At 43.8% G+C, this 72,089-nt stretch overlaps 1 protein-coding gene across 1 annotated transcript; it reads left to right on the top strand.

Moving 5' to 3' along the window:
* The first annotated feature begins 31,674 nt into the window (after positions 1-31,674).
* LOC140491809 (matrix metalloproteinase-21-like) lies at positions 31,675-71,529 on the top strand. Its single transcript, XM_072590207.1, has 7 exons — positions 31,675-31,839; positions 40,237-40,912; positions 51,619-51,758; positions 55,597-55,738; positions 60,539-60,814; positions 68,347-68,519; positions 70,585-71,529. Exons 1-7 carry the CDS (start codon positions 31,681-31,683, stop codon positions 70,891-70,893), a joined length of 1,875 nt encoding a protein of 624 aa, XP_072446308.1. The 5' UTR covers positions 31,675-31,680; the 3' UTR covers positions 70,894-71,529.
* Positions 71,530-72,089: the final 560 nt, after the last annotated feature.

Genomic DNA, 72,089 nt, shown 5'->3' with positions numbered 1-72,089 from the left:
ACAGACTGATGAGTCTCACGTCTATGGTAGGGAAACTATTGGTGAAAAGTCTGAAGGAGTAAATTAATACCCACTTGGAAAGGCTTGGGTTAATTAGGGGTAGTCAGCATGGCTTTGTCAGAGAGAGGGCATACCTAAAAAATTTGTTAGAATTTTTTTGAAAATGTGATCATGTGCGTGGATGGGGTAAGTTGAGTTGATGTTGTTTAAATGGATTTTGGCGAAGCTCTTGATAAGGTCCCACATGGGAGACTGATTGAGAAAGTTAAAGCATATGGAATTGCGAGAAACCTGGCGAGATGGATCAGAAACTGACTTAGTAATAGGACACAAGGGGTAATGATAGAAGGCTGTTTGAGAACTGGAGGCTGGTGTCTGGCAAGTTGCACCACAAGGATTAGTATTGGGACCCTTATTGTTTGTTTTTTTTATATATATATAAATAACATAGGTGAAAATGTGGGGGGATTGTTAAGCAAATTTGCAGTTGACACCAAGATTGGTAGAGTAGTTAATAGCGAAGAGGATGTTTGTAGGTTACAGGGATATATCGATGGGCTGGTCAGATGGGCAAACCAGTGGTAGGTGGCATTTAACCTGATAAGTGTGAGGTGATACACTTTGAAAGAAGAAACAAGATGAGGGAGTATTTAATGAGTGGCAAGAAAGTAGGCGGCTTAAGAGAACAGAGGGATTTTAGGGTAATTATTCACAGATCTCTGAAGTCAGCAGAACAGGTGAATAGGATAGTTAAGGAGGCATGTGGGAATAGTCATGACAGACAATATAAGAGAAAGGGAGTAATGTTGGAGCTGTGCAATATACTGGGCAAATATACTGTGCAAATTGTAGATGGTACACACTGCTGCTACTGAGCATTGGTGGTACAGAAAAACAATGTTTCTGAATGTGGTGCCAATCAAGTGAGCTTCTTTGTCCTGAACGGTGTTAATGGTGTTTTGAGTGTTGTTGGAGCTACACCCATCCATGAAGGCAAGGAATATTCCATCAAAATTCCTGGCTTTGTAGATTGTGGACAGACTTTGCATCAGAAGGTGAGATACTCACTGCTGGATTCCTAGGCCTTGACCCGTTGTTATAGCCACTATATTTATATGGTTGGTCCAATTGAGTTTCCGGTCAATGATAGCCTCCAGAATGTTGATAGTGGGAGATTCAGTGATGGTAATGTCATTTAATGTCAAGAATTAATGGTTATATTCTCTCTTGGAGATGGTCATTGCCTGGCATTTGTGTGGTGTGAATATTACTTATCATCCTATGCCTGGATATTGACTAGGTCTTTCTGCATGAGCACATTGATGCTTGAGTACCTGAGGAGTCACAAATGCTGTTGAATATTGCGCATTTAGCAGTGAACACAGTTACAATCCCTCACACTACATGCTGAAAGCTGGATGATGCAATGGCTACCAGTCACAGCCTGGGTTACATGAGCATTGGTGGCTTTCTCTCAACATAATATCACAACAATAAGAACAGTGTCTACACATCAAAAATACTTAACTCGGTGTAGCGTGCTTTGGAGCATTGAGATTTTCGGAAAGGCGTGATATATTTACGTCTTTAAACTGGGTTCCCTGTTGGTACTCCGGTCAAAGAGACATATGTGAGGACATCAGTGAGTGCATTCCAATTGTAATCAATCGTTCTGGATTAGACAGGAGCGAACAAAGGAGTCCCACTTAGCCTTTTCTGATTACTACTCAGTGTGCCCTGCTGGAAAGAATAGGATTGCATTTTGCTGTGAACCATCCAACAGTCAAGCAGCCTGATGACACACAAGGTGCTAATGAAGAGTAACTACTCAGACTGGCTACGAAAGAGTGCAGTCCCATGAACTGTATGTCAGTTGAAACAAATACCATCCAGAGTGGAGGAGGAAGGCAAACTACAACATAAACACAAATGAGGCAGAAAAACTGCACGGGCCTCTTTCTCAAAAGCAATTAGTTGCAAGAATTAATTCAAAAGCTTTTCCCTCTTTATTTTTCTCTGGTAGCTCCCATTGAATATTTTGGAAAAGCATCTTTGCAGATCAGAATCATCTGGTTTGAAGTGGTATGAGGTCAAGTCAGGCTGATGAGGCTGCACTAACTCCCACTGGTTTGCAAACGAGGGGTGCTGTTGGCACAGTCCTGAATGAACTCGTTCACCCTGTGAATGTTAAACTATGTGCAACTTGTGAGATAGAGGCATCCTGCAGTAACTAATGGGCATTGCGAAAGGAACATGGACTACTTATTTACCTTTCTGAGTCTAGGGCCCGTGGACACAGCCTTAGAGAGACTGGGACCCGTGGACACAGCCTTAGAATTAGGGGAGTAAATTCAGAACAGAAATGTGGAGACAGTTCTTCAGCCAGAGAGTGGTGGACCTGTGGAATTCATTGACGCAGAGTGCAGTGGAGGCCAGGACGTTAAATGTCTTCAAGGCAGAGATTGATAAATTCTTGATGTCACAAGGAATTAAGGGCTATGGGGAGAATGCAGGTAAGTGGAGTTGAAATGCCCATCAACCATGATTGAATGGCAGAGTGGACTCAATGGGCCAAATGGCCTTACTTCCACTCCTATGTCTTATGGTCTTATGGTCTTATGCTTTGGCAACAGACTAAAATTAGAGGTGAATCATTTTCTGTGGCTTTTGGCAACACACTGCATTCATTTTCCCAGTGAACTGTTTATATAGTGCGTGTTAAAACAATTCCGTAATTATATAGGCAACACATGTGCTACTCCTGAGAAAAGTGAGTATCTTGTTTGTCAGAAAGACTGTAGATTTATATAGCACCTTTTACCTCTTCAAGATGTCCTACAGCATCGCTAATGTGTTATGCAAGTACAGCAGTAAGGTCCCACAAACACCAATGGGATACACCTCCATCCCCCATCACGAAGGCCTCAAAGCCCTCCGCTTCTTCCTTTCCCGCCGACCCACCTGACACCCTCCTTCAACTGACTGAACTGGTCCTCACTCTGAACAACTTCTCTTTCTAATCCTCCTATTTCCTCCAAACCAAAGGAGTAGCCATGGGCACCCACATGGGCCCCAGCTATGCCTGCCTCTTCGTCAGATATGTGGAACAGTCCATCTTCCGCAGCTACACTGGCGCCACTCCCCACCTTTTCCTCCGCTACATCGATGACTGTATCGGCACTACCTCGTGCTCCCACGAGGAGGTTGAACAGTTCACCCACTTTACTAACTTTCCACCCCGACCTCAAATTTACCTGGACCGTCTCAGACTCCTCCCTCCCCTTCCTAGACCTCTCCATTTCTATCTCGGGCGACCGACTCAACACGGACATTTACTATAAACCGACCGACTCCCACAGCTACCCAGATTACACCTCTTCCCACCCTGCCCCCTGTAAAAATGCCAACCCATATTCCCAATTCCTTCGACTCCGCCGCATCTGTTCCCAGGAGGACCAATTCCAATACGAAACAACCGAGATGGCCTCCTTCTTCAAAGACCGCAATTTCCCCTCAGACGTGGTTGATGATGCTCTCCACCGCATCTCCTCCACTTCCCACTCCTCGGTCCTTGAACCCCGCCCCTCCAATCGCCACCAGGACAGAACCCCACTGGTCCTCACCTACCACCCCACCAACCTCCAGATCACCGTATCATCCTTCATCATTTCCGCCACCTCCAAACAAACCCCACCACCAAGGATATATTTCCCTCCCCTCCTCTATCAGTGTTCCGGAAAGACCATTCCCTCCGCGACTCCCTTGTCAGGTCCACACCCTCCACCAACCCAACCTCCACTCCCGGCACCTTCCCCTGCAACCGCAATAAATGCAAAACTTGCGCCCACACCTCCCCCCTCACTTCCCTCCAAGGCCCCAAGGGATCCTTCCATATCCGTCACAAATTCACCTGCACCTCCACAACATCATTTACTGCATCCACTGCACCCGATGTGGCCTCCTATACACTGTGGAGACAGGCTGCATACTTGTGGAACATTTCAGAGAACACCTCTGGGACACACGCACCAACCAACCCAACCGTCCCATGGCTGAACACTTTAACTCCCCCTCCCACTCCACCAAGGACATGCAGGTCCTTGGCCTCCTCCATCACTAGACCATGGCAACATGATGCCTGGAGGAAGAGCGCCTCAGCTTCCGCCTCGGAACCCTCCAAACACAAGGGATGAATGCAGATTTCTCCAGCTTCCTCATTTCCCCTCCCCCCACCTTATCTCAGTCCCAACCCTCGGACTCAGCACCACCTTCTTGACCTGCAATCTTCTTCCCGACCTTTCCACCCCTCTCTGGCCTATCACCCTCACCTTAACCTCCTTCCACCTATCGCATTCCCAACACCCCTCCCCCAAGTCCCTCCTCCCTACCTTTTATCTTAGCCTGCTTGGCACACCTTCCTCATTCCTGAAGAAGGGCTTATGCCCAAAACGTTGGCTCTCCTGCTCCTTGGATGCTGCCTGACCTGCTGCGCTTTTCCAGCAACACATTTTCAGCTCCAATGACCACATGATTGATTTTGAGTGGCATTGGTCAAGTCATAAATGTTGACCAAGGAATCTGGAAAACCTCTACTGCTCTTCTCTGGAATAATGCCATGGGATCTTCCACAACTACACAGTGGGTGAGACAGGGATCTGGTTCAAGGATTCCCCTGAAATATAGCAATGCTATCAATATCAATGCTGTCTGTCAGCATGCTTGCCCCACTGGATTCATTTACAATCTGGATTAAGAGAAAGTGAGGATTGCAAATGCTGGAGTTCAGAGTCAAAAGTGTGGCGCTGGAAAGGCACAGCAGGTCAAGCAGCATCGAGGAGCCGGAGAGTCGGCGTTTCAAGCATAAGCTGTTCATAAGGCATTTGGGACGAGGGGCAAGGGGGTTGAGAGATAAATGGCTGGTGTTTGGGGCTGAGGGGAAGGTAGGTGAGAAGGCAATAGGTAAATGATGGTGGGGATGAAGGTGATAGGTCAGAGAGGAGGGTGGAGCAGGTCGGTGGGAAGGAAGATGGACAGGTAAGACAGTTCAAAGGGAGATACCAAGTTGGAGGCTTGGATCAGGATAAGGTGGGGGAGGGAAGATGAGGAAACTGGTGAAAGTGACATTGATTCCATACAGTTGGAGAGTCCCAAGATTAGGTATTCTTTCTCCAGGTGTCGGGTGGCTTGAATTTGGTGGAGGAGGAGGCCCAGGACTTATATGTCCTTGGCAGAGTGGGAGGAGGAGTTGAAGTGTTCAGCCACAGGGCAGAGGGGTTGATTGGTGCATGTGTCCCAGAGATGTTCTCAGAAACATACCACAAGTTGGTGTCCTGTCTCCCAAATGTAGAAGAGACCACATTGAGAGAAACGGGCACAGTAGATGAGTTGTTTGGATGCTCAGGAAAGTCTCAGGATGTTCAGGGTGGAAGGTGTTTATGAAGTTGATAAACTGTTCAACCTTCTCATGGGAGAATGAGGTGGCGTCAATACAGTCATCAGTGTAGTGGATGAAATGGTGCTGGTGTAGCTGCAAAGGATGGACTGTTCCATGTGCCTGATGAACAGGCAGGCATAGCTGAGGTCTATGTGGATGCCCATGGCTGCCCTTTGGTCTGAAGGAAGTGGGAGGATTCAAAGGAGAAGTTGATGAGGGTGAGGACTAGTTCAGCCAAATGAATGAATGTGTCAGTGCAAGGGTTCTGGTTGGATCGGTGGGAGAGGAAGAAGCGGAGGGCTTGGAGGCCTTCATCATACAATCTGATTATGTAATCAGAGTGAAACAAAGATGTTCACTGTCAATCTCCAAGAAGAAGTTCTCACTGGGAGATCCATTGGTCTTTGTGGGTGAGAACTTTTCTTATTTATGATTAATTGCAACATTCATGAGTGGGAATTGGCAAAGTGGACTCACAAAGGTGTCATCAAACTGTCCAAGGAGTTGGGAAGTCATGTTGAGGTTGTACAGGACATTGGTGAGACCTCTTCTGCAGTACCTTGTGCAGTTCTGGTCACCCAGTTATAGGAAGGATATTATCAAGATGGATAGGGTTCCTAAGTTCATAAGATATAGGAGCAAAATAAGGCCATTCAACCCATTGAGTCTGCTCTGCCTTTCGATCGTGGCTGATATGCTCCTCACCTCCATTTACCTGCCTTCTCCAATAACCCTTCAACCCATTACCAACTAAAAATCTGTCTAACTCCTCCTTAAATTTACTCTGAGCCAGCATCCACTGCACTTTGCGGTTGTAAATCCCATTGATTCACAGCCCTTTGGGAGAAGTGGTTTCTCCCCAACTCTGGTTTAAATTTGCTGCCCCTTATCCTAAGACTATGACCTCTCATCCCAGAATGCCCAACAAAGGAAGCATCTGCGCCACGTTTATTTTATCCCCGCCTTTTATCAGCTCGATACCTCAATTTGATCTCCCCTCATTCTTCTAAATTCCAGAGAGTATAGGCCTAAACTCTTCAATCTCTCTTTGTATGACAAACCCCTCACCTCTGGGATCAATCTAGTGAACCTCTTCTTTCCTCACATAAGGGTGTGGTCTCACCAATAAGTGATTTACCAGGATGTTGCCAGGTATGGAAGGATTGAGTTATAAAGAAAGGCTGGATAGGCTGGGACTTCTTTCACTGGAGTATAGGAGGTTGAAAGGCGATCTGATAGAAGTTTATAAAATAATGAGGGATATAGATAGAGTTAATGGGAGTTGTCTTTTTCTTAGGATGGCAAATTTCAAGACTAGGGGGCACATTTTTAAGGGGAGAGGAGAGAGATTTTAAAAAGTCATAACAGGCAAATTTTTCACACAGCGGGTGGTTCGCGTGTAGAGTGAACTTCCTGAGGAAGTGGTGGGCGTGGGTACAATTACGACATTTAAAAGATATTTGGATTAGTGCACGAATAGGAAAGGTTTGGATGGACAGGGGCCAGGAGTAGGCAGGTGGGACTAGTTTAGTTTGGTTTGGGATTATGTTCAGCATGGACAGGTAGAACCGAAGGGTCTGTCTCTGTGCTGTATGTCTCGATGACTCTAGGTAACCAATCACATGAAGGAATTCTCACAACCAACCAACCAGCAGATGGAAACCTTGACATCAAATCACCTTTTCAAACATTTTATTTGAAACAAATAAAGGTTGGACCAAACGTGAGCAATGATGCTAGTTTTCAGTCAGTGTGGTGTACTAAATCCGCGGATTGGCCATCCTGTCAATGCCCTAGTTACCTCAAACTGTACAGAATTTTACAGAGAGTAATTTATGGCCACAAATGGGCAGCTCCCTGGTCTAACCTCACCAGGGGAAAGGGTCAAACACAAGGCAGAAGGCAAGTAAGCTATGTTGCTTGAGTCTTGGGTGGGAGAGGGGTACTTCTCCGTTATTGACCATTGTTCCCAAACGTCTGTCTCTTACTTTTGATGATCTACAAATCATGACCCTTAACCCTCATCTCTCCAGGCCTTCCCTCCCCTCTGCAAGACTCTGAGTTACCCTTACCCTGTGTCCAGATGCAGCTTGTAATCAGAATGGTTGACAGCTCCTGCCCAAGTGAAAGCTGTAAGTCTAACCTCTTACATGGCCATGGAAGAGCAAGGGACGTAGTCCTCCCTCTCTTCACCACTGACAGTGCAGGAAACCCCATTCTTGGAAAAATCCTGTCCTCAAAGCCGAAATATCATGGAAAATGTTTTCCAGAAAATTACTATGTAAATAATTTAGTTCCCTTCAAACCTAGCAGTTAATCCGAATATTGGCACAATGAAGTTCAAGGCCTGATCTGTTGTTTTGTGAACATTTATCAGGCCGATCAAAGAAACCAAAGAACTGAGGATGCTGGTAACCCGAAACAAAATCAGAAATAGAGAGCTCAGCAGGTCTGGCAGCATCTGTGGAGTGAGGGCAGAGCTAACATTACAGGTCGAGTGACCCTCAAAATTAGGGGGAGCAGATTTAGGACCAAATTGAGAAGGAACTTCTTTACCCACAGAGGTGTGAATCTGTGGAATTCCCTGCCCAGTGAAGTAGTTGAGGCTTCCTCACTGAATGCTTTTAAAGCTAAGAAAGATACTTTTTTGAACAGTAAAGGAATTAAGGGTTATGGTAGGTGGAGTTGAGGCCATGAAAAGATCAGCAGGCTCAAAGGGACAGACTCCTGCCCTGGTTCTTGTGTTCTTCTCCAGAGTTCAGAGTTCGACTTGCCGAAGAGACTAGGACCCAAGGGCATAGCCTTGGAGTAAAGGGAAGACATTTTAACAGTGAGATAAGAAGAAACGTCTTCAGCCAGAGAGTGGTGAATCTATGGAATTCATTCCAACAGAAGGCTGTGGAGGCCAGGTCATTGAATATATTTAAGATGGAGAGAGATAGGTTCTTGATTGTCAAGGAGATCAAGGGTTACGGGTAGAAGGCAGGAGAATGGAGTTGAGAAACTTATCAGCCATGATTTTTGCTCCTATGTCTTATGGTCTTATGGACCCATAATGTTAGCCCTGCTTTCTCTCTACATATGTTACCTGAGTTGCTGAGTTTCTCCGACAATTTCTGGTTTTGATATCACTCTTATCGCCACAACGTAACCCTCCAATCAGTCTTCCAGCAGGGATGTGAGACAGGACAGAAAAGTTCTCACCACAACAATTTATTTCAATGATTGTTAGTTCATCGACGGTGGTCCTAGCGCAGCCTCTGGTACTGTAATGATTGGCAAACTGCCACTTCAGGATTTCATGAAGTTAATCAATGCTACTGTGTGCTGTTTTTGAACAGAAATATTCCAAACACTGATTGTTCAGACTGCGGACCTGTGTATTCAAATTCTTAGATGGGGCTATACCCACAACCTTCTGATGCTGGGGGTGGGGGGGCAACAGCAATGCCCTGGTGCATTCTGGGTAATCCAAGATGGAGGATGGGAAAAAATTGTGGCTGTAAGAGCTTATTCTTTTTTGAGGTATTTTCACTGCTGGAGCTGATTTCCTCGAATTCTAGGAGCAGTAATTACTTTTTATAAGCTGTTGCATCGTTTTGGGACTTCAGGGGAAAAAAATCAAAACAGCGGCACTTTAAAAAGGAGGAAGAGAGACAAAAGGCAGTGACCAGATGGGGGTGATTCAAAAAGAGAAAGAAACCTGCCTTTGCTGTCTGGTTTCAAGCATCTCCAGACATCGGAGTTCATTGTAAGAAAAATAAACATACATGGAAAATCACGGCTGACCTTGGAGAAACTTGGGAGTTCACAGCAGGGGAGCAGCTAAGTGGATTTACAAGAATGTTGCCAGGGTTGGAGGGTTTGAGCTATAGGGAGCGTCTGAATATTCTTGGGTTATTTTTGTCTGGAGCGTCAGAGGCTAAGGGATGACCTTATAGAGGTTTATAAAAAATTGAGGGACACGGTTCGGGTAAATAGGCAAAGTCTTTTCCCTGGGGTGGAGGAGTTCAAAACTAGAGGGCATAGGTTTAAGGTGAGAAGGAAAAGATTTAAAAGGGACCTGAGGGGCAACTTTTCATGCAAGGGATGGTGCATGTATTGAATGAGTTGCCAGAGGAAGTGGTGGAGCTTTTAAAAGCCATCTAGATGAATAAGAAGGGTTTAGAGGTATATGGGCCAAATGCTAGCAAATGGAACTAGATTTATTTAGGATATCTGGTCAGCATGGACAAGTCGGACCGAAGGGTCTGTTTCAGTGCTGTATATCTCTATGACTCTATGACTCTGATCTACAGCTATAACCTCAACAAGAGAGCTACTGTGTTGCAAATGCAGTGCTTAAATTTTGCCTCAGTAAGACTACCAAATCAAAGCAATAAAATGGCAGTGAATGTGATGGATCTATTTTGACTTAACAAATGCATGCAATTGGTATTGCACAGACTTGTACTGACAATCAAAGCCTCTGCAAAGTGAGTTGATTTCAATTACTGTTCTAATTGGCCCTGGGTCATCAAGGGGGGGAGCTTTCACCAGGCTATCTGCGGAGTGCCCTCTGCCAACACCCCATCCAACCCTATCCAGCTGGACAGTGCTGACAAAACATGGAAATGACACCATGCATGCCTATGATGCTATCCACTGTCGAATAGCCCTACTGACATTCCCGATACAAACTCACAAGTAAGGAATGAGCATGGAGAGGAAAAAGGAGCTAATAGGCCTCCAGTGCTCATTGGACCAGAGTGCAGCAAGTGTTGGAGATTCTGGGATTCCGGTATGGTGACTCAGTGGTTAGCACTGCTGCCTCACAGTACCAGGGACCCAGGTTTGATTCCAGCCTCGGGCAACTGTCTGTGTGGAGTTTGCGCGTTCTCCCCGTGTCATTGCTGGTTTCCTCTGGGAGTTCCAGTTTCCTCCCACAGTCCAAAGATGTGCAGGTCAAGTGGATTGGCAATACTAAATTGCCCATAGCATTCAGGGATGTGTTAGTTAGGGGTAAATGCAGAGCATAAGAGTGGGGGAATGGGTCTGGGTGGAGTACTCTTCAGAGGGTCAGGATGGACTTGTTGGGCCAATTTTAAAAACATGGGGTTAAACTTCAGATCCTCATTGACTGTGGTCTGTTCAGAACTAGTCACTTTGTGTAATGTGTCCTCATCAATCAAAATCTGACTGTTATTTCTGGACGGAGAAATTCATAGTTTGGGATTCCAGGCAGTCAGAATCTACAGTACCCTGACCTGTCTGGATACTTGTTTTGCATCCAAGCACATCATGAATGTTTACCATTCTTTATTTCCAGTTAATATTATAAATTTGATTGCTAGCAGGTTGGTAATGAACCTCAAAGGACAAATTGTGCACTCATTGAAAATTGCATGAAGGCAAATATAGTTTATTAGGTACACTTGTTCTCATATTCTCCCTCCCCATACCCCCACTTCACTAATAAGGTGCTTCAAGGGATATTCATAGACAATAGAATTTCTCTAATGTTTCATCCTGGTAGATCATTCTTCATGTGTGGACCATAATAGTAAACTGTTAGATTATCAAATGGTAGGAGTGTTGTAACAAAATGCAACTCTATCAATCATAAAAGAGTACTCCTTCACAGAGATGCTCTCACCACTGGTACTTAGTTAAAAACGTTATCAGCTCCTTTAATCATTCGTTCTTCAGAGCTTCAAGCTGTAAGGTTTTTCAGATTTCAGTGGTGAGTCAGTGTTTTTAACTTCAAGTCAGAAAGTTGGAGGCTTGAGCCCCAAACTAGGCACTTGAGCTGAAAATCTAAGCTGCCACTCCACTGAGGCAGTGCAATAGTGTGAGTTAGGTTTCATTGCACGGACTATACAGCATGAAGAAAGGTCTTTCAGCACATGCAGGTGTGCATACTCCATTTCTGTCTCTTCCAAATAGTTCCATAGAATCCCCAAAGTGCAGTTAGAGGCCATTGAGCTCATTGAGTCTGCGCCAATCCTCCAAAGGGCATCCCACTTAGCCCACCACCCATCCCTGTAATCCCACATTAACCATGGCCAATCCACCTAACCTGCACATCTTTGTAATGTGGATGGAAACACACTCAGACATAGATAAAATGTACAAACTCCACACAGACAGTCACCCAAGGCTGGAATCGAACCCAGGTCCCTGATGCTGTGAGGCAATAGTGCCTACTGGGCCACCCAAATTTTAAACCATAATGCTTTCTTCCCTTCTCCCTCATACACTTGTCTATCTTCCCCTTAAAACCATCTAGCCCATTCATGTCAACCACTCTCACTGGTACTGAGTTCCACATTCTCATCCCTTTTGAATTTCCAATTGGATTTCATGGTAACCATCTTTTATTGATAGTGTCTAGTTATGGTCTTTCCCATAACAGGAAGCACTGCATCCACATTTAATCTGTCTAAACCTACCATTATTTTGAAGATCTACATTGGCTCACCACTCAGCTTTCATTCTTCAGGAGACAATAGACCAGCCTATCAATTCTTTCCTGATAGGTGCACGCACATACTTCTGATTTCATTGAAGCAAGATAACTTATTGAGGGAAATAGGAAGACCAACAACGAGAAATGAGCTTCACTCCTGAAATGAGTCTCAGTTCTGCTAAAGTGGCACAGTTGATTTCTTTTTGCTTCTTTGCCAGGAGCTGAGGCAGACCATGGAGGAAGGGCCACAGATTCATTGTGGGTCGGTGTTGAGTCTAATCCAGCTTTCACTTTGACCACAACCCTCTTGGTTGAGGGAGAGAGCCAAGATTCAGATGCTGAATACTTCTGACCCAAGTTCAGATGGAGAAATGCCTTTACAATCCCAATCTCTTGGTTATAGTCCCTCACTGCTTCTTAAATGAGTCACATATTCTGACTGCAGCAACTCATACAACTCAATGAGTATCCTCTGTATAAAAAAATTCCGTGGTTTTTAATATGCATAAACTTGAATCCATTCCGTCATGATACAAGTTTATGTTATTTCCTAAGATCAGTTTTGTTTTCTATTCCATTACATTTCTTTAATCTTAAGGCCTCAGCAACCCACTCAATGCACCACGTTTGCCATGGCCAATCCACTTAATCTGTGACATCTTTGTAATGTGGTTGCAAATGTACACAAACATGGGGAGAATGTACTTGAGGATGAATGCCGTAGCTTAACAAACCATTTCTCATAACTCTTACTGGAAAACAGCCTCAATGCTGCATTGGTTCCTGATCCATTAGCACCCCACTTATCAAATGTTCACCCTTGTCTTGAAATTCTTTCATGCCCATCTATCTCTGTAACTTTCAATAATGCTCTCAGAGCTCCCGGTGGCTCAGTGGTTAACACTGCTGCCTCACAGCCTTGGGTGACTGTCTGTGTGGAGTTTGCACATTCTTCCCATATCTATGTGAGTTCCTTTTGGGTGCTTGGGCTTCTTCCCACAATCCAAAGACGAGCAGGTTAGGCGAATTGGCCATGCTAAATTGTCCATAGCATTCAGGGGTGTGTAGATTAGGTGAAATATAAAGTAATAGGGTAGGGGAATGGGTCTGGGTGGGATACTCTTTGGAGGGTCGGTATGGACTTGTTGGACCAATTGGCCTGTTCCACACTGTAGGAATTCTATATTACAGAACTCTGTGTTCCTTCATTTCTTGCCTCTTCTCCATCCTTCAATGGTAGCCATGCCTTCAGTTGTCACCTAGGCTCAGAGCTCTGGAAAACCATCTTTAAGTCTCACCAGCTCTTTTTTCTTCATCTGAACATTCCACAAAATCCAACTCTGACCAAGTCACAGTAAAGTGGCATGGTGGCTCAGTGGTTAGCACTGCTGCCTCACAGCACCAGGGACCCAGGTTCAATCTCAGCCTCAAGCGACTGTCTGTGTGGAGTTTGCATGTTCTCCCCATGTCTGTGTGGGTTTGCTCTGGGTGATCTGGTTTCCTGCCATAGTCCAAAGATGTGCTGGTTGGGTGGATCGGCCAAGCTAAATTTCCCAATAGTGTGCAGACTGGGTGGATTAACCATGGGAAATGAGGGATTGGGGAGTGATTATGGGTTGGATGCTCTTCAGAGGGTTGATGTGGACTCAATAGGCAGAATGGCTTGTTTCCAACTGTAAGAATTCCATTAAAATGATCCTGCTGTCAACTTATATATGTTATGTCAATGTATATCTTTTACATTACAATGAAGAGCTCTGGGCTATATTATAAAGGAGCTAAATAAAGACAATGGGCTGCAATTTGTTTTTTTATAAAAGGGATGGGGAGGTAGAATGTAATGTTGGTTCTTCAGTTTCTCCCAGTCACACTGTCTCAGTCCTTTGTGACATCCAGTCCAGCCAAAGGTGCTGTTAATTTTATTCACTGCCTTTTTACCTCGTACACTCACCCTATATTGTGGAAATAAGAGCTGTCCACAGTATTGGACTGTGAAAATATTGATTGTGACCTTTGAGGATTTGAACTCACACGAGCTAGCTATTAATTCAGCATCAAGATTAGAGTGGTGCTGGAAAAGCACAGCAGGTCAGGCAGCATCTGAGGAGCAGGAAAATCAATGTTTCAGGCAAAAGCCCTTCATCAGGAATGAGGCAGGGAGTCTCTGGGGTGGAGAGATAAATGGGAGAGGGGTGGGGCTGGGGAGAAGGTAGCTGGGAGTGCAATAGGTGGATGGAGGTGGGGATGAAGGTGATAGGTCAGAGAGGAGGGTGGAGCGGATAGGTGGGAAGGAAAATTGTCAGGAAGGACAGGTCATGAGGATGGTGCTGAGCTGGCAGATTGGAACTGAAGTAAGGTGGGGTGAGGGGAAATGAGGAAACTGGTGAAGTCCAGTTGAAAGGCTGCTCAGTTAACCAGCAGTTGAAAGGCTCCTGGTTAACTCAACAGCCTTTCAACTTCATACAGAGGAACCTCAATTATCCGAAGGACACAGACGGAGAGTATTTCATTGGGTTAATCGAATTCTGGATAATTGAATGCCAGGTAACATAATTTAGCCAAGCATTGGGACCGTTAGATCTTGCCGGATAATCTGATATTCAGGTATTCGAATGCCGGATAATCAAGATTCCTCTGTATACTGCCAACATCTCTGTGATGGCACCCTGGGATGTAGGGCTACTTAAAGGGACTGAACGTAGGTTTGCTCGCTGAGCTGGAAGGTTCATTTTCAGATGTTTCGTATCATGCCAGGTAACATCTTCAGTGAGCCTCCGAATGAAGCATTGGTGGTATAGCCCGTTTTCTATTTATATGTTTGAATTTCCTTGGGTTGGTGATGTAATTTCCTATGGTGACATTTTTTCCTATGATGATGTCATTTCCTGTTCTTTTCTCAGGGGGTGGTAAATGGGATCCAAGTCAATGTGTTTGTTGATAGAGTTCCAGTTGGAACGTCAAGCTTGTAGAAATTCTCATGCGTGTCTCTGTTTCACTTGACCTTGGATGGATGTATTGTCCCAGTCGAAGTGGTGTCCTTCCTCATCCATATGAAAGGATACTAGTGAGAGTGAGTCATGTCATTTTGTAGCTAGTTGATGTTCATGTATCCAGGTGGCTAGTCTTCTGCCTGTTTGTCCAATGTAGTGTTTGTTACAGTCCTTGCAAGGTATTTTGTAGATGACATTAGTTTTGCTTAAAAGCACCATATAAAACTGTTGACTGATGTTAACAGTACCCCACACCATTCAGATGTAAAGTGCCATGACTCTTTGTCTGACCAGACACCAATACAAAGCAGCACTGTTATTCAGGACTGACAACTCCATATCAGTGTGACCAAATATTCAGGCCACAGTTCAGAGATTGTTTAAAAAAACTTGGGAATTCCTTTCGCACAATGCAAAATAGTGTAAAATATTGATGACACGCCAAAAGTCAATTCTTCTTCCCTTTAACTGGAAGATCTATTTTTTATCAAAACTTTCCCCAATTTCTTGCCCACATATAATGTTGCCCGTAACCTCCGGCTTAAGTGGGAATTCTTTTCAAATAATTTCTGTTCTGCATCATTTCAGCTTCTTAGTGAATATCATCAGACCCTGACATCATTTTAGTACAAACACAATATAAATGCTCACTATTTTTGTAGAGGAATATCTCTTGTGGTTGATGGGATGAGCACATAGTCGAACAGATTTCTGATACAGCTCTCTCGGAGAGCTAACTCGTGGCTTCATTCATAAACCAAACCATGAGTGGGCAACTCTCATTCTGCTGTCGAGAAGCTAAGGTGAAAGCTCACAGAATAGGTCATCGGCGAGGTGGTACAAAGTTAAAGTGATGGAAGTGTTTCAGAAAGAATTAATAGGTGGCATCAAACTTGTCATTTCAAAGTGCGTTGGCTGTACAGCGACTGTATTGGCACAGTAGATAACATTCCCAGCTCTGACTCAAACCCCACTCCAGAGGCTTAAGCAAATACTATAGAATCCAACATGTCATTATTGGAAGAGCTGCATCGTCATAGAATGGGGAAAGGACCATTCAGCCCATCAAATCTGCATTGAACCTCCAAAGAGCATCCCATCCAGACTCAGCATCCCCATCCCTGCATTTAACTAGGCTAATCCATCTAACCTGCATATCCCTAGACATTATAGACAATTTAGCATGGTCAATCCACCTTAACCTGCACATCTTTGGACTGTAGGAGGGTGACCAGAGCATCTTGAGGAAATACACACAGACATGAGGTGAATGTGCAAACTCCACAGAGTCACCCAAGGGTGGAATTGTACCCCTGTCCCAGGTGCTGTGAGGTAGCAGTGCTAACTGTAGTGATTGTCATGAGGTCAGGCAGGTGGAGCTCTTAGAATGTTAATTCCCTGATTGGACCAGATTAACAGCCCCAAACAGGGAGCTCCAGCTGACAGATATAAACAGGACTGTCAGAGATTCTATTCACTCTGGGGGAGCTGGCTCTGAGGGAGCTGGACAAGTGTTAAATACCATGCATGTGTAAATAAAGGGTGACTTGGTAACAGGATACTGGCCTCAGTGGATTTATTTCACTAACCACTAAGCCACCGTGCTGCCTGGCTGTGATGTTAAGCTGGGGCTCTTACTTGAAGCTGGCTCTTGTTTTCGATGTGCTTTATGAGTGCACTGTATCAGTTCTCATTTCTCAGGCCAACCACACTGTGAGGCTGTTTTTTTCTTTATTAGGTGTGACGAAGCTGCTCCTTTAACAAGGTTATGTTGGCCTTAGTTTTTTGCAAAGAGGTCGTGAAAGACACAGACTCTGAAAAGTCTAAGTTGAAGGGTTTTAGGGCCAGTTTGATTATAGCTAACAGATGCTGCCTCAGAAAAACAGCTTTCGAGTTGAAAAGAAAACACCTATACAATGTAAGGGGAGTGGTCAGTTCTCCCAGCTCAGCTTTTCTCTGGTTTTTGGCAGTCTGGCTATTTACTGAAAGCAGTCAGGCAGCTTTGGAAGCTGATGGACCCAAAGAAGCAGGTCTAGTCTTGTCCTCTCTTTCTGACTTCTTTCCTGTAAGACCATGTATTTGATTTTACCTTTTGTGCCAAGGGGTGTTTATGGAGATTTTTGCAAGTATTTGGAACAGCATCACTTAGTTGGGATGATCTGTTGGGTTTTCGAATAGGTTACCCTATTCTGTATTCTGTTCTCTTTTGTTTGAATTTCATTCGGTAATCTTGTAAATAAATTGTTTTGTTTCAACCTAAGTGGGTTGACAAGCTGCATCACTCCTGCAACATCTATGTCAATACCACTTAAAACAACTAGAAAAGCTAGGGTCTGGGCCACTTTCTTGAAATGATTTGAAGGGGTCTGGCCTGGTCCACAACATCGGCTACCATTAATGCTCGTTTCAGGACATTAGTTTGCCCTTATTCTACAATAAGAGTCTCTCACTCTCTTCAGCAAGCTAACACGTAATTTTAAATATACGTTACTCTCTCATAAAACATCTTATTCCTGATCCATTGCATGCTTCTATCTAGTCAGTTGTTCTGAGTTCAGTTTCAATAACATTATTTGCTATATATCCAATTATACTAAATTTGTGTAGGCAAATATAAAAAGTCCTGAAGTATTAATTCAAAAGGTAAGGAGTTCTGTCAACACCTGCCTCTCAGTGAACACCAATAAGACCATTTGATTGGTTACCTATCCCAATGCTGTTAGTGGAACATTGCTTGTGCAAATTTCCACATGTAAAGTGTTCTTGTAGACATCCAGTTGATTTTAGAATACTGACCACAAAAATCATTTTTTTTCTGCCTCACATCACTAAGTTTCAACTAATTGCTGCTATTTTCTTTGTAATACAGTGTATCTTGAACAGAAGTGTGTATTGAATCAAGTAATTGAGATTAGCAATGGATATACTTGGAATCAGCAACGTAAAAACAATGACTGCAGATACTGGAAACCAGAATCTGGATTAGTGGTGCTGGAAGAGCACAGCAGTTCAGGCAGCATCCAAGGAGCTTCGAAATCGACGTTTCGGTCCTGATGAAGAGCTTTTGCCCGAAACGTCGATTTCGAAGCTCCTTGGATGCTGCCTGAACTGTTGTGCTCTTCCAGCACCACTAATCCAGATTCTTAGAATCAGGTCTCCTGGCACGATTTTTCTTGAATTAATGGGACAAGAGATGCATTTGATTTTAATACTGAGAAACAAAGATTAAGACTTGGTCTCCAGAGTTTACCACAATGAATGCGTTCCAAAACACTTCTTCATTGAAGAGATTTGGGACATTTGAAAATTGTGAAATGTGCCATGTAAACTTCTTTATTCCCTTCTCAAGAAAGGAGCACTGAGGAAGTTAGCAGATTCCTGGTTTTGAATAAACACGATGCTAGAGTGGGAGAATAAGCAATTACTCATTATTTCAATACAGTGAAAATGTGAAGGGGATGAAAATATGTAAATTAAATTCTTGGAACATTGGCAAGTTCACAGGCATAATGGTTTCTGAAGAAACAAAGGAAGAGAAAATGGAAAATAAGTTGGAGGATAGAATTGGGAGAAATTGATTAACAGATGACAAATATTTCTCAAATGCTGGAGGGATTGCATGACGGGATCTTGAGAATGAATTAACCTGCTGCATACAATTACTGTTTTTAGGAAGTTTCTCCATATTGGTCTTAAGAACCTTAAAAAGTCACATTCGGTTCAAATAGATCATCCCTAACTCATACATTGGATGAGATTTGCCCATACATAGTCCAAATCTGCTTTTTTTTTCAGCTGAGTTTGCTCTGTAACGGTCTCCTGATACTTTGACTAAGTCACAAGAGGAACAAGCTAAAAAAACAAAATGCTCCAGAGCACTCATTTTGAACATCAGAATTAATATTGCACCTTATAAACAGTAGTCATGATAAGACATTGGTGAGGCTACATCTGGAATACTGTGTTCAGTTCTAGTCTCCCTGCTATAGGAAGGATGTTGTTAAACTTGAAAGGGTGCAGAAAAGATTAACAAGAATGTTGCCGGGACTGGAGGGTTTAACCTATAGGCTGAGGCTGTTTTCTCTGGATCGTCGGAGATTGCGGGATGACCTTATGGACGGTTTCTAAAATCATAAGGGACATGGATAAGGTGAGTAGCCAAGGTCTTTTTCTCAGGGTATGGGAGTCCAAAACTAGAGGGCATAGGCTTAAGGTGAGAAGGGAAAGATTTAAAAGGGTCATAAGGGGCAATGTTTCATACAGAGGGTGGTGCATGTATGGAATGAGCTGCCAGAGGAAGTGGTGGAGGCTGGTACAATTACAACATTGAAAAGGCATCTGGATGGGTATACAAAGAGAAAGGGTTTAGAGGGATAAGGGCCAGGTACTGAAAAGTGGGACTAGGTTCGTTAAGGCTATCTGGCCATCATGCATGATTTGGACTGAAGGGTTTGTAACCGTGCTGTACTCCTCTATGACTCTAAGTGAGGATAGAGGAAGACGAATATTGACCAGCTGGTACAATACAGTGCTACAGGGTATAAATTGGCACATCTGTAGGCAACAGCCTACCAGTCAATTAAACCTTTAGCTTCTACCAGCAACGTTATGGGTCTCACTCCAGATTACCAAAACTAACTTCCAAAAGTCATTTTACCTTTCAGTATCAATCCTGTCACAGGGTTCATATATTACCTTCATATACCGTGCCTAGTACCATTACTGTTGCATGTTTGTATCACCTCAAAACAATCTTGCCACTGTCACCAATGACAGGCCTGTCTCAAGGATTCCTCCGCCGGAGTAGTTAATAACTCAGGATATGTTCTCCAGGCACAACCTACATCTGGAAGGAAAATCAGGTATTTTCCATGTTGCAAGTGATCATTTAGTGCAGCCATCATCGTACTCTGCTGAACTTCTAATGACAAGGTTAAAAGATCCTGGGCAGGAATTTAGCTCAGGCAAAGGACCCAAAGAGACAATATTGGATTGAGTATGCTGGAAATTCAGCTCCATTGCACTGAATGGAAGTCAGTGTCAAACTAGACTGGTGAGCAAGGTTAGATGTCATGGAATACAGGGAGACATAGCCATTTGGTTACAGAGTTGGCTCAAAGGTAGCAGGCAGAGGATGGTGGTGGAGGGTTGTTTTTCAGACTGGAGGCCTGTGCCCAGTGGAGTGCCCCAAGGATCGATGCTGGATCCACAACTTTTCGTCATTTATACAAATGATTTGGATGTGAGCATAAGAAGTACAAGAGGTAAGTTTGCAGAAGACACTAAAATTGGAGGTGTAGTGGACAGTAAAGAAGGTTACCTCAGATTATAATGGGATCTTGATCAGATGGGCCAATAGGCTGAGAAGTGGCAGATGGAGTTTAATTCAGATAAATGCGTGGTGCTGCATTTTGGGAAAACAAATCTTAGTAGGACTTATACACTTAATTGTAAGGTCCAAGAGAATGTTGCTAAACAAAGAGACCTTGGAGTGCAGGTTCATAGCTCCTTGAAAGTGGAATCATAGGTAGATAGGAGAGTGAAGAAGGCATTTGGTATGCTTTCCTTTATTGATCAGAGTATTGAGTATATGAGTTGGGCGGTCGTGTTGTTGCTGGACAGGACATTGGTTAGGCCACTGTTGGAATATTACATGCAATTCGGGTCTCCCTCTGATTGGAAGGATGTTGTGAAACTTGAAAATGTTCAGAAAAGACTTACAAGAATGTTGCCAGGGTTGGAGGACTTGAGCTATAGGGAGAGGTTGAATAGGCTGGGGCTGTTTTCCCTGGAGCGGCGGAGGCTAAGGGGTGACCTAATAGAGGTTTATAAAATCATGAGGTGGGGAATCCAGAACTAGAGGGCATAGGTTGAGGGTGAGAGGAGAAAGATAAAAAAGAGACCTAAGGGGCAACTTTTTCACACAGAGGGTGGTACGTGTATGGAATGAGCTGCCAGAGGAAGTGATGGATTACAACATTTAAAAGTCGTCAGGATGGGTATATGAATAGGAAGAGTTTGGAGGGATATGGGCCGAGTGCTGGCAGGTGGGACTAGATTGGGTTGGGATATCTGGTCGGCATGGACGGGTTGGACAGAAGAGTCTGTTTCCGTGCTATACATCTCTGTGATTCAATATTACCCATTCATGCCACTGCCCAAGATGAATTTCAGCTCACTAAAATTTCCACATGTGATCCTCTTTAATTTCATTACTCACTCTGGTACGTATAATCCCCAACACCTTTGGTCACCACTTGGAAGTCGTGCCTTCGGTTGATTTCGTCCCTACCTAAGTCTTGCAACTTTACTCTCCCCATATACAAACCTATCTTTTTGTGCTTTTGCTCACAGTTCCAAAGCTTTCCTACTTTGTTTCGGCCCCTTTCCATTGTATACCTCTCTGATATAGCCTGCAATATTTTTTCCATGCCAAAGCTTGCTGTGCAACTGTAAGGTTGTTGTTTCACCAGAGCACTTGCTGGAAGGTCAGTTAGAAGCATCAGAGAATGGTGCAATCCCAGCTGAGATTCCTCTCATAATTATTCCTTTGTCAAGGGAGCTAGGTTGCAACAAAACAAAAATTGGTTTAGGCCATCCCCTTATTTCTGTGAGAAACTTTGAGTGTCAGAGCTTTAAGAGCTGTGTTGTTTTAGGAGCTTAATATACTAATGAGCCAACCTCCAGGATATAAACCACATGATGAACTGTTGTGTTCAGTCAAACAAGAAGCTGTAGCTGCAAGTTGTAGCCTAGGCTATTAACTATCCCATTTGAGCTTTTCCAGTAAACAGGGTTCACACTTCTCAATTTGCACAAATGAAGATGGAGATTAATTTGGATAAATGTGAGGTATTGCATTTTGGTGAAACAAGGATAGGATTTGTACAATTAATGGTAGGGCCTAGGTAGAGTTGTAGAACAGAGAGACCTAGTGACTCACATACATAATTATTTGAAATTTGCATCATGGGTAGACAGAGTGGTTAAGAAGGTAGTTAACACGCTTGCCTTCATTGCTCAGACAATTGAGTGTCGGAGTTAGGATATTATGTTGTGCAGGACATTGGTGAGGCCTCTTCTGGAATACTCTGTGCAGTTTTGGTTGCCCTGTTACAGGAAGGATATTATTAAACTGGAGAGGGTTCAGAGGTGATTTACTAGGATGTTGCAGGAAACAGAAGGTTTGACTAATAAAAGTAGACTGGAAAGACTGGGACTTTTTTCACTGGAGTGTCGGAGGTTGAGGGATGAGCTTATTGAGGTTTATAAAATCATGAGGGGCATAGATAGTCTGAATGGCAAGTGTATTTTCCTTTGGGTGGGTGAGTTGAAAATTAGGTAGCACATTTTTAAGGTGAGGAGAGAAAGCTTTAAAAAGGATATGGGGGCAACTCTTTTACACAGCGAGTTGTTTGTCTTTGGAATGAACTGCAGAGGAAGTGGTGGATGCAGGTACAGTTACAACATTTAAAAGATATTTGGATAAGTTCATGTATAGGAAAGGGTTAGAGGGATATGAGCCAAGTGCAGGCAGGTGGGACTAGTTTAGTTTGGGTATATGGTTGGGTGTGGACTAGGTGGACTGAAGGGTCTGCTCCCATGCTCTATGACTCTATAACTGTATCACTGATACCACAAGAAAACATGACAGAACCCAATATGACATTGAAGGAACAGCTTGCCTTTCAGTCACATATTGAATGAGATAGGGGTGTCCAAAAATGCTTTAGAATCAATCTATCTTTTTGAGATAGAGTTATTGTTGTTGTTGTTGTTGTGTGGAAAATACACAGTTAATTTGTGCACAGCATGATCCCACAAACAGCAAAGAAATTATTGACTACATTAACTGTTAATTAAAAATCAGATATAGACCAAAATAACAGGAGAATTCTCTGGCTCTTCGACTGATGGTGCCCTGAGAGGGATAAGTCTTGCGAAATGTCAATGAAAACAAATCCCTTTGGTCTATAGCAGTGGAGTGTCATGGCTGTTCAACATCAAAAATAGTGCCTCTTTGATACCTTTTGTATCCTTCAGCTTAATGAGTGGTTGTGAGATTTTACTCTTCCATCACTACTTTTTAGTGAACCTTTATTGCATTACTTCAGGTGTTTCTACTATTGTCTTTTTTTTGAAAACTCTCTTGTTCCAACACATTTTACCTTTTTTTCAGGGATGTGTAGGTTAGGTGCATTAATCAGGGGTAAGTGTAGAGTAATGGGGATTGGGTTTGGGTGGGATACTCTTCAGACGGTCATTGTGGACTTGTTGGGACGAAGGTCCAGTTTCCAAACTGCAGGGATTCTAAGATATGCTGCGGGGGCAGGATTGTATTCTACATAATAACGTCCCCCCATTCCAGTCTCGGAATAATGCCCCTCCCCACCCACTGAGCGTATCCTCCCATTTCTGCCAGTCCTGAGTCTCCTCTGAGCGATATTATCCTTACGAATTGGTTTTGTGTTCTAGCCTTGAACTCTTGCATGAAATCAATAAAGATAGCTGGCAAAAATAGTACAGAACAATTTCTCGGCTCATTTATCTGGCAAACTTTAATACAATCAGTTTCATCCGCATTCAATCCCAGGTCCTGGCACTGTGCATCATATAAGGGACTCTTGTGATGCAGTAGTTGTGCCCCTACATCTGGGCTAAAAGGCCTGAGTTCATGTTCCACCTCGGCCAGAGGTGGATCTGAATAAAAATCTTGAGCATCACATCCAATGTTAAGTTCATACCCCACTGTACCATTGTAAATATTAATAGAGTGATACAGTATGAATCACAAAAATCCAGCATAAAAGCTCAGCAAGTATTAGGGAAGCTAGATGGGGAGATTATGGCCTAGTCGTATTATCACTGACCTGTTATTCCAGAGACCCTGATAATGTCTTGGTCAGGTTCAAATCCTGCCGTGATAGATGCTGGAGTTTGAATATGATAAAATTCTGCAATTAAAAGTCTTATGATTATTGTGAAGCCATTGTTGATTCTCAGGGGAAATATCCATCTGGTTCACTAATGTCTTTCAGGGAAGGAATCTGCCATCCTGATCTGGTCTGGCCTACATGTGACTCCAGGCACACAGCAATTTGGTTGACTCATAACTGTCCCCTGGGCAATTTGGAATGGGATATACTGTGAATCATTTTTGTGAACCTATCTGAAGGAAGATATATCAGCACCAGAGGCAATCCTGAAAAGGGCTGATCCTGAGTTTGGGTGGAATTTCTTATGAAGAGAGGTTAAGTAGGTTGAGCCTGTACTCATCACAGTTTTGAGGAATAAGATGTGACATTATTGAAGCGTAAGGGGGATTTGACGAGGTTTAGCAATTGTTTCTCCATGTAGGGGAATTTAGGACCAAAGGACATTATCTGAGAATAAGAGTCCCTGTTAGGACTATCAAAATCACATTGGTTGTCTTCCCTTCAAATGGTGTCTTTTCCTCTTGTGATGATACTATGGCTTTAAGAGTGTATTTTGTCCTTTTTTTAACAAAGAAAGATTGAGAGAGAAGTGTCAAGCAGTCTACTCAGAGCCAATAGAGTAAACAGTTTGTGAGGCCTTGGGTTTTTATTTAAAGTTGGAACAATAGAAGCACCCTGAATGGGTGGTGTTAAGCTCCCACAGGACCATGATAGCTAGCAGTAACAGTTGTTGCTGCTGAGCTCTTGAAGCGGGATGTGGAAGCTATTTTTCCCCTCACTGTTACAGCTAAACTCTGGGGTTTTCTTCCTGCTGCCAGAATTGCATGTCAGACAATCTATTTTACTGAATTTGCCTGTTATTATTCTGTATTATTGTATTATTCTGTTAGTTTTTCCAATAGAGTTAAGTTATTTCAATTTCTTCTTTCTTTTGTTGTATTTTAACAATTATGTATGAATAAAGTGTATATTACTTCAAGTTTAACCAATTGAATTGCTTTTGGAATGCAATTCCAAAACGTTAGGGTTTCCGTTATCTTCTTATTATATTTTGAGGGGGTTTGACCTGGTCCATAACATCCTACAACACATTCACTCCACTCCCACTACTGTGCTTTCAATATTTAAGAACAAAGAAGCAAAAAGTGTTGAAGCAAAAAGTAGTTCAGTACAATTATCAAATAAACCATGTTGGTGTTTCCAAGCAAAACAATGCAATCAATTTCTAATTAAAAACTGAAAGAACTGTGGACGCTGTAAATCAGAAACAAAAACAGAGAATGCTGGAATAGCTCAGCAAGTCTCCATGGAGGCATCTGTGGAGAGGAAATAGGGTTAACATTTCAGGTCCAGTGACCCTTCCTCAGAACCTGTTATTTTTTTGTCACTTAATTTCTAAAGATCTTCAGGCTCTTCTCCTGTATTCTTAAAATAATTCTCCACAGGAGTCTTCATGGCCTCTAACCTTTGCTGGCTATCTGGAGAATAGATAAGGGGTGTTTATACAAGGCTGTAGGGGGTGGCATGGTGGCTCAGTGGTTAGCATTGCTGCCTCACAGTGCCAGGGACCTGGGTTCAATTCCAGCCTCAGCCAACTCTCTTGCACATTTTTCCCGTGTTTGCATGGGTTTCCTCCAGTGCTCCCGTTTCCTCCCACAATCCAAACATGTGAAGGTTATGTGAATTGGCCATGCTAAATTATCCCATAGCGTTCAGGGATGTGTAGATTAGGTGCATTAGTTGGGGAAATGAAGAGTAATAGGGTAGGGGGATAGGTCTGATTGGGTTACTCTTCAGAGGGTCAGTGTGGACTTGTTGGACTTGTTGATTCCATGAAAAGCAGATGTCTAGCTAACAGGATATCTTTCATTTTGACATACAAGTATAACAATGAAAGATAATACCATTTGTCAGCTTTGGCTGGTGTTTTCTATGACAATGACATCAATCCAAATTCATGTTTTACCCGAAATTCTCTATTGGTTTCACAACGATGGAACACAATAGTTTGGGTCCGGAAAATGTTTCATGATTACCATGGTAGAAAAGGAATCGCATTTTTGCCTGTTAGAATCTTTGGTTCAATATTGTTAAACCCACAGCAATGTGGTTGACCCTTAATTACCCTCCGGATAATTAGGGATGGGGAATACTGTGAACACGTATTTCAGTGCAATTCTCTTCAGATTGAAGCCTTGTATAAATACCCCTCTCCTCCCAGGAGATCCTACCTCTGTCACCATCACAGTTCCCTCCTGATAGCCCGCAGTCTTTGTTTGGTATCCACTGCTGAGGCCACCCTTCAGTATCCAGGCTGTTGTTTTGGCCAGTTCTTAGGGTTGTCATTAAATGCTTTTTGTAATGGGACCTCCAGGTTCTTAGCTTTGCCTGTTTTCCTCACACATTTCTTCATTCAGTCCTAAACCACAGTGAGAAAATTGCCACCTTGTACGTGAGTTAGGTTTTCTGTCTTTTGATTAATGTATCACACAGAATTGTGAGCTGCCCTAATATAAAGTCTAACACAGAGGCCATCACATTCAGATTTCACTATTACGGCCAGTTTTAATATAGGAAAATGGGATATTAACATTTAAAGTAGATTGCCCTGTAACATTTTTAGTCAGGAAAAGCAATCAAGTGTGATGGGGAAAAGACAGGCAAGTGGAGTTGAGGATGATCAGATCAGCTGCGGTCTCATTTTATGGTGGAGCAGTGTCAATGGGCTGAATGGCCTACTCTGTCCCTATGTCTTGTGGTCTTATTAGCAACAGAGGTGGATCATACAGCTCTTCGAGCCTTTTAACAACAGAATTAGATCAAAACTGATCTGCACCACAAAACAATATCCCAGCTTCGCTTTATACCCATTCACTGAAGGTGTAAGAAAACAGCATTTTAAGATTCATGTTTAAATATTCTTCAGAATGATGGATACCTTACATCTGTCCTCACCAACACAGAATGGACAAGCATTGGCTGCAGAGTGCTTTAGATCACCCTGAAATCACGAAAGGCGCTATACAAATGCAAGTTCTTCCTTCCATTTCATTAGCCTTACAGGACAGCTCCATCTAGAGCCTGGTTGCATTACTGATCTTAATTGAATAACAAAGTAAATGTAAAATTGATTTCTTCATTATTTGTGCAATGTGGGACGTACATGAAAGAGGAATGGCATCAGATCCATGAAGGTAATTATGTGATATCCACCTGTGACCTAAGGATCTCTCATCATGGCTTCCCCCACTGCCCCACTTTAGAAACAGAAAGAAACTGAATACAAACTGCTAGGTGTTTATATAATCAACAAACTAAAGGGAGTTTGATTACACTCATAAATATAAAAAATATTCTTTACAAATTGATATGGTATCAAAGCATGAAGGGTGCATTCCCAATCTTTTTTCTTATTTACTATTTCATTGGGTGTGGTGTCACTAGCAAGGCTAATTATTCCCAAACTAAGTGTTGCTAGACCGTTTCAGAGGGGAGTTAAGAGTCAACCGCATAACCGTGAATCTGCAATAATGTGTTAACTGCGTTGCATTTTTGGAGATGGATCCCAGATCAGATAGGCCGTGTACCTTAGATAGTATCGCAACACGTGAAGTTCCAATTAACAAACCTGCCTCAGTGAGAGTAGCGGTAGCAGTAATAATAGCAGTAGCTTGCTCACAATTACTATATAGTTGCTCTAAGAAGTAGATAAGTACTGAACCCAGACTATGTGGAAGACTGAAATCTTAAGCAATGAAAACTGTTAATAAACTTCAAGACATCTGTCTCAAGCATAACCCAGTCTCCATAGCAGATATTAACACAGCCCATATCATACTGACATTGGTGTTTTATCCCCAAACTGCATTGTGCTAGTAGCTAGTTGGTAATATCAATGGTGAAACTTGCGAAAAATAATCCTAGAGTAACTAAAATCAGTGGATTAATCTTCACTGAGTTCAAGGTAAGGTTTATAAGGAGCAAAAGGCAGGACCAAGGTGTTGCAACCCATTCTGAAACTCAGTAACATCAATGAACAAACAGCATTCCTGAGTACTCAATTTAAAACAAAATGGGAGTATATTCAACAATTTTGCATTGAAAAGTTCAATCTCTCCAGGAGCTTAGCAGTCAGGCCAAATGCCAGACCGCCACAAGATCATAGAGTCACACAACATGGAGACAGATCCTTCGGCCAAACTTAGCCATGCCTATACTGAACTAGTCCCATTTCCTTGCATTTGACCCATATCCCTCTAAACCTCTCTTATCCATGTACCTATCCAAATGTATTTTGAATGTTGTAATTGTACTCACATCTACCACTTCCTCCAACACCTCATTCCATATATGCACCACCTTCTCTGTGGAAAAAGTTGCCCCTCGGGTCCCTTTTAAATCTTTTCCCTCTCACCTTAGATGTACGCGCTTTTGTTTTGGTCTCACCTACCCTAGGGAAAAAACACTTAGTCTATTCACTTTATCTATGCCCCTCATGATTTTATAAACCTCTATAAGGTCATCCCTCAGCTTTTGACGTTCTAGAGAAAAATGTTTCAGTCTATCCAGACTCCCCTTATAAGTCAACCTTCCAGTCTTGCTAACACCCTTGTCAAATGTTTTGGCACCCTTTCCAGTTTTATCGCATCCTTGCTATGGCAGGGATGAACCAGAATTGTGGACTCACTCCCAATGTGGCCTCACCATTGTCTTGTACAGCTGTAACATGATGTCCCAACTCCTACACTCAATATTCTGACCGATGAATCCAAGCATGCCAAATGCCTTCTTCAACCCTCTGTCTATCTGACACCACTTTCAAAGAACTATGTACCTGAACCTTTAGGTCTCTTTGTTTGACAACATTCCCCAGGGACCTATCATTAACTGTGTAATATAGTCAGTCCTCCAGTAATCTTCAGGCAAAACCATCCTCAGGCAAGATGATCCCTGGGAAAAGTGATTCTCCAACAAAGTGATCCTCAAGCAAAGTGATCCTTTGACGATATGCAGTCTGAATATCAGAAAAGAAAGTATTTTCTGTGCTGCTAAGGTCTTTTCTGTAACCATACATCTTGTGATCATCAGTTCGGCCAACCTCTTTCACGGAAAAGGCATGGGAAGCTACATTTTTTTAAACTGTTCATTCATGCTTTGACAGTATTTATTGCCCAGAGGGCAATTAAAAGTCATTCACATGTAGACTAGACAAGGTAAGGATGGCCAGTTTCATTCCCTAAAGGACATGAGTGAGCCAAATAGGATTTTCTTGACAATTAACATGTTTACCATTAGACCTTTAGTTCCAGTTTCTTATTGAATTCAAAATCCACCATCTGCCATTGCAGGATTTTAACCAGGGCCCCAGAATGTTACAGTCTATGGATTAATAGTCTAGCAATAAACCACTAGACCATCTCCGCTCTCCATGCAATACTGCTTTTTCTTTATCTCTCTCCTTTCTTAGTTCATTCTTTTCTTACTTTACTTCAGTTTTTGCACTTAGACTCATAGAGATGTACAGCATGGTAACTGACCCCAACTCGTCCATGCCGACCAGATATCCTAACCCTGATCTGGTCCCATTTGCCAGCAGGTGGCCCATATCCTTCTAAACCCTTTCTATTCATATACCCATCCAGATGCCTTTTAAATGCTGTAAATGTATTAGCCTCCATCACTTCCTCTGGCAGTTTATTCCATACACGCACCATCCTCTGTGTGTTAATTTGAGATTGAAATTCATTGCTTCCAATTCAGTTTCTTTCTTTGTCCTTCTATTTCTCAATAATATAATCTCATGGGTTACTCCATTCACTGATGTCCTTCATGTTCTGTTGTCCTCATCATTCCTGAGGTCATATTTCCAACAATTCATGGAATAAAGCAGGCTGGTCTGAAGAGAGCGGGAAAATGTCTAACTGAGCATACCATGACATGCTCTGCTCCAGCACATATCTACCTCATTCGGGATTAAATTAATTCATTTTCAAGCAATGCTTACGTTAATTCGAGCAACTTGTAACCTTGAAGCTTACTAAATCATAGCACAGAAATTTTAAAAACTCTACACCAAGACTAACTTTCCCATTCTGCATACGTTCAATCAGTCTAGGAACGACAGTGTTGAAAACAAAATGAGATTAACTGCATTGTTTGGAACTAAATAGACCTCTTTAGTTTTTAGAGACTGTCAGTGATTTAAGGTTGAGAGGAGATTGATTCTAAATAGATTGCCAACATTGATACCCAATACTGCACCAAGTCACACTCATTCATTACAATTTCTCTTTTGTTGACTCCTTAACCGTCAACTTGTTGATTCGAGCTCCTTCTCCTCACCTTCCAATCCCTTCAGATGTTCTCCTCACTAACTTTGCAACCTATGTCTTGGTCTTCAGGACATGTGTGTTTTTTTTCTCCAACCCTCACATCTCTGCTGCCCCCACCAGCTGTGGCAATAACAGCTCTGCTCAGGAACCCTCCTCACTTCATAAAGTCTTCACACTCTCCTGGTCACTTCCAAAAAGCCTCAATTTCGCTACATCACACTGGCCTTGAAACCTCCATTCAAAATCACTTGACATTTTTATTTACAGTAAGGAAACAGGCCATTCTGCCCAACTTGTCCATGCCTCCCAGTTTTCACAATTAACCTAGTCCCATTTTGCTCATGTTGGTCCATGTCCCTCTATGCCTACCCCATCCATGTACCTGTCCAAATGTTTCTTAAATGACAAATGTACTCGTTTCCACCACTACCTCTGGCAACCCGTTCCAAACACTTACCAACCTCTGTGCGAAAAAGTTGCCCGTCTGCACCATGTTGTATCTCTCCCCCTCACCTTAAACCTATGCACTCTAGTTTTAGACTCCTCTACCCTGAGGGAGAAAGTGAGGACTGCAGATGTTGGAGATCGGAGCTGAAACGGTGTTGCTGGAAAAGCGCAGCAGGTCAGGCAGCATCCTCAGAGCAGGGGAATCGACGTTTCGGGCATGAGCCCTTCTTCAGGAAGGAATCCTGAAGAAGGGCTCATGTCGAAACGTCAATTCTCCTGCTCTTTGGATGCTGCCTGACCTGCTGCGCTTTTCCAGCAACACATTTTCAGCTCCTCTACCCTGGGGACAAGTTGTTTACTATCTACTTTAGCTATGCCTCTCAACCTCTATAAGGCTATCCTTCAGTCTCCTACGCTGCAGAGAGAAAATTCCCAGCCTATCCAGCCTCTCCTTATAACTCAAACCTTCCAGTCCAGGTAACATCCTAGTAGATTTTTTCGACACTCTTTCTAGTTTAATTATATCCTTTGTATTGTAGGGTGACCAGAACTGCTCGCAGTACTCCAAATGTGGAGTACAGCAACAGGACATGTTAGCTCCTTGCCATATTCATGACAATCTTGAGTGCCCTCCTTTATCTATAAAGCACCTTTCTAAACCGCTTACCTAAAGGTTCCATACAAGCTCACATGATTGTGGCTGGCGCTGGGTATTTAATTACGCCACCTTCTGGTCCCCTGGGCAACATGTGCTTGCACATTATATCACTATGAAAATATCCAGCTGCAATTTGCTGGATTCCAACAGAAGGATTTAAACCAGCAGAGCCCTTAGCAATAAGTGTATTGTGTTTCCGTCTTTGAAGAGAGGAGTAGGAAAGGTTCAAAGGATTTTCTCTAGCGCGCGTTTTAAGTTTTAATCGTCCCTGCCTCTCGTCAGTTCAGGAGTGTGGGCGTGCTCTGACTGAATGTCATTGGCAACGAGTGAAGGAGGGAGGTGGGGAATCATTCTTAAAAAGTCAGTCTGCAGACCAGCTGCCAGACAGAGATTCTGCAGGGAGCTGTGAGCACAGGGAGTGCTGGGGCCACAAGGATGCAGCTGCCTAGCTCCCTCACACTTGGAGCCACGTTGTTTTGCCTCACCGCGCTGATGTCTGGCAGAGGGGAGCCAGTCTTCAAGAAGAGGGATCACTCCGACACACAGCTTAAGAAGAACCGAGCCCCCCGTATCCTTACCATCCGAACCGCAGAGGTAAGAGAGAGAGAAAGAAAGAGAGAGATAGAGGGAGAGAGAAGGGACCACTTTTCCCAGTCCATGGGAGGGGGGCAAGGACAAGAGTAAGCTAAGCTCAGAGCATCCTTTTTAAATCGTATCAGCTTACTTCAAGGCTGCAAGGTTCCAGTATCAGTGAAATTGGATGTATTGCCCATTTTAATTGTAGTTTTGTTGCTGACCCTTGGTTTTGACTGAGATTGAACAGTACTCATCAAGAAATGCATGTAGAATTGTGTTTTATTTAGATGCAGGACTCTGGGGATGTGAGCAACTGGGTACTGGGACTGAAGTTATACTGCGCTGAAGTTACACTGCACTTGGGGCAACAATGAGACTGCTAACTGCAACCTGCTAGTCATGGTTGGCATAGTATTTGTCCTGTAGACACTTTCTCTCTCTTTGTGGTTTACCTTTGGTCACCTGCGCTCTTTGAGTTAAATATATAGGTCGTTCTGCTATAACACGCGTTTCGTCAAAGCAAAATTCACTGTAACGTGATTGATGAATTGGGGACATTATTTCTAAAGCATGAACTACTATATCCTTTGTTGGCTGTAACACAATTACATCACCAACACTTCAAGCACTGTTTCTGCAGTGTGATTTTTCTATAACATGGAGTTTGCATAAGAACACAACCATCGCTTTATAGAGGATGTGAATGTACCTGCGAAAGTTTAGAAGTAAAATCACTTTCATTTGAAGAGGTGATAGACTTTAATAGAAGCTCTGCCTTATATAATCAGGTTTCTCCTTCTCAGTCATTGACTCCTGTCAGGATCGACAGCATCCTGAATGTCCTTGCTCACATTAAACATTACTCAAACCCAATTCTGTCTTCAAAGACCACTGACACACAATGTCAGCAAGGATTCAACACGGGGTGGCACAATGGCTCAGTGGTTAGCACTGCTGCCTCACAGTGCCAGGGACTGGTTTGATTCCAGCTTCGGGCGACTGTCTGGCTGGAGTTTGCACATTCTCCCCATGTCTGTGTGGGTTTCCTCCGGGTACTCCAGTTTCCTTCCACAATCCAAAAGTTGTGCAGGTTAGGTGAATTGGCCATGCTAAATTGCACATAGTGTTCATGGATTTGTAGATTAGGCGCAGAAGTCAGCAGTCTGGGTGGGTTATTCTTCGAAGGGTCGGTGTGGATGTGTTGGGCTGAAAGGTCTGTTTCCACACTGTAGGAATACTGTGAAAGACAACTCATCACCATCTTATATGAAAGACAATCAGCATCCAACAGCTCCCTCACCCCAAAACTGATCTTTGTCTCCCTCCAACTGACAATGGCTTGATTAAAGCTTCCAGAAATTGCAGCTAATTAAGCAGAGACAAACAATCTGAAGATGGGACTTCTGTGCATTTGCTTTACCAGCTGAGCAACTGAGGAAAACATAGCAATGCATTGAGTCCACACCAACCCTCCAAAGGACATCCCACCCACACCCAGTCCCTACCATCTCCCATAACCCCACATTTCCCACAGCTAATACACCTAACCTACGCATCCCTGGACACTATGGACATTTTCAGTGGCCGATCCAACTGGCCGGCACATCTTTGGACTGTAGGAGGAAATTAGAGCACCCGAATGAAACTCAGGCAGACCCAAGGAGAACATACAGACTCCAAAGAGTTTCCCAAAGCTGGAATCAAGCCCAGGTCCCTGTCACTCTGAGGCAGCAGTGCTAACCACAGAATCACTATGCCACCCATAACCACTGAGCCACTGTGCCACCCATAGAATGTTATAAGCGTTGGAGATGTTGATAAATATTACTTGATAATGTTTGAGACTCAAGGCCAGTTATGCAACAGTGTGCTCAGGAGACTAAATAGGTAATTAAAGGCCACTCCAGGCAGATTGTTCTGAAGAACTCTGAAAGATTTGGGCTCGATAGAAAATATGGTCCTGTTTAAAACACTCAATGAGTTTGGCACAAAATTACATAACTGGCCTTAAATGGATCCCTCAGAAATGCCGCACTAGGGATTTAGCACTCCTAGAATGTGACTGGAGAAAAATGCTAGGAATTCAAATCTGAAGATAACTGAGACCCACATAACATGGACAGGAAGTTCACAGAATTGTTCCAGGGTAGAAAAAGTCCATTTGGTGTTGCATCATGCCTGCACTGGCTCTCTGAATGACCATTTCACTTTGTGCCATTCTCCAAATAACCCCGCATGTGAACCTGCCTCCACCACACTTTGAGGCACCGCAATCCAAACCCTAGTTGTTCGCTGTGTGAAAAGATTTTTCTCATGTCACTTTTGTTGTTTTGCCCAATACTTTAAGTCGATGTCCTCCTGTTCTTGATCCTTTGACCAATGGGAACCGTTTCTTCTTATCCACTCTGTTCAGACTCCTCATGATTTTGAAAGCTTCTACCAAATTTCTGCTAAGTTATCTCTCCTCCAAGAAAGAGAGTGCTAACCTTTCCAAACTTTCTCCTTAACTGAAGTTCCTCACCTCTGAAACCAGCCTCATGAATCTTTTCTGCACTTTCTCTAATGCCTTCCTATTCTTCCTAAACTACAATATCCTGAATTGGACACAATATTCCAGATGAGCTGTAGTGTCTTGTACAAAATCAACATAACCTCTTTTTAATTCATTCACGGGACATGGGCATCACGAGGATTTATTTCCCATCCCTAGGTGCCCTTAAGAAGATGGTGCTGAGCTGCCTTCTTAAAGTGCTGCAATCAATTTGATGTAGGTGGAGCCACGATGCTGTTAGGGAGCGCGTTCCAGGATTTCGACCCCAGCGACACTGAAGGAATGGTCCAAGTCAGGATAGTGAGTGGCTTGGAGGGAAACCTGATGGTGGTGGTGTTTGAATCTGCTGCTGTTATCCTTCTGGATGATAGCAGTCGTGAGGTTGGGAAGTGGTGGCTGAGGAGCCTTGGTGAATTTTTGCAGTGCCAATGGTGTACATAGCTGCTACTGAGTGTCAGTGATGGAGAGAGTGGGTGTTAGTTAATGGGATACTAATCAATTGGGCTGCTTTGTACTGGATGATGTAAAGCTTCTTGAGTGTTATTTTTGTACTCTCTTGGATACTGTAAGCCTTATTAACAATGTTCAGGCTGTCCTCCTACTTTTAGTAGCTTAAAAAAAGGAAGGAGAGAGAAAATGGGGAACTATAGGCCAATTAGCTTGATATCAGTGCTGGGGAAAGTGCTGGAGTCAATCATTGAGAATGTAATAACTGAGTGTTCGGAAAGCAGGGACAGAATCGGTTCAAGTCAGCGTGGATTCACCAAAGGAAAATCTTGACAAAGCTTCTGCAATTTTTTGAGCATGTAACCAGTAGAGCAGACAATGGTGAATCAATAGATGTTGTGTATCTGGATTTTCAAAAGGCTTTTGACAAGGTTCCACAGAAGAGACCAGTAAGCAAAATTAAAGCTCATGGTATTGGAGGTAATGTATTGACATGAATAGAGAGCTGGTTGGCAGACAGAAAGCAGAGAATTGGAATAAACTGGTCCTTTCCAGAGTGGCAGGCAGTGACAAGTGGGGTACTGCAGGGATTCAGTGCTGGGACCTCAGCTGTTCACAAACATGCATTAATGATTTGGACGAAGGAATTGAATGCCAGCTCTCCAAATTTGTAGATGATACTAAGCAGGGAGGCAGTGTGTGCTGTGAGGAGGATGCTAAGAGGCTGCAGGGTGACTTGGACAGACTGGCTGAGTGGGCAAATACTTGGCAAATGCAATATAGTGTGGATAAATGTGAGGTTATCTACTTTGGTCACAAAAACACAAACGCAGATTATTATCTGAATGGTGGCAGTTTCGGAAAAGGTGAGGTGCAATGAGACCTAGGTGTCATGGTGAAACAGTCACTGAAGGTTGGCATGCGATTGCAGCAGGCAGCGAGAATAGCTCATGGCATGCTGGCCTTCATAGCAAGAGGATTTGAGTATCGAACTAAGGATTTGTTTTGCAGTTATACAGAGATTTGATGAGGCCACACCTTGAGTATTGTGTGCAGTTTTGGTCTCCTAGTCTGAGGAAGGACATTCTTGATATTGAGGGAGTCCAGCGAAGGTTCATCAGACTGATTCCTGGGATGGCAGGACTGACATATAAGGAAAGATCGGAGGTTGTAGTCACTGGTATTTAGACGAATGAGAGGGAATCTCATAGAAACATAAAAACCTGATGGGACTGGACAGACTGGATGTGGGAAGAATGTTCCTGATGTTGGGGAAGTCCAGAACTAGGGGTCACAGTCAAAGGATAAGGGGTAAGCCATTCAGGGCTGAGATGAGGAAGAATTTCTTCACTCAGGGAGTTGTGAACATGTGGGATTCTCTCCCACAGGAAGCTGTTGGAGTCAGTTCATTAGATAGATTCAAGAGGGAGCTGGACATGGCCCTCACAGCTAAAGGGATCATGGGGTATAGGAAGAGGGTGGGAAAAGGATATCGAGATTGCATGATCAGCCATGATCGTATTGAATGGTGGTGCAGGCTTGAAGGGCCAATTAGCACTTAGTTTCTATGCTTCTTTGTTTATGCACATACACACCCAGGTCCCTCTACTCCTACATGCCCTTCAAAAATGTACCCTTTGTCTTTCATGGTTCCTCCATGTTCTTTCTAGCAAAATGAATCGCTTCACATTTTTCCAGACAGAGCTTCATTTCACACCTCTCCTGCCATTCCATCAACTCACCTCTAAGAAAATGAGGACTGCAGATCAGAGTTGAAGAGTGTGGCGCTGGAAAAGCACAACAGGTCAGGCAGCATCCAAGGAGCAGGAGAATCAATGTTTCAGGCATGAGCCCTTTGGCTTATGCTAGAAATGTCAATTCTCCTGCTCCTTGGATGCTGCCTGACCAGCTCTGCTTTTCCCGCACCACACTCTTCGACATTGACTCACCTATGTCTTTTCAGGGTTCTAACCTATCTTCCTCATTGTTTACAATGCTTCACGTTTTGTGCCATTCACAAGTATCGAAAGTGTTCCCTGTACACTGAGGTCAAGGCCATGAATATTCATTTACAATTCCCCAGTCCCCTGCCACTGCACCCTGAGTCTAAGGAAGAATCATAAAGTTTCTCCACAATATCCATTCCCCCCAGTATTCTTGGATATATTTGACCTGCTCCCAGTGCCTATTGACCTGAGTACATACATCCAAAAGGGATATTCCAAAAGGATCAAAGGATTTGGAGAGAAAGCAGGAATGGGATACTGACTTGGATGATCAGCTATGATCATATTGAATAGCAAAGTAAGCTTGAAGGCCTGAATCTCCTCCTGCACCTATTTGCTATGTTTCCACATTTGAATCCAATACCTCCTCTTCATCACTTGTACCCGCTTCCAGCATCTGAACTCCCCCCTTGTTCTCTATAATTTCTGTAGCGTCTTCTTCTTTGGTGAAAGCAAATGTAAAGTATTCATTTAATAGTGCAGGAACAGTGGCTCAGTGGCGAGCAGGGCTGCCTCATAGCACTAGGAACCCGTGTTTCATTCCATCCTGGAGAGACCGTCTGGGTGGAGTTTGCACACTCTCCCGGTGCCTGCATGGGCTTCCTCCAGGTACTCTGGTTTCCTCCCACTGTCCTAAAACATGCAGGTTAAGTGGATTGGCCAAGCTAAATTGTTCAGGGATGAGCAGGCCAGGTGGATTAGCCATGAGAAATGCAGGGTTACAGGGATAGGGAAGGGGCTAGCTCTGGATGGGATGATCTTTGTCGGGTTGTGTGGCTCAATGAGCCGAATGGCCTGCTTCTACACTGTAGGGGTTTTATGGCTCAGCTATACCACTTTCAAATCCCCCTTTCAGTTATTAGTCAGTCTTTTCCTTCCTTTACCACTTGTTTACTATTTATATACCTATAAAAGACTTTGGGAAAAGTCTTTCATGTAAGTTGCCATTCTGTATTCATGTTCACTTTTAGCTTCCATCGTTTGTTTTCTTATTTCCACTCTGAACCTTTTTATATTCGTCTTGATTCCCAACTGGAATTTCTATCCGGTATCTGTAACAAACACACATTTTCTTCTGTTATTATCCAGGGTGCTCTGGATTTGTTCATGTTACCTTCCCTTTTGAGAGAATACACCTTGACTGTGCTTGAACAACCATTCTCTAAAGGCAGCTCAGTGTTCAGTGAGCATTTTTCCTCCCAATCTCTCACTCTTACTTTTGTGGCCTGATCCATTTGGAGTTGGATTTTTCCCAATTCATTATTCTCCCTCTGGATCAGTGGTTGTTCTTTTAAGCAGGCAACCTCAATCCTGTCATGCAATGACCCCTTTGCCCAGAATATTCTCTCACTGAGATTTGATCAACTTGCCGCTCCCTCTCCCACCCCCCTACGATCCCCCCCCAACCCCCACCCCACCTCCGTGCCTGCTTACTCATTGGACTGGAAACATTTGTTGCAGAAAATTCTCCTCCCTGTCGTTTACAATACTATTATCCCAGTCTATTATTAGACAATTAGTCTCCCATTATAAGCATAATGTCGTTTTTGTAGATATGACGATGCTGCTCCTTTAACAAGGTTATTCATAGAATTCCTACATTGTGGAAACAGGTCATTTGGCCCAACAAGTCCACACCGACCCTCCAAAGAGTAACCCGCCCAGAGCCATTGCCCTACTCTATTGTTCTATATTTCCCCTGGCTAATTCACCTAACCTACACATTCCTGAACACTGTGGACAATGTAGCATGGCTGATGCACTTAACCTGCACAGCTCTGGACTGTGGGAGGAAATCAGAGCACCCAAAGGAATCCCATGCGGACACGGGGAGAGTATGCAAACTCCACATATACCGTCACCCGAGGGTGGAATCAAACCCGGATCCTTGGTGCTGTGAGGCAACAGTGCCAGCCACTGAGCCACCATGCCTTCCTTTATGCTAGCCTTGGGCTTTTTTTTTCTCAGAGAGGTCATAAAAACAGTGATTCCAGAAGGTCTAGGTTTTGAAGGGTTATAGGGCCAAGTTGATTATAGCTAACAGATACTGCCTCAGGAAAAAGGCATTCAAATTTAAAAACAAAACACTTGTGCAGTGTATGGGGAGTGGCCAGTTCTCCCAGCTCAGCTTTTCTCTAGTTTAGTTTGCTTTGGTCTTTAGCAGTCTGGCTGTAGACTGAAAGCTGCTGGACTCAAAGAAGGAGGTCCATGCTGATCTGTTTCTCTGTCTGACAGCTCTCCTGTAAGAACCTCTGTTGGAGTTTTCCATTTTTTGCAAAAGGGTGGTTGTGGGGATTGTCGCAAGTATTTGGAACTGCATCATTGAGTCGGGATAGTTTGTTCAGTTTTCGGAAGGGTTAAGATATTCTATATTCTGTTCACCTTTGTTTGTATTTCATTTGGTAATCTTGCAAATAAATTCTGTAATGTTTAAAACTAAGTTTTGGATGTAGGTTTGTTCACTGAGCCGGAAGGTTCATTTTCAGACGTTTCGTCACCATACTAGGTTACATCTTGCATGACCCTCTGCATAAAGGCTTCATCTGAAGACTCACTGAAGATGTTACCTAGTATGGTGACAAATGGTCTGAAAATGAACCTTCCAGCTCAGCGAGCAAACCTACATCCAGAACCTCAACCTAAGCTACAAATCTTCTCAAAACCTGTTAAAACTAAGTGGTTGGACCAGCTGCATCCCTCCTAGAATATCCGCATTAGCAACCTGCTTAGAACAACTCGCAAAGTTAGGGTCCGGACTACTTTCTTGAAAGGTTTTGAGGATTTTCTGACCTGGGCCATAACAGGAGCATTTTCCCACAAATTCTTTTCCAGTACATCTTTATCATGAATTGCAGGCTAGAGATAACATTAACAATGGAATTCTTGCTTCATTTACTTTGATGTGTTCATAAGAAATTACAGAGAGTTGTGAACACAGCCCAGTCCATCACACAAACCAGACTTCCATCCATTGACTCCATCCAAAGTTCCCATTGCCTCAGGAAAGCAATCACCATAATCAAAGACCCCTTCCACCTCGGTTTCACTCTCTCACACCCTCCACTGTCGGGCAGAAGATAGACAAGTTTGGATACATGTACAAACTGATTCAAGAACAGCTTCTTCCCCACTATTTTTAAACAGACCTCTCAAATGTTAATTCTGATCTGTCTCTCCTTCTGTACCTTCACTGAGGCTGTAACACTGTATTCTGCACACTGTTCTGTTACCCTGATGCACTGTGTATGTCACATTCTGCCTGTGTAACAAGCAAAACAAGACCTTTCACTGTATCTCGATACACATGGCAACAATAAATTAATCAATCATTATTCTTTGAGGCAATGTTTAAAATAAATAAATCAAAAGCAAAATTAAGCATGATGCATTATTAAAATATTCTCTCTGCAGGAATATTTAACAAGGTTTGGCTGGGGCGAGCCCATTGACTGGGAACATCAAGTTTCAGGGAGGGGCACAGTTCCACAAGAGAAAAACCCCGCACCCCAAGATGCGCCTCAGCTCATGACTGAAGGGCCCTCTGCAGAGTCTGACACAGAAGAGCTCGTGGACAAACTTTCTTATCTTCGCAATCTCAAGGAGTTTCAGAAAGCAAATGGCCTGAACCCCAGCGGCGTTCTGGACAATGCCACCCTCAATGTAATGAACATGCCTCGTTGTGGAGTGCCCGATAAGATGCTGCCGCTAAATAGTTCGGTCTCCAACACAACCTCCCGGAACGAGTCAGACAGCACTCTGCCTGAAAGCACGGGAATCAGCTCCAATAGCACCCAGCCAAAGTCTGTCCGGAAGAAACGTTTCCTTGCCGGTCTGATGGCTCAAGCCAGGGCAAAGCGGGACAGTCAGGACATCCTGGGAGGAGCAGCCAGTAGCCTGGGCTTTTCAAAGAGAAAGCTGAAATGGCGCCTGATAGACGAGGCCTACACCATCCAAATGAGCATCGAGCAGCAGAAGAATATCCTGAGGCTGGCCTTCCGCATGTGGAGTGAGGTGACCCCACTGGAGTTCGAGGAGGACTTGGTTTCTCTTCCGGCTGACATTGACATTAAACTGGGCTTCGGAACAGGTAAACGTTAGGCGTGCGAGCTTGTGAGTAATTACTTGTGTTCTCAGGTGAATCTCTGATTAGAGCCGTCTCCTCCAAGCTAGGGATTGGCACAGGAACTGCAAGTGATGTCAGAATTCCTGGGTTAAGGAAAAGCAGAGAGTGGGGGATACAAACCTCCCCTCATTGTATGACAGCGAGCATGTGATTGAACATGGGAGTATGCTGGGCCCACACGGCTTTTAAAACCTGCTGACCCTTATCGCCAAAACTTACTTGAGAGCTATGCCTACTTGGATACAGCAGTGAGTGTTAATGGTATTTGCATCCTAGCATGAGTTTCCATCTGATAGAAAAAAAGGAAGGCTCTGGAAATAGGAGAAGATCCGACACCAAACAGCTTAGCCCAATGGTAATGCCCTATAAATGGAACCACTGTTCAGAAGTGACAACATAAGTACATTGAGGGCAATTTTAGTCTTTAGAAAAAAGGTTAACGCAATAAAAAAAATCTGAACCCTGACCCTGCTCACTTAAATTTGATATTACAGCAGGAAAGGGTCTGCCTGTAAAGGTAGGTGTGTGTGTGTGTGTGTATGTGAGAGTTTGTGGTGTGTGAGAGAGAGTTTGTGGTGTGTGTGTGTGAGAGAGAGAGTGAGTGTGTGTGTGCGTGCGTGTGTGTCTGTATGTGAGAGTTTGTGGTGTATGTGAGAGATTGAGAGTGTGTGTGTGTGTGTCTGTGTGTGAGAGTTTGTGGTGTATGTGAGAGAGGAAAGTGTGTGTGTGTCTGTACGTGAGAGTTTGTGGTGTGTGTGAGACAGTAAGTGTGTGTGTGTCTGTATGTGAGAGTTTGTGGTGTGTGCGAGAAAGAGTTTGTGGTGTGTGTGTGTGTGAGAGAGAGAGTGTGTGCGTGTGTGTGTGTCTGTATGTGAGAGTTTGTGGTGTGTGTGAGAGAGTGTGTGTGTGCGTGTGTGTGTGTGTGTGCGTGTATGTGTGTGTGTTAGCGTGTGTGTGCGTGCGTGTGTGTGAAGCATCCTTCTCCCCTGTCGCAGCAAAAGGCCTGAACTAAAGCATCAGTTGTGAACATATCCCTTGCCTGCCAATCTGGAGCATGTGGACAAGTGTAAAATTAGTACTTGCTGCTTTTCAACTCATTTAGACTGGGACCTTTACTGGCAAGGGAAAAATTGTCACCTCAGTTTGGGCTGAATTCCAATCTAAGGTGTAAACCCAAGATCTAATCCATTTCCCCAGTCGAATCTGGCACAAGACAAGTACTTGTTCCCTAGCACTCTGCCAAAATATAATGGCGGAATGAAAGTGTGTTGGGTTAGAGTCAAATAATCCTATAAATAGCCTTTAAAACAACCCTTAAATGCTGCACAGCAATAATTGTCCTTTGATAATAGTCTTGCGTCTAACAATTGTCGATGGGACATCAGATATCACACTTTGTTTCAAACTTTATGAGAAAGGCTGGGCCTTTCCATTTTGTTTTCCTCTGGCCTGCTGCCTAAGATTTACAAACCAAGTACTGTCTTGTAACTGATCACAGCAACCAGTTACAAGACCCATAGGTCTTAAAGTGACAGCCCAGATTACCAGTACAACATCACAAGCATATTCCACATGTAACGTCACAGACAGTGGACAACTTTGCACCTTACACACTGGCAAACTTCAGGATGTCTCATATCTTAAAAGATGGCAACTGTCATGAAAGTCACATTTCTAATGCAAGAATACATATATCTTTAAATGGAATTTGAATATATTTATCCCTCGGTAACTGTCATATCGTAAATAACATCTCAGTGAAGGTTGCCTCTTTAAAAAGGAGCTTTTGAAAAATATCGCCATACTGATTGTGAAACCAGAAAGGAACTTCTAAAGAGTAGGAGTTTGCTGATTGCAATTTATTCTCAATCCAAACGTGCACTTGTGTAATCAAAGTACTGGTTGTGGATTGGGAAATCGATTAGACATTGGGTTTACGACTTGAGTTGGAATGCTTTGTGGACGTTGGAGACCAGCATCTTCTGTTTCTGTTGCATTTATGTAAGATCCCAGAGCATGTCAAAGTGCTGTATACAGCCCAAAAAGGTAGTTTTGGAAGGCAGTCATTGTCGGAATGTAGGAAGCCTGGCTGCCAATTTGTACGGAGCAAGCTCCCACAGACAGCGGTAGGACATCTGACCAGATAACCCATCTTTAATGCTGTCGGCGGATGAACCATTTTGGCCAATAGCTCCAAGCCAACTCACTTGCTCTTCATCATGTCAGGGGATAACATATAGTCACTTGCGAGATCTCAGTTGAACTTTTCATCTGGAAAGACTGCACTGCCAAAGCACGCAGAGCACTCCGTCAGTATTGCACTACAGTCTTGGCCCGGATTTAGAGAGCAGCCACTTGTTGCAGGTGTACAAAACAATCACACTGAGTGCAAGCTGCCACCTTTCATTTGTGCTAATGAACCTCATTAAAAGCTTGTTTTTCAGACTGAACAACTCGAGGTGCTGAGCACGGATGAAAGGGAAGAAAAAAAGTGGGAAAGAAAGAAGAAATATGAGAGATAATTACCTGCCGCCACTTTTTAGAATAGGTTGACTCCACCTCACTCTCCTTTTGAGTTCTCAGAGCAGTTTATAATACATTACTGATAGTCCTGGACAGTTTTTTGTAAGATAATATTATTGAAGTATATAGGCCAGGTTAACTCCTTCCCTGCTGCACTGTTATTGGGATTGCCTTCTGCCAATCCTTTAAAACTATGCTTGCACATACGGTCAGAAAGAAAATGACCAATTCATCAGTCTGGAGTAAGGTATTAATCCAGAGACCCAAGTAATGTTTTAGTGATGTGGATTCAAATCCCACCATGACAAAGGGTGGGTTTTGAGTTCAATAAAATCTGGAATGTTGTGATCAGAAAACCATTGTCGATTGTGGGGAAAACCCACGTCATTCCATAATGCCCTTTAGGGGAGGAAGTCTACTATCCTCACCTGGTCTGGCCTTCGTGTGACTCCAGACACACAACAATGTCATTGACTCTTGATGGCCCTCTGGAAAATTAGGGGTGGGCATCAATTTATCCATTCAGGAAAGCTGGCACGGCTGGTCGGCTTCAGGACTGCCAAATCTGAGAAGACCTCCATTCGGAAAAGACACATTATAATATAAGGCACTGGCCTCCAGAGCAGAAGTTATTGTCTTTGAAGAACTCTACGCTCACCGCTCCTCTGCATAATGAGCCAAACTGATCTACAATATGCTGTCTACAATCCAAAACCTAGTTCCCTTACACTTCAAAATCACATAACACCATACAACAGGGAGGCTTGGAACAAAGAGAAAGATTGGCATCGAAAGACCAGGAGGGGCATATTCCAGACACACTGTCTTGATCGGCATAGCAGGATTCTCGATGCTGTACGATGTCGTGAAGAGGGCCTGGGGTTTGGCCACACAGTTAGTTCACGCCTTAGCAAGTCGTGAATGTAGTTCTCACGGGGCGTCATTCACCATTGCCCTTTTGAAGCGCCTCACATCATTTGGAAGTGAAGCTCCTCCCTCACAGATTGCGACATTCACCCCTCCCTCCACCCCGGGTAAAGAGGCAGCCATTTTCAGCTCCACTGCCTGCTCCTAACATGGAAGGAGCCAGCAATCGTACTTCACTCAGTGAGTCTCAGGCTCAGATTCCTATCCTTGGGATGCCCCCAAATGTATACATTCCCTTCTTGGTCACCCCCTGACCAGCCCCATCGGCTTTGCACCTCCCTGTGTTCCCATCCAAACCACTTATACATAACTCTTCATTTCTCCACTTTAGACATCGGTTTTAGATGTTACGAGCCAGTTGTAGTAGCCCACTGCTCCTCCCCCCCCCCCCCTCACCTGACTTGAAGACAGTGTGCTGTTGACTGTCATTCGCCCTCCCACAATACTGCTTTTTCTCCCATGCTTTAACGTCACCCCCATTTATATATTGAGCTGCCCCCCACTTTACAAGTGCTATCCCCTCTGCATTCAGCCAACAATCTCACAATTGATTTTCCCAGATTCCTCCCCCTCCCCCACAGCATTGGCCCCTGCTACTTTGATATTTAGTGGGTAAAACCACTAGTCCCACCCAGTTGACTGATTTGGAGAGACAGCCCCAACTGATAATCAAACAGGTTCCTCACTGATTGGGTGCCAAACTCCCTGACTGATGTCCTGCAACTCCCCTAGACTGATTTCACAGGACTGTGGCACACTTCTCAGATTGTAGAGGCACAGACACCTGATCCTGACCCTACCCGTAGCCCAAGCATCTGGACTGACATCAGGCACTCTCCTTGACTTACTGTGCTGGGAACCTCTGACTTAAAGGTGCTCCTAGGATCTTACTGAGGACTAGTCCCCTTAGACTTTGAGACATGGTCATTTGCATGAAGCACATGCAGTGTATCTGGCATTAATACAGCTGGCATTTGGTGCACTTTTCAGATTGAGTAGCGCAGTGATGTACAACAACAGTAGCACAGAGGTTAGCACTGTTGCCTCACAGCATCAGGGATCTGGGTTTGCCTGTGTGGGTTTCCTCTGGAAAATTGTCCCAAATTGATAAATCTACTGACTTTAACCAGTGGGACACCATCATTTCAATCATCATGCAAGTTTCTACTCATGTACTCCTTCATATTTCCATTGATTTTGTCTTTCTGCTATTCATATACAATCCAGATTCTAAACTTCTAGTTTTTCTTAGTCGATGATATTTTGATTTGGAGGTTTTGGACAGGGATGGACAAAGTTAAAAATCACACAACACCAGTTAATAGTCCAGCAGGTGTATTTGGAAGCACTAGCTTTCAGAGCACTGCTTCTTCATCTTCATCAACTGCCTGATGAAGGAGCAACACTCTGAAAGCTAGTGCTTTCAATTAAACCTGCTGGACTATAACCTGGTGTTGTGTGATTTTTAACCATGATATTTCGTAGCCTTTGAGATAGGAATATTTACTGTCAAAATCCAAACCAAAATAGTTAGCTGTGTTTATCATATTTTGAACATTTTAAAGGGGGACAGATGCTGTTAAAACATCAATGTAGTAGTTAAACATCAGTTGGGGAGGTCACAGACAATGCAATAATGACAAAAACTAACTCTTTTACGAGAGAATCATAGAGTCGTACAGCTCAGAAAACTGACCCTTCGGTCCAACTCAACTATGCCAAACAAGTTTCTCAAACTAAACGTGTCCAATTTGCTTGCACTTGGCCTATATCCTTCTAAGCATTTTCTATTCACGTCCCTGTCCAAAATTTTCTTAAATGTTGTAACTGTGCCTGCACCTATCACTTCCTCTGGCAGTTCATTCCACATACAAATCACCCTCTGTGTGAAACTGTTGCCCCTCAGGTCCCTTTTTGAATCTTTCTCCTCTCATTTTAAAATTATTCCCTCTAGTTTTGAACTCTCCACCTTGGGGTAAACACCTTTGCTAGTCACCTTATCTATGCCCTTCATGATTTTATAAACCTCTTATAAGGTCACCCCTCAATCTCCTACCCTCCGGTGAGAGAAGTCCCAGCTTATCCAGCCTGTCCCTCTCTCAAATCTTCCAATCCTGGTAACGTTCTTGTAAATCTTTTTCTGCATCTTCTCCAACTCTCCCTTCCTTTCACAGGTCAAACAGAACTGTACACAGTATTCCAAACGTTGGCTCACCAATGTCCTGGATAATTGCAACATGACATCCCAACTCCTAGACTCAATGGTCTGAGCAATAAAGGCAACCATTCCTGAACGCCTTCTTTACCACTCTGTCTGCCTGTGATGCAACTTTCAATACATTGTACCTGAACCCCGTGGTCTTTCTGTGCCATAACACACGTCCTACCATTTGCTGTGTAAGTCCTGCCTGTAGTTATCTTAACAAAATGCAATACCTTGGATTTATCTAAATCAAACTCCTGGCCAGTGATGTTCCTCAGGGATCAGTGCTAGGTCCACTGCTGTTTGTCATTTATATAAATGATTTGGATGAGAATATAGGAAGCCTGGGGGATTAGTAAGTTTGCGGATATTTCCAGAATTGGTGCTATAGTGGACATGAGGAGGTTTTTATCGAAGATTACAAAGGGATTTTGATCAGTTGGGCCAATGGCCCAAGGAGTGAATGAACGATTCTCTAAAAAATAACAGGCGAGATGGTCAATATTTTGACTCTACAGTCTATTGACTTGTCCACACCTCATCCTTTTTGGGCATTAATGACAACAATAAGCCGTCAAAGTAGTGAGCAGCAGGACTTTTCTTTTAGATTAGATTACTTACAGAGTGGAAACAGGCCCTTCGGCCCAACAAGTCCACACCGCCCCGCCGAAGCGTAACCCACCCAGACCCATTCTCCTACATTTACCCCTTCATCTAACACTATGACCAATTCACCTAACCTGCACATTTTTGGATTGTGGGAGGAAACCGGAGTACCCGGAGGAAACCCACGCAGACACGGGGAGAATGTGCAAACTCCACACAGAGTTTGCACATTCTCCCCGTGTCGGCGTGGGTTTCCTCCGGGTGCTCCGGTTTCCTCCCACAATCCATAAATGTGCAGGTTAGGTGAATTGGCCATGCTAAATTGCCCGTAGTGTTAGGTGAAGGGGTAAATGTAGACGAGTCCAGCTGAAAGTACAACATCCATTAGGATTGGAAGGGAAATAAGAATCATCCTTTATAGATGTTTGAAGCAGCTCTATGCATCTGCAAAGGAAAGGTTTACATCTGCTTGAGGTGCACTCCCTACAATTAGTCATGGCCTGATACAGCAAGTAACTGTATGGGCTTTCGACTCAGGGGACCCAGCCCTCATGAATGCCTGATAACCAAAACAATGAGTGAGTGACCTGTCTGTGAAGTCAGGTGAAGAAGGAGTGCTGCTCCTGACCTACCTTAAAGTTCAAAATGGCCAGCAATCTCCCCTGACCATCACTGCTGCTCAAGACCCCGCCCCTGTTCTAACATGAATTGATACACCCAGCAACAATCCCCCCATCAACAAATCTCTCCATCCATATATTTGATCTCAACCCCCAAATGGCCCCAGTCCTCACCCTGAATCTCAAATCAATCTCTTCACAATCCTGTTGGCACCCCGCTCATCGCTGCTCCCTTCCCCTGATTGTCCTCACTGGAGTCACCGTGACTCATCCCCCCAGACTGCCTCTCCCATCCTGCACAAGGCACAGAATTCTGATCCTGCTACTAATCCTAACCTACTGACTGGACAGCCGCCTGTTATTACACAAGACTTCATGATGGGCTCCATTATGTCTAGTGAGATTCTGAGCTCACTGTTCAGTTCCAAAGGCTCTACTGTCTGCATCCCACTCCCACAACATGCACACACAAATTTCCAGGTCCTGTTTTGTCCAACTGTTAATCAGCAGATATTCTGCCTCAACTATTTTGTGTTCTTTAAAAAATGCATGGTTTTAATATTTTGTTTTAATCAGCAACTGAGGTTATTTTTACTTGATAGACTTGCCAGTTCTTCTGATGGTTTTCTGCCATAGCTCCAGCCTAAATTTGGTCTGGTCTAAGCCTTAGACTGCAGTTTTAACAAAGCTGGCAAAAAGATGAGTCTCTGTTTATCCTTTAAATGAGCATCCACATCAATGGACAAAGGATATGGAGTATAATCTCTATGCTAGATGCTCTGGCATTCTCAGACTAAAGATGTTCTGTAACATTTGGAGGCTAGGTCACTAAAGCGGAAAAGGCCTTTGACACAAGGCAAGTGAGCATTGTGAGGGACTTAAATGACGAGCACATGACCCGAGTTGGCCATTTAGGCACATGTGTGATTTCTGGGATGGCCGGACTGATATATGAAGAGCAATTGGTTCCATTGTGAATATATTCACTTGAGTTTAGAAGAATGAGGTAAGATCTTGAATAAACCTATAAAATTCTAAGAGGACTAGACAGGGTAAACACGGGAAGGATATTCCCGATAACCAGGGAGTCCAAAACTAGGGGGTCACAGTATCAGGACACAAGGGACTTAGGACTGAGGTGAAGAGAAATTTCTACACCCAGAGAATGGGGAACCTCTGGAACTGGATTAGTGGTGCTGGAAGAGCACAACTTGGATGCTGCCTGAACTGCTGTGCTCTTCCAGCACCACTAATCCAGAATCTGGTTTCCAGCATCTGCAGTCATTGTTTTTACCTCGTTGATTTGAACCTCTGGAACTCTCTGCCACAGAAACTGGTTGAGGCCAAAACATTGAATGTTTTCAAAAAAGAGTAAGATATAGTTCCTAGGGCTATTGGGATCAAGGGGTATGGGGGAGAATGGGGAACAGGGTACTGAGTTGGATGATCAGCCATGATCAGATTGAATGGTGGAACAGGTTGAAAGGGCTGAATGGCCTACTCCTGCTCCCATTTTCTATGTTTCTCTGTTTCCAATCATATAACCTGTCCTAATACAGTGTTGTCCAGATAACACAGATCATAGAACATTACAGGGCAGTACAGGCCCTTCAGCCCTCAACATTGCACTGATCTATGAAACCAATCTGAAGGCCATCTTACCAATACTATTCCATGATCATCCATATGTTTATCCAATTTAAATGCCATTAAAGTTGGCAAGTGTACTACTATTGACAACCCACCCTCACTTCCCCGCACCTTCCCCTGCCCCCGCAGGAATTGCAAAACCTGCGCCCACATCTCCCCCCCTCACCTCCAATAAAGGCCCTAAAGGAGCCTTCCAAATCCATCACGTTTCACGTGCACTTCCACACATGTCATTTATTGTATCCGTGCTCCCGATGCGGTCTCCTCTACATTGGGGAGACTGGACACCTCCTCACAGAGCGCTTTAGAGAACATCTCCAGGACACCCACACCAATCAACTCCACCACCCCATGGTTGAACATTTCAACTCCCCCTCCCACTCTGCCGAGGACATGCAGGTCCTGGGTCTCTTCCACCACCACTCCCTCACGCCTGGAAGAAGAACGCCACATCTTCTGCCTCGGGACCCTTCAACCTCAGGGCATCAATGTGGACTTCATCAGTTTCCTCATTGTCCCTCCTCCCACCTTACTCCAGTTCCAGCCTTCCAACTCAGCACCGTCCTCGTGACTGTCCTACCTGCCAATCTTCTTTCCCACCTATCCGCTCCACCCTCCTCTCCGACCTATCACCTTTACCCCCATCTCCATCCACCTATTGCACTCGCAGCTACCTTCTCCCCAGCCCCACCCTCCTCCCATTTATCTCTCCACCACCAACGCTCCCAGCCTCATTCCTAAAGAAGGCCTTTGCCCGAAACGTTGATTTTCCTGCTCCTCGGATGCTGCCTAACCTGCTGTGCTTTTCCAGCTAATCTTGACTACTGTTGATAACAGGCGAAAGTGAGGACTGCAGATGCTGGAGATCAGAGCTGAAACCTGAAGAAGGGCTCATGCCTGAAACGTCGATTCTCCTGCTCCTTGGAAGCTGCCTGACCTGCTGCGCTTTTCCAGCAACACATTTTCAGTACTGTTGATAACACCTGCTTTTCATGAACTAAGCCATTATACCCAGGATGGGCTTGTTCTGAAGAGGATATATGAATAAATGAACAGATAGATGGGATAGATACAAGAGATGGATGGATGGATGAATGGAAAAAAGAAAGGAATATGAGGAAGTTATTCAGTAAAGTTAGGTGGTAATTTCATTTATTGTATCCGTGCTCCCCCAATATGAGGAAGTTATTCAGTAAAGTTAGGTGGTAATTTCTCAGCATCATTTGTCCTCAGATTGATGTTCCCAAGGGTCCCAGCAGCTCAGAAACTATCACTTTCCTGGTCGTTTCCAATAAAATCTCAATATTACTTCTTACACTCCTCATTAATTTATCAAACTGGATCTTCAATTATTTCTGTTCTCTCCCCCATCATGTGCCATTGTTAGCTGGGAGTCCTTTCCTCCATTTTCATAGCAACTGAGAAGTGAGGGAAATGCATCTCAAGAGTGGTGAGAAGACCATGTCACTTCTTGATTCATGATTTGTATTCAGGAGCTTAACACAATGTGTTTCCATGCACTTGCAATTCTGAATGAAGAGAGGTATCAGATCCTAATGAGACAGCTCAGAAACTACCAGATGACTGGACAACATTAAACAGATTTTCTTGCCCCGGGTACAACTAGAATTCCTTGTTCTTGGCCATGACCTTGTTTCTGCACGCTAATCGAGCAAAGGACAAAATCATTTTCTGTACTGGCCTCACTGTTTGCTTTGAATCATAGAATCCCTACAGTGTGGAAACAGGCCATTTGGCCCAACAAGTCCACACCGACCCTCTGAAGAGCAACCCACCCAGACACATTCCCCTATTACTCTACATTTTCCCTGGCTAATGCACCTAACCAACACATCCCTGAACACTATGGTGTGGAAGGAAACTGGAGCAAACCCACAAAGACACAGGGAGAATGTGCAAACTCCACACAGACAGTTGCCTGTGGCTGGAATCGAACCCGGGCCCCTGCCGCTGTGAGACAGCAGTGCTAACCACTGAACCACCGTGCTGCCTTTGACTTACAACACTTCCAGCTGGGGATCTCCTCAGTGAGCGCGTGTGCGTGTGAATACTTACCATATGCACTTAAGGCTTCCCAAAATAGAAACCATATCTTAGAGAGATTTATGTTTGTGTTCCAGGGCAACACCTCGGCTGTTCTCAGGACTTTGATGGGACTGGACAGATCTTCGCCCATGCTTGGTACTTGGCTGATATCCATTTTGACGATGCTGAACACTTTGTTGTCACCAACAACGGTCAGGGCATTAGTCTCCTTCCGGTATTTCATTGTCTTTTATCCTTTTTCCCCACCTTTTTTTCTTTTCCTTCCATTATAATTTATTGTAGGAGTAAAATGCCTTAGCATCACAGGGCAGTACTTTTGGCTAAAGGGTGTAAAGATATGGTGTGGGTGATGTAAGATGCTTTTGTTTGAAAGCTCATATTTTGTATTCAGATTCGATCCATATTTACTAATCTTTGTAATTTCAATGCAGTCACAATTTTACATAGAATCCCTACAGTGTAGAAACAGGCCCTTCAGCCCAACAAGTCCACACCGACCCTCCGAAGAGTAACCCACCCAGACCTATTTCCCTACTCTATTACTCACAGGTTAGGTGAATTGGCCATGCTCAATTGCCCATAGTGTCCAGGGATGGGTTAGTTAGGGGTAAATGTAGAGTAATGGGTTTGGATGGGATGCTTTTTGGATAGTCAGTGTGGACTTGTTGTGCCAAAGGGCCTATTGCCACACTGGAGAGATTCCAATATTTCCCCATGACTAACCTACACATCCCTGAACACTATGAGCAACTTAGCACAGCCAATTCATCTAACCTACACATCTTTGGACTGTGGAAGGAAACCCACGCAGACATGTGCAAACTCCACACAGCCCAACGCTGGAATCGAACCCAGGTCCCTGGTGATGTGAGGCAGCAGTGCTAATCACAGAGCCACTATGCTGCCCATGGAGCACTACTGGTGGGCTCCTCACATCTACGGAAGGTGCACAGTTCCCAAGCAGCAAGCAGCCACACAGTAGGGTGACTCAGAGACAGAAGTTCTCAGATACCGTACTTCAAGCTCAGGTATAGAGAAGGATAGAAGAGCCTTTAACCTCCAGCAGGGAAAGACACCAGCTGCCTCTGTGTACTTCCTGCCCTTCCTCCTGCAGTAGTTGGTGCTGGTTTGACTGACCATATACACCCTCCATGCCATTTCTTAACCAGACCAAGACAAACAATAACCTCACTATCCCTTTCTCCAAGAGACTCCTTTAGCAAGTTGGACTGGCGCTGCACTGAATCTTTAGAGTCAAACCGTAAAATTTGCAGAATTTTGCTCGTATTAATGTTGCTTCAGTGTAAGGGAAATCTTGTCAAAGTGTGCTGCAGAGTCTCCCAGTGTATTTCAGAGATGGTCTCCGCTGCTCCAGCAACAAGTGATCATGAAGTGACGAACATTGCTTTCAGCCTTGCTTGGAATCCATATCAACTCTTTGTTCACTCCTAGCCAAATAGTCAGTGTTAGAATGGGCATCATGGTAATGAGCAGCTAGAAGATGTGGTGGAGGCTGGAACATTATAGCATTTAAAAGGCATCTAGATGGGCATATGAATAGGAAGGGTTTAGAGGGATATGGGTGAAGTGCTGGCAGGTGGAACTAAATTAGGCTAGGATATCTGGTCAGTATGGATGGGTTGGACTGAAGGGTCTGTTTCCGTGCTGTACGTCTCTATGACTCAAAGATAAGCAGCCTCCTTGTAGAGCATGAACAGGCATTTTAAGTGATGATCAGCCTCTCTAGGCAGCTATTCTAGTGCAGGTTTCAAGTCCTTACCCAAATGGTGTCATCTGCTAATTTGCAGCTAAATTGAGGATCAGTTGAACCGCCTATCTTGGCCATCTCAGAGACTATTAGGTGCTGGCATTGTTGGGAATCAAGAGTAGGTTTACAACATTGATCTGGAGGATGAAGAACTTGTCATGTGAGAAGTGGTTGAGGGCTCTGGGTCTGCACACGATGGAGTTTTGAAGGATCAAGCAGAACTCCTTGAAACTGGCAGGCCTGGTTACAGTAGGTGTGGAGAGGATGTTTCTGTGAGTAGGAGAGACCAGGATCCGAGGGGACAGCCTCAGGGTGAAGGGATGACTCTTTAGAGGTGACGGGGCATTTCTTCAGCCAGAGGGTGGTGAATCTGTGAAATCCATTGCCACAGAGAGCTGTGGAGGCCAAGTCTTTGAATGTATTTCCGACAGAGATAAATAGGTTCTTGATTGGGAAGGGGATCAAGGATGCAAGGAGAAGGCAAGAGAGTAGGGTTATGAAGCACATCAGGGCCGAGAGTGTATTGCAGGAAAAGCACAGCCGGTCAGGCAGCATCCGAGGAGCAGGAGAATCGACATTCCGAGCCAGAGCCCTTCATCAGGATTCCTGGTGAAAAGCTCTGGCCCGAAATGTCAATTGTCCTGCTCCTTGGATGCTGCCTGACCGGCTGTAATTTTCCAGCGCCACATTCTCGACTCTGATCGCCAGCATCTGCAGTCCTCACTTTCTCCTTGTGAAGCATGTCAGCCATGATTATAAATAGCGGAGCAGACTCGGTGGCCCGAATGGCCTAATTCTCTTTCTATGTCTTATGGTCTTATTATCAATAGACAGCACTTCCAAAAATCAGCCCCAGCCAAGTCCAGAATGGTATAGCACAGAAGGAGGTCATCTCAGTCCTAAATTAGGCAAAAGTAAAGACTGCAGATGCTGGAAACCAGAGTCTAGATCAGAGTGGTGCTGGAAAAGCACAGCAGGTCAGGCAGCATCCAAAGAGCAGGAAGATCGACCTTCTGGGCAAAAGCCCTTCATCAGGAATAGAGGCAGAAAGTCTCCAGAGTAGAGAAATAAATGGGGGGCTGGGGAGAATATAGCAAAGAGTACAATAGATGAATGGGGGTGGGGATGGAGGTGATAATCCATCCCCATCCCCATTCACCTATTGTACTCTTTGCTATATTCTCCCCAGACACCCACCCACCACCACCCCCCCCAACCCCCCAACCCCATTTATCTCTCCACCCTGGAGACTTCCTGCCTCTATTCCTGATGAAGGGCTTTTTGCCCAAAACGTCGATTTTCCTGCTCCTCGGGTGCTCAGTCCTAAATTGTCTACCCTGCATCCTGTGACTGTGACCCCTGATTCTAGACTCCCCCAACCAGGGAAAACATCCTTCCAGTGTTGAGTCTGTCTAGCCTCTTTGAATTTTATCAGATTCCCCTCTCATCGTTCTGAACTCTAGTTAATACAGGCTCAGCCAAACAGATCTCATGTCATAAGACAATCCCACCATCCCCGGAGTCAGCCCGAGTGAACCTCTTCTGCATTTGCTCTGTTGTATATCCTTTCTTAGGGAGAGTGACCAAAACTGCACACAAAACCTCCGGGTGTGGTCTCACCAAGGTCTGCAGAAAGACAGTCCTATTTCTGAAACCTCCTGCAATAAATGACAGCTTACAGAGATGTCCTTGGGTTTGAGAAGGAGTGAAAAAAAGGGAGAATACGATTGCCACTAGGACGCTCAATCACTACCAAATGTGTCTGCACATCGACATGAGGCAGGAACAGGATGGACCTGGGCACCATATCCCCCCCAGAGTTAAGTTGGCGTACTGACTAGATTCCGTTCCGACAAGCAGGGAAGAAAGTGACAAACCATTAAAATAAATCAGTACAGCAGAGACAACACAACCTTTGAAGAAGTAATGTAATATCTGGAGTCAGGTAGCAACTTAATGGTGCACCTGGACCTCTCAATTATCTGTAATTGATGTAATTGTTCACACCAATACAATAATCCCTGCTTGCCCAGGATTAGAAAGGGAAATCCCATTGTTCTTGAAAATAATTTCAGTATGGATTAAGAGCAAATTAGTTTAATTAAAATGTTACAATCAAACAGCCACCATAGAACAATGCAGCAGTTCATGAAAGGAAATATTTGCCTTCATTCTTTTGATAATCTCAATGAATTTCCACAAAAGGTAACCTAAACGTACAGTCATCATGAAAATGATCTGCTTGTTGTACCTTGGCTTTACAGACTCCTTTCTCCTCTTTCAGGTCGCTGTCCATGAAATTGGCCATGCCCTCGGTCTGTCCCATCTCCTTCGAAAAGGCTCCATCATGCACCCCAATTACAATACCCAGAGTGAAAACTTTGAATTGGACTGGTTAGACAGAAAGGCCATGCAACGTTTATATGGTAAGAATAGACACTGGAAGCATCCATCCTGATCTGATGTCAGGTGACTATTCCAGTTAACAAAGGGGAGAAATGGAGAAGCTACACTATTTTATGAAGCTGCCTACATTTTATTTAATAATAACAAAATTAAAAAGAAACCCGACTCAATAAAACAAAAGAAGTGAATCGGGTATCTGTTCAATTGCAAACTTGACAGGGTTCACGGTTGTCTTTTATATAATTTTGTTGGAGTTATCTGGTTCTGGCTCATATGTGATTCCAGTCCCAAAGCCAATGTGCATGACTTTAAATCTGCCCTCGGCGCTTCAAGAATGAAGCCAAACAGCACCTTCATGGTATATTTGTACTGTATGCAACATTACTACATACTTGTGATGATGCTATCACTTTAACAAGGTTATTTTGCCCTCGGGTTTTTTTTTAAAAGAGAGGTTTTAAAGGCAGAGGTGCTGATGGATCTTAGGAAGAGCCTAGTTTAATAATGGCCAGTCCTCCCAGTTCAGGATTTTTCTAGTTTGGTTTAGCTGTGGCAGTCACAAGATGCTGGAGTCCAGGAAGGTTGTGGGCTTCAGCAAATGATTCCTGACTGACTTTCTCTCTGAAAGCTTATCGGATGTTTTTCCCTCCTGTCTGAGAGAATCTGTGTTGCAATTTCCCTTTTTGCCAAGAGGTGTGTTTGTGGGATGTTACTGGATTCCTTAGTCAAGTTCCTTTCTTGGGTCAGTTAAGTTTTCCAATAGTTAAGTTATTCTAAATTCCATTTTCTGTTGTTTGTGTTCCAACTTTAAATAAACTCTGTTTTGCTTAAAGCAAAGTGGTTTGACCAGCTGCATCAAACCTGGAATATCCACTTCATATCTGCCTTTAAAATAAAAATAAGTTAGGGTCTAAACTACCTTCTTAAAATATTCTGAGGGGGGTCTGGCCCAGTCCATAACATACTAGATAGAATAATTATACTTAGGAAATACCTAGGTATCACCACCGTAAACTTTTCATACCACTTCTTTGTGAAGGTAAGGGCCCCCACGCACATTCACTGTGCAACTGCAGATCAAGTAAAATCCCAGAGAAACTGCTTCATTAAAAAAAGGGTATGAATGCACTTCTGAAGGTATTATTTTGCTGGTCAGTACATTTAGTGAGATTGTTAATTTTAACATTTGGAAAACCAGAACTCCGAAGGTGAATCATTGCAGTGATTTGTTTTCGAGAGCTGGGAGTTAGCCTTCATTGCCCACCCCTAGTTGTGCTTGGGAAGGTGAGCTGCCGTTGCAGTTCTTCAGATGTATGTGTAGAATGCTGTCAGGGATGGAATTCCAGAATCTTAGCCCACAATGATTTGGTTCCATTTCAGGATGCGCATGACTTAGATAATAGACAATAGGTGCAGGAATAGGCCATTTGGCCCTTTGAGCCAGCACCACCATCATTCATTATGATCATGGCTGATCATCCACAATCAGTATCCTGTTCCTGCCTTATCACCATAACCCTTGATTCCACTATCTCTAAGAGCTCTATCCATCTCTTTCTTGAAAGTATCCAGAGACTTGGCCTCCACTGCCTTCTGGGGCAGAGCATTCCATATATCCACCGCTCTCTGGGTAAAGAAGTTTCTCCTCAACTCTGTTCTAAATGGCTTACCTGCTATTTTTAAACTGTGTCCTCTGGTTCTGGACTCACCCATCAGTGGAAACATGCTTCATGCCTCCAGAGTGTCCAATCCTTTAGTAACCTTATACGTTTCAATCAGATCCCCCTCAATCTTCTAAACTCAAGTATATGCAAGCCCAGTCGCTCCAATCTTTTAACATATGATAGACTTGGAGGGGAACTTGCAGGTGTGATATTCCCATGTGTACGCTTACCTTGTCCTTCTGGTTTGCAAGGTGAGACTTGGTGAGTGCTGCAGTGCATTTGTAAACGGTAAACCCTGCCACTAAAATGCACTAGCGGGGAAATGAGTGAATGCTAAATGTTTAAAATACACCACCTCAGTAAACATACCAGGAGAAAGTGAGGACACCATTACCCCCACCTGCATCGACCTATCACCTTCCAAGTTACTTCAGCCCCAGCCCCACACCCCTCTCCTATTTATCTCTCAGCCCCCTTTCTCCACTCTCCCACATTCCTAATGAAGGCCTTATGCCCGAAACTTCAATTCTACTGCTCCTCGGATGCTGCCTTACCTGCTGTGCTCTTCCAGTGTTAAACCTTTCAACTCAGTAAAAATACCAGTCAGGAAAAATATCTTCAGAAATATATTTGCAGTCTTGCCTTTTCTGAGCAGCTCTCGACATATGTTTTGCAAGTTTAAACATTGCTAAAAAATGACATAAAACTTGAAGCTTCTCAGCTTGTGCTCATCAGAACCGGAATGCATGAAGCCAAACTTGGAAAGGGAAGACTAATGTACATATTGTGAAAAAAGGCTGCTGATTGGTCTGGGCAGGGTTGTCATGGAGATACAGCAGGGTTGTCAATCTGAGAGCAGGGAAATAGACTCGGATAGGTCAGGGCATTTCCATGAGGAATATAGGGATGGATTTGGCAGCCCACATCATTCTTTTTCATCGGAAAACTCTGCGATATATTGACAAACTCCTTTTGCTACATAAGTGGCGTGAATATGTGCAGCATCCCGCACAGATTTATCCAACTTTTTTGCATGGGGTGGGGGGGGAGGTAAGGGGGGAGGTAAGGGGGGAGGTGGGCCCACATCACAATTTTATTTTCTCACTTGGCAGCCACTGAGTAAATTTCATAAAGACATAGTTTGGTATAATTGTAAGCATGATTGAACAAGTAACTTCCTCAGCAATAAATTAATAATTTAAATAAATGATTAACTAATTAGAATGACAATTGAAAAGTGTCAAGCAGCACAACTAACTAATAACTCTGTTTATTTTGCCTTTTCAATTTAGAAGTGGCTCAGTAGTTAGCACTGCTGCCTCACAGCGCTAGGGACCTGGGCTTGATTCCATCCTTGAGTGATGGTCTGTGTGGAGTTTGTATATTCTCCCCGTGTCTGCGTGGGTTTCCTCTTGGTGGTCTGGTTCCCTCCCACAATCCAAAGATGTGCAGGTTAGGTAAATTGGCTATGCTAAATTGCCCGCAGTGTTTAGAGGTGTGCAGGTTAGGTGCATTAGTCAGGGTAAACGTAGGGTAGGGCAATGAGTCTGGGAGGGGGGGCGGGGGCGGGGTTACACTTCAGAAGGCCAGTGTGGACTTGTTGGGCCAAAGGGCCTCTTTCCACACTGTAGAAATCCAATGATTCAGACTCAGAGAGAGACCGGCCAGGTCACCAGACTTGATTGCTAGGGAAAGAGGTTGGATAAGGGATGGACCAAAGTGTTGGGGTTTAAGTTACATTATTGTTGTTGAGATCACTCAACACTCTGAGGATTACCAGGAGATGGAGCAAATCCTTCACAAAATTAAGCTTATATTTGCAAAGAAAAACTGCAGCAGACAGTATTTCTTCCTGTTTACCCATCAGTCCTTTGCCTTTCTGCAGTTTATACAGTCCTAGTTCCCAGATTTATCTGATAGCATTAGCTTAACCAATCATACCAGCTTGCTTTGTCTTTCTAAACTAATCATCTTCTTCCACACTGGTCCATGACTTTACACTTAACCTATCACATTGCAGCACTATCATCTTTAGCATTAGCTCATCCATCAGTGATTTAACTAGCCTATCACAGTGTGCCACAATTATCTGTTTCTGGAGCCCAGTAATATGATCCTATGCATGCATTACACCACTACGTTAACTACATAACTGCCAAATTAACTTCCATATGTTCCATAACACAAACCCTGTTTTCATCTCTGGAGGCAAGTACTCCAAGATTGACCATAGGAAATGGAGGGTGGAAGCAGGTTACCTTTCATCCTGGGTTTTCCTACTCTCCCAGCTTACTCTGAGGACAGGTTTTTTGGGGGGTGGTAGAGGACAGAGTATATGTCTCAGCTCTATTCAGTCTCTATGTTCAGACACACTCATTTACTCACTAACTCATGCCCACTCCATGTACACACTTGGCGTCTTACTCCCTCCTTCCTACATGTACGTTCAGTCTACACCACTCCATCCCACACACACTCTTCCCCTCTCGCTCCCACATACATCCTTCACTCTCTCCCAAACACTCTCCAGCTCACCAGCTCAATCCTTCCACTTTCTCCCTCATACTCTCCATCACCCTCAGGCCTTCGGTCCCCCACACAAACACATACTTACTCTTACTCTCACTCACTCACACTCCCCCTTTAGGTCCCTCCCAATCTCTCTCTTACATACATACACACGCCCCCCCCCATCTTACTTCCTCCTTTCCCTACACAGATCTCTTCCTCTTCCTCTTCTTCTTTCCACAGATGTCCTCAAACTGGATGCAAATGAAGCAGACTGTGAGCCTAATTGATCATCTTAAATATGTTTCTGCTGAACGAGCAAGCAATAACTTCGCAAGTGGTTAGCAATGACCTCACGTGAGACATGATTTTCAAAGATGTGCAGGTTAGGTGAATTGGCCATGCTAAATTGCCAACAGTGTTCAGGGATGTGTAGGTTTGGTGCATTAGTCAGGAGTAGATACAGGATAATAGGGTAGTGGAATGGTTATGGGTGGGATACTCTTAGGAGGGTCGCTGTGGACTTGTTGGGTTGAAGGGCCTGTTTGTCCACTGTCCAGATTCTATACAAAAGAAATGCCTGAAATGCTTCCAACAAGACACTGAAGTTAGTTACACATTGGTAACCTAGTCTTCCTTAACTCCCAGGTGTTTGTGAAGGTGCTTTCAGCACGGTCTTTGACTGGGTCTATCCACGTGAGAATCCCGACGGCACCTTAACTTACCACTTCAACACATACTTCTTCAGGAAGAGCTGGTATTGGATGTACGAGAACAGGAGCAACAGAACACGCTATGGAGATCCAATTCCTATCTCTGCTGGCTGGCGCAATCTCCCTGATTCTAATATCGATGCCTTTGTTCATGTCTGGGCCTGGAGCAGTAACCTGGAGGAGAAGAGAGATGCCCAGTACTTCTTCAAAGGTAAGTACACCTGGCTGTCAGTTTATTGGAAACTTTCATTCAGGGAAATGAGTACAATACCCACTATCATTGTTGCTGTGTTGGTAAATACAACGCCAGATATGAGATTGAATCATTCTGAAAAGAAACATTCCATGTTTCAGACTTCCAGCTGCGCTGATTGACTGCCAGCCCACTAGAGTATCAAAGTCAAATAATCTGCCTTGACCTTTCCAGCATCATCAAAGAACTTGCATTTATATGGTGCCTTTCATAATCTGTAGATATAGCTATGTGCTTCACAACCAATGAAGCACTATTTTAGGGAAACATGATTGTATTACAGGAAGACAGCAGGTATTTGGGGATGCAGGGTTAATGTCACTGGACCGAGCCATTCAATAGGTCTGGACAAATGTTCTGGGGACAAGTTCTAAGTCTCAATATGGCAGATAGGAGTTAGATTCAGTTGATCACAGGAAATGAGAATGATGGCTGGTCTCGCACATAGTCAACATGATAGCTTCTGTTAATTGCTGTAAAAGCCTATTTGGTGTGCCAATGTTCTTTAGTGACAGTACTCTGCCATCCTTAGCTAGACTGGCCTACAAGTGACTCCAGACCCACAGCAGCGTTGTTTGCTGTGGGTCTCTATTGTCCTCTATGATGACCCAGACAACCATTCAGTTCAAGGACAGTTAGGGACGAGCAATATAAAAAAATGCTGGCTGTGGCAATGACATGCACAACCCATGAAAGGATAGAGATAAAGAAATGGCATACTGCAGGGTTCCACTAACAGTGCTGGGGAAATGGCCAGATAATCCATTCCAAGTGTTCACTGGGAGATAAAAATTGCCAAAGACATTTTGAAATACTCTTTTTCAACACATCACCCTGGTTCAGGGAAAAATATGTGGCTGTAAGAGTTGCTCCTTTTTTGAGGTATTTTGGGTGTTGGAGGTGATTTCCTTGAATTCCAGGAGCAGCAACTACTGTTTTACAGGCTATTGAAAAGACATCTGGATGAGTATATGAATAGGAAGGGTTTAGAAGTATACTGGCATGTGGCAAGTGCTGGCAAATGGGACTAGATTAGGCTGGGATATCTGGCTGGCATGGACGAGTTGGACCATAGGGTCTGTTTCTGTGCTATACATCTCTATAACTCTGAGAGTGCAGTATTGGTGTTCAGCCATTCTGTGGGGCATTTAGGAGCTTGCATGGTCTATAGTGTATGAAAGGGTAGCCAGTTTCCATCTCAGAGAGTAAAATAGACGTAGTTCACTTCACTTCTGCTATCTTTTAACTTATACATATAGATTTACATTACCATCTAACCTTGGGTGTCCCACACGATTCATACTTCACTTATGTGCCAAGTCCTTCTGACTTCATCACTGTGCTTATTGAACAAAAGTAACCCTTCTAAACCCTTTCTGATTCAGAGACAACATCTCCCCACAAAAATGTTTTGCTCCAAAACCATTGTTTGTTATCCCTTTATTAATATAATTACATTTACCACTACAGCATCTCTCCTTATGTTTTTGACTTCACAAATTCTGACAATCTGGAGGTTTAATTATTCTCCCCATACATGTTCTCTTCCAGCTTGGAAGAACAAGCATTTGTTGGGTAGAAATTAATAACCTTGGGCTGTCTTCCCCCCAGTCTGATGTCTGAGGCTATCTACTTAACTAAAGAACCTTCAGTCACTTGTCATGGGATAATTCCTGCTATCGTGAGCACATTTTTCTTTGCAGCAAGTTATATCTTTAGATGTTGCTTTGTACCTTTTATATGTTCATAAAGTGTGGCGCTGGAAAAGCATGGCAGGTCAGGCACCATCCGAGGAATATGAGGGTCGACATTTCAGGCGTAAACCCTTCAGTCTGCTCCTTGTGCCTGACCGGCTGTGCTTTTCCAGCACCACGCTTTTCAACCCTGACCTCCAGCATCTGCAGTCCTCACTTTCTCCTTTTATAGTGGTGTCTTCCATAGAGTTGTATTCATCACAACTTTATTGTCAGTCTCCCTGTAAATTTGTGCTGATGTAGGTAGAAATTATTACTTCAATATAGTGATTAGTTTAGGCTTTCTGGGCTTTGCTTTCACTGATCGAATTATTGGTGAAATCAACCTGTCGCTCCCTCCATTGTGTTACTGGAAGATTCCTTCTTGCTTGATGTGATATCCTTATGATTGTTGAGGATTCCTTTTTGAAAGGAAAGACTTTTCACAATAACCATTGATGTGTCACCTTATCAAATGCTTTCTGGAAATCTAAGCACATTACACATACCTGTTCTCCTTTAGCTACAGCATGTTACATCAAGGAGCTCCAAAGGATTGGTCAAACATGATTTCCTTTTCAAAAAGCCTCAAGGAGTTTGGTTAGGCCACTTTTTGAATAGTGAGTGCAATTCTGGTCTGCTTCCTATCGGAAGGATGTTGTGAAACTTGAAAGGGTTTGGAAAAGATTTACAAGGGTATTGCCAGGGTTGGAGGATTTGAGCTACAGGGAGAGGCTGAATGGGCTGAGGCTGTTTTCCCTGGAGCATCAGAAGCTGAGGGGTGATGTTATAGAGGCTTATAAAATCATGACAGGCAGGGATAGGATAAATAGACGAGGTCTCTTCCCTGGGCCAGGGGAGTCCAGAGCGAAAGGGTTTAGGGTGAGAGGGGAAAGATATAAAAGGGGCATAAGGGGTAACATTTAATGCAGAGGGCAGTACATGTATGGAATGAGCTGCCAGAGGAAATGGTGGAGGCTGGGACAATTACAGCTTTCAAAAGATATCTGGATGGGTAATGAATAGGAAGGGTTTGGAGGGAAATGGGCCAAGTGCTGGCAAATGGGACTAGATTAGGCCAGGATGTCTAGTCAGCATGGACAAGTTGGACTGAAAGGTCTGTTTCCATGCTGCACATCTCTATGACTCTATAATGCTTTCTGATTACCTTGAACATTTCTATGTGCCCTGCTGTAATTTCTTTATTAATAGTTTCTAACACTTTGCTGATCACTTCTTTAAATTCCCTAGTGCCTATCACCTTTCAGTTTACCATGTCTCCAGTTCCATAGAAAAGAATAGAATCCATAGAATCCCTACAGCGGGGAAACAAGCTATTCAGCCCAACTAGTCCACATTGACCCTTTGAAGAGGATCCCACCCAGACCCATCCCCATTCCCCTACCCTATCCTTGTAATCCTACGTATCCCTTCCATGGCTAATGCAGCTAACCTACACATCCCTGGACACTATAGATAATTTAGGATGGCCAATCCACCAAACCTGCACATCTTTGAACTGTGAGAGGAAACTGGAGTACCCAGAGGAAGCCCACGCAGACAGGGGGAGGATGTGCAAACTCCACACAGACAATTGCCCAAGGATTGAATCAAACCCAGGTTGCTGGAGCTGTGAGGCAGCAGTGCCAGCCACTGAGTCACTGTGCCATCCTGTTCTCTGCTTCTGAGTTGTGCAAGTTCCTCTGTTGATTGGTCAATTCCATTTTTTTAAGCAATGCCTCACAGTATGGTATGACAGCAATGTGCATTTTTAAATTCTTGACCTTTCAGTCTGAATTCTTGCACAGTTTAAATTCTCCTCTTCGTACTTGCATTCCTACTTTCCATTTGCACAATCTCCAACGTTTGTTCACTTATCAGCTGAACCTTTCTTTTATTCATTCAAGGGATATGGGCTCCTCTGGCTCGGCCGTCATTTATTGCCCATCCCTCATTTCCCAGAGGGTAGATAAGAGTCAACCACATTGCTGTGGGTTTGAAGTAACATGTAGGCCAGATCAGGTAAGGACGACAGACTTCCTTCCCTCAGGGCCGGGTGGATTTTCCAACACTTGACATTGGTTTTGTGGTCATCATTAGACCCTCAATTCTAGATTCTTTATTGAATTCAAATTCCACCTTCTGCTTTGGCAGGATTTGAGCCCTGGTCCTGAGAACATTGGCTGAGTTTCTGAATTAATAGTCAAGAGATAATATCACTCGGCCATAGCCTTGCCTTGGACTAAGTACCACTTCCACAGACTGCAGCCTTATGACGCAGCCTTGAAGCTACAGATTTCCTCTATTCCATTGCATCCCTTATCAGATCTGAAATTATTTCTGTCTTTCTTTGAAGTATTGAAATATTCCTGAATGTATCAGTTAACTCTGGTTTCTTTCAATCTACCAAGTGTACATTTGTTTTGCTATTTATGTATCTCCTCCACTATCCTCTCTATTTCCTTCTGTCTGTCAGATCAGATGTTAAAACCTTTGCAGGTAAATGTGAAAAAAATCTCAAAGCACAATTTGAAAGAAATCAAGGAAATCCCAACCAACTTTACACTTGAACCAGCATCACTGAAAGATTATTACTAAAAGATTATCACAAAAAGATTATCTGTGATGTGATTTCTTGAATTAAATACCACAGCCAGTATGATATGGTCTGAGAGATACCCTTTATGTTAGATTATGTCATCTATATCACAAAGATTGGGTTCTTGTTGAGCCAAATTTCTTGAAGTTTATTAACTACACTAACTATTTATATGGCTATAACATCACAGACTTGCTCATTGCCTGCATTCTGTGCTTACTGATGTCACTGTACATTGCATACACATTACAGAGACTGACTGAACACATTACACTGACTCGATTACACAGAGAGTGACTAAAGATGAAGTGGGTACCTTTATGCTTGTGTTGTGATACTGTGTCATTTTCTTAGAGATACACTGCTTGCCTGGTCAGGAATCTTTGCAATAAATCGACAAACTGGTTATTGTCAGTTAGTGTGGCTTTGCAATGTGCAAATTAACTGAAGTATTTCTTATATTACTCGAGTAATTATTCTTCAAAATGGATGGACATGAATGCAAACCTTTATATCGGCAAACTCTGTCAAGCCCATTACTTTTTATGCACAAAGAAGTAGTGAGATATAAAAAGATAGGGAATGAACAACAGAAGGAGGGTGTGATCACTTTTCCGGTACATATGTTTATCCTTGTACAGTGCACTGTAAACAACAATTATATTACTGTTGCTCATGAGATGTGCATACAAAGCTTGTCATTCCTGATGAAGAGCTTATGGTCAAATTGTCAACTCTCCTGCTCCTCGGATGCTGCCTGACCGGCTGTGCTTTTCCAGCACCACACTTTTTGACTCTGATCTCCAGCATCTGCGGTCCTCACTTTCTCCAAATCTTGTTATTCATCCACGAAAGACTGTTGGAAAGACAACTACAAAACTCATTTCAAACAGGTTGATGGACTTTTGGCCTTTATTGCAAGTAGATCAGAATGGAGAATGGAGGAAGTGACGTTCTGTCAGAAATTTTCTCAGACACCGTCTGGACTGAGAGGGCTGGATAAATTAGGCCTATACATCTGGAATTTAGAAGTCTGAGAAGTGACCTCATCGATGTACTGAATTCAGATGATGCCTGATAGAGGGAGGCTGACAGATTGCATTGACTGGCCAATGTGTCTAAAACAAAAGGATACAGCCTCAGGAAGAAGGATTATTTAAGACTTGTGTTGAGGAGAAATTAGTTGACTCCAAGGGTGCTGAATCTTTCGGACTCCCACCCCCTCCTCAGAGGGTTGTGGATACTCCACCGTTGACCACACTTAAGGGTTGGATGGAGAGATTACTGGTCTGTCCAGGATCAATGGATACGGGGAGAGGAAGAAATGTGGACTAGAAACCCAAGAGAAGCCATGATTTATTTGAATAGCAGAGGAGGTTCAGGAAGCTAAATGGTATTCTGTTTCTATTTGTTGCATGCTTGAATACACAACTGTTTCCATTGAATTACAGAACTTGTATTTATATAGCACCTTTAATGTAGGAAACCACTGCAAGGTACCTCACAAGAGCTTTATCACACTGAGCAGTCTGGTCCTACTCCAGTTTCTTGCGTTCCTGTGTACTGCAATCAATGCAGTGGATCTCAGTAAGGGGATATTATCCTTGGAGGACATGCAGCAGACCCTGGGACCCAGAGGCTAATTCATGAATACAGCTCACATTAACTTGGCTTCGTTCCTCTCAATGTAACGAACATTTGTGCCACACCAATGCCAGGCAATGGCCATATCCAATAAGAGGCAATCTAACCACCACCCCTTCACATTCAATAGCATTACCATCACCGAATCTGCTACGACATATCGTTCTGCCATAACACGGGTTTCGCAAACTCAAACTCGCTGTAAAACAATTGACAAATTGGAGGCACTGTTTCTAAAGCACAAACTTTTAAAGCGCATATTAGTTACGAAGCGATTCTGACACTATTAGTTTAAATGGTGCAGCTATTATGCAATTTGTTTACAACACAGGATTGCAGGAGAACGGAACTATCGTGTTATAGCAGAACCAACTGAATCAACATCCTGGAAGTTACCATTGACCAGAAACTCAGCTGGACTCACCATACAACTACAGTGGTGACATGAGAAGGTCAGAGGTTGAGATTCCTACAGTGAATAACTCACTTCCTAACTAGCCAAAACCTGTCCATTATCTACATAGTTGGGAATGTAATGGAATACTTCCCATTTGTCTGGATGGGTGCAGCTCAAAAACACTCAAGAAGCTCAACACCATCCAGGCTAATGCAACCTGCTTGATTGGCACTACATCCATAAACATTCACTCCTTCCACCATCAATGCTCAGTAGCAGCAGTGTGTACTATCTACAAGATGCACTGCAGAAATTCACCAAGGATCCTCAGACAGCACCTTCCAAACCCACAACCATCTAGAAGGACAAGGGCAGTAGATATATGGGAGCAGCAACACCTGCATGTTCCCCTCCAAGTCACTCACCATCCTGATTTGGAAATGTATCGCTGTTTTTCCAGTGTTGCAGGGTCCATATCTATCATTGTCAATCTACCTAAAGCACATGAACTGCAGCAGTTCAAGAAGGCAGCTCACCACCACCTTCTCAAGGGACCATTAGGGACAGGCAGTAGTTTCTGGCCAGCCAGTGAGACTCGCGTCCCTTTGAAGAAATATAAATTACAGAAGATTAAGTGCGGAAAACATTAAACTAAATTTATACACGGGCTTAATTTCTGCTGAAGGAGAAAACAAAAGCAAGAGGCAAAATCTTAAATTTGGAACTGAAGTGTTTAAGAGTCAGTTCAGAGAGCATTTTCCACACAGATAGTAGGTGAAAATCTGAATTCCTTTTCCCTTTCAAAATGAGGTAGGTAGGAACTGGGAATCATTTGGGGCTTTCGAGTTTAAAATTGCTAAATGTTTGATCAGTCAGGATATCAAGGGAGATGGAGTTAGAGTGAGTAAATGGATTTGAGAGGTATTAACTGGCAGAATAGGCTCAAGGGGCTAAATGGCCTCTTTCTGTGCCTATTACTTCTCTGTTAATGAGTCATTTGTCTTCCCACTTAAAATGGATGATGTTTCTGGGGGATGTACGCACACCTTTCCATCTATCTTGGCAGCATTGTCAGTGTCAAAAGGGAACATAATAATTATCTATTTCTGATTTGCAGGGACACAGTACTGGCACTATGATCCCATTAATGATATGGCTTTTACTGAGGATGCACACAGCACCAGATATCCCAAGCTCATCAGCGAAGGGTTCCCTGGTGCCCCAAGCCCAATAGACACTGCGTATTTTGACAGGAAGGACCGGAATATTTATTTCTTCAGGGGCGACGAGGTAAGCTCAGCTTGAGTACACTGTGCTCACGACAGCCATAAACTCTGATTCTTGTTTGTCCTTCAACCTTCAGAAGCTGAATGCATAAAGATGTAAGTCCTGGAAGATAGTGCAAAAGATCCATTTTCCACAGGACTCTTTGCCATTGCTGTCCTGGATTTTAATTGAGAGAGGTCTCTCGGCTTCTCTTGCTCTGGATTCTCAGATGTTACTCCCTCTCACTTTTCCTGAACTCCACTTCTCCAGATTATGCAAAAACCTGGCCTTCATAAAGCTCTGTTTGATCTTCCCTTCTCTCAGCTTGTTCCTCTCTTTCAGTCCCTTCTCAGACTTGAAATCCCACAATGGGAACTTCTAGACTGAGGACAGAACAGGCTCAATTTAATGCCTCACTCAGATAATAGCTCCTCTGATTCTGTCAGGCACACCAGCTTATTAGCTTAGACGATGGGTCAGGAAACATGAATCAGTTTTGCTTGCTGTCCATACCCTTTCATCCCTTTAGCTGCAGGTGCCATGTGTTGTGATGTTGTAGTTGTCGATATAAAACCTGAGGGAAATGTAAATTTTATCCCAACGGGCTATTCTTGTTATGGCAGGAGGGATTTGGAAGTCTGTGAGACCCCAACCAGGTAAGTCTGTCCGTAACCATTGAGGAAGGCGTCAGGAACCTTTGGACAAGTTTTCTGATTTTCCTGATTATACAATCCAAACTCATCACCTCACTCCACTTCAGTTTGGAAACCTCCCTCAGTTCACCGGAACATCAATCCTGTTCTGTACGATATCATTGGGACCCCATTTTCATAGCCCCTTCCTTGTGCCCCCCCACATTCGTCCAAATCTCCACTATGTGCCTTCATATTGCCCTATGCCCTCTTCACCCAGCTCATTGCCCAAGCCACTTCCACGTCCTTCATGTGTCCTCCTTTCCTATTTTTACGGTGTCCGTTCCAATGAATCATTGGCAAGCCTGGAAATGAAATCCTTGCCAGACTGACAAAATCAGCAAACACACATTGAAATTCCCCTTTGTGAAAAGATACTCACCTTGCAACATCAGCAAAGTGTCATTCAAGGAGAGTAATGCATGATATTCTTAACAAAAGCATGAACTTTCTTAACAGCTCTTAATCTTGTTCAAATGAACACAAAGGCATTGACTTTAAAACAAAAGCACATCAAAGAAAGATTAACTGATTACAACCTTGTAACTCATCCATTAAATAATGCCAGCAGCCCCCCTTCAAGCTGTGTCAATGCTCCTCAGCCACTCCTAGAGCTCAGCCAAGCATTCATGATGAGGCTATCTGGCATTCTTTCCAGGTTAAGCAGGGGAATGGACACTATATGGGGTCATGGGGGAATATGAGAGGGCACTAGCAAAACATTTCACTTGTCAAAAGGTTCCTGACGCCTTCCTCAATGGTTACAGACAGACTTACCTGGTTGGGGTCTCACAGACTTCCAAATCCCTCCTGCCATAACAAGAATAGCCCGTTGGGATGAAATTCACATTTCCCTCAGGTTTTATATCGACAACTACAACATCACAGGACGTGGCCCCTGCAGCTAAAGGGATGAAGGGGTATGGACAGCAAGTAGGAGTGAGATCCTGAAATTGCACAATCAGCCATGAATGGTGGTGCAAGTTCGAAGAGCCAAGTGGCCAAATGGCCGACTCCTGGACCAATTTTCTATGTTTCGATTTGTGTACCAGGTTGCAACATTTCACAACTATGGAAAGACAGAAGGATCAGGCATGCATGAGTAAATTTGACCTTTCATTTTACCCATTCCCCTTTCAATTCCAAGGAGATGCAAGAGGGGAAGTGCCATCCAACAGTGTTTCAGTCTCAGGAGTGGGATGTGACATTACAACTTACTGAACCAGAGAGGAGAACTGAACAGGAGCTGCCGCCAATAAAGGCACCTCCTTCACAAAACAAGAAAGACAGAAGTAGGAGGGAGAGAGAGATGTTGGGCAGGGGGGACATAACCTCATATCAGCAGGATGTGAGCCTAAACTCAACAGAATCAAGTCAGCCTGTTTGTTTCTCCACAGGTGACGGCGTTCACTATCGATCTTAATCAGAAGGTCAGTGGGTTTCCCAAAAAGATGGTGGATTTTTTCCCACCCATGGTGGCTGGTGACCATCCGGTGGGGAACCTGGATGCTGCGTTTTACTCCTACACCCACCGCGCCCTCTTCTTCCTGAAGGGCCAGTATTTCTGGAGGGTGGTGAGTGAGCAAGAACGTCAGGTCAGCCCTGCGCTGCCGGTCAGGGGTCTGCACGGCCGCGGGAGAGTGTCCGAGCAATGGTTTGACATCTGCGACATCCACTGGTCGATGCTTGGTGTGTCGCCCAGTTAAGGGTCACACAGTCCACAGTTCCCTGATGCCATCCCTCCATTGCCCAAGTGTGTACGTACACCAAGTGTGGGTGAGATGCTAACCATGTCATTTCTACGTGCATTTTGTAAATACGTTCTGTGCTTTCGTCAGTTGCAGTTGAATGGACAAAGGTGGAGATGAAAAGGTAATTTGCAGTTTTCAACATGGTCCGGTTTTTGGGTCTTTACGAGGACAGAAGCAGAATGTGGTACTTGGAAAAAGCCCTCGGTTACAGCGTTCTTGCACAGGCAGTAGTGGCATGGAACACTGACAAAGACAGAAGTACCGCTTTGGAAGAGTAACACATAATTACTGGGCAAACCATGCAGCAACAGTTTCTATATTTAAAGGTGACAGTGGGAACAAGAAAAATCCCTTGTTCAAAATCCCAAGCTCAAAAAGACAAGATTAAGGAGATATCTATGAAGGCCTTCATTTGTGCATTTATATAACTAGAATGTATCTGGACGATCAGTGCTTAAAGACTCATCTCTACTCATATTTGAGTATCCCTGGCAAGGCCAGTCTTTGTTGCGTATCCCTGTTGAGTAGGTCATGATTAAGCAACTTCTTGATCTACTACACTCTACATGGTTCCAAGTATGACCCCTTCATTCCCCCCCCCTCCTCCCCCCCGCTAACCCACCCACCCCAGTATTGCTGTTGATCTGACACACCAAGTAAGTGCCCCTGTTTGATGGTTCAGTATCAAATTTTATCTAACGATGTTCCTGGGGGGTGTCTGAGGACATTTTACTCTGTTGAAGGCACTATATAAATGCAGGTTGTTGCACAATGCATAATTCGATGAGCCTGTCTGTACGCTCGAGAACGCAGAAAAGAAGGGTCACTGAATCCAAAACGTCAACTCTGCTTTATGTCCACAGTTGCTGCCAGACCTGCTGAGCTTTTCCAGCAATTTCTGTTTTTCTGTCACAAGCAGTTTGTTGCAATTGCATGGGCAGGACCATACAGTCAATGAGTCATACAGCACAGAATCAGACCCTTCGGTGCAACACATCCATGCCGACCAGTTTTCCCAAACTGAACTAAGTCCCATTTCCCGCTGTTTGGCCCAAGTCCCTCTAAACCTTTCCTTTACATGTGCCCTTTCATGCCCAAATCTCTTCTAAATGTTGAACTTTACTCACATCTAGCACTTCCTCTGCATACCC

This window comes from Chiloscyllium punctatum, chromosome 20 (genome assembly GCF_047496795.1).
Source record: "Chiloscyllium punctatum isolate Juve2018m chromosome 20, sChiPun1.3, whole genome shotgun sequence".
In the NCBI taxonomy this organism is placed as follows: Eukaryota; Metazoa; Chordata; class Chondrichthyes; order Orectolobiformes; family Hemiscylliidae; genus Chiloscyllium; species Chiloscyllium punctatum.
The sequence above is the reverse complement of the archived record's forward strand: the minus strand, read 5'-3'. Positions and strand labels throughout refer to the sequence as shown.

Excerpts from the sequence above, each read along its gene's own strand:
- LOC140491809 (XM_072590207.1), top strand. The coding sequence starts at position 31,681 with ATGCAGCTGCCTAGCTCCCTCACACTTGGAGCCACGTTGTTTTGCCTC. Across the intron at positions 51,759-55,596 it reads AGGGCATTAGTCTCCTTCCG|GTCGCTGTCCATGAAATTGG; the intron begins GTATTTCATTGT and ends CTCCTCTTTCAG. Across the intron at positions 60,815-68,346 it reads TGCCCAGTACTTCTTCAAAG|GGACACAGTACTGGCACTAT; the intron begins GTAAGTACACCT and ends TCTGATTTGCAG.